Raw genomic sequence first — 72,089 nt, 5'->3', positions numbered from 1 at the left:
AGGTTTGTGAATGGATTTCAGAATGTGCAAGTGGCACCTCCCATCATTAGCTGTCTACATTTTTTTATAACCGCTTGCATACTTTTGGTCAACCACTGTAAAATAAACAGTCCTTCTCAAATGTTTTTGTTTTCTTTGACAGCACAGCAATAATTCACTTGGAATGCTGTAGAACAGAATAGCACTTTAATGCTTTTTGTAAGGCTGGCTTTTTATGATTTCTATTCATCAAGTTGTTTTTAAGTTAAAAGATGCCAGACTGAAAAGAACATAAAACAATCTGGAGATGTGCTATGCTTATCTCTTCTCCCCCATCCCTTCAAAATATACATGCGTACAATATGCGCAATAACCACACATGCACACGTGCATAAATTGATGTGTATATACACAGTCAAAATGTATATGAAAAACAATATTCATCGAAAGCGCTGGCTGTTTTTGTTTTTTTGCACTTGTACTTTGGTTTCATGCTTGAGAAGTGTAACATCCAAGTTAAGGTACGATTGTGTTCATGCAGATGAAGGTGGAAATTAACATTTATTCCTGCCTAGAAAAGTTTTAGAAAAAATGTCCTAACACACTCTTGGCTTATTTGGTTAAACACTCTTGATCCCTTTTCTCCAGTCAGGTACACACTAAAGAAGGAGTTTAGAAGAAATATATAGTTTGGTCAAAATAACTTTATTTTTTTGTGTGGGGGGCAGTGGCGCTGGGGGATAATCGTCTCAGATGTAATATATGACAGAACAAGGTATATATCTGTGTGTCAAAACGGAAGGATGGGAGTTAACTTGAGAATAGTGCACAGTTTCCGTGTACCACTACATGCGATAGCTTTACATAGGTAAGAAGTTGGAGGTAAGAAGCTAGAGTGTGGGCAGTGATCTATTTTCATCTTACCCATTCTCCTCTCTGAGAATCCCATCCCTAGTCTGCACGCCTCGCCTCTTCAACTGTGATCTATGACAAGCATGAATAAGTCTTGTGTTGAGTTTAATTTCAGAGGCTGCGAGTTTATCAGCTGAGCCATCTCACCTGCATTCCTTGAAAGTGATTGGAGCCCTAGAAGCCTGGCCTAGCTTTGGGCTTCTCCAGCAGGGAGCAGTGAAACACTGTCAATAAACTTAATTCTGGAAACCAGAGTAGCTTCCAAGCTAAAAGGAAGGCAAAGGCAGAACTGGCAAGCTCATCGGAGTTGTGAGGAACGGGGGGAACTGGGCTTGTAGATTTTCAGAGCTGGATGTGTGTAGAGGTTTGATGCCGATGGTGACAGCACTGCATATATTTACACACTTAAATGTTAGTCAAAATACTACTTTAGAGTGAAATAGATGAGCCACAAAAAAAGTGTATGCCTTCCAAAACTGGTCTCTTATTTTAATCGTGCAATCACTGTGTTATCATACATTTATTAGGTCACTTTCATTTGCTTTCGGTATTATCACAATGTCAACTCTTGAATCCCATTCTCCGGCCACCTACCTTGGCAGTTCTTCAAGCATTCCTTGTTTGCAGCACTGCTTGGTAAATCAAGTGCCGGAAGGAGTTTGTACACATGCATTCTACAGGAAACGTGGTCGTGAGAGCCGTTTTAAGAAGCTGTGGCTCCAGTTCAAAATGAGGTTCCTAGTGGGGATGTGTGAATGATGCTTCCAGGTGAAGTGATTTACAACAGGACATGTGAACTTGTTAACAGTATAACACAAAAATGTACAACTCCCTGGACACCCAGTCCTTGGCTGGGGTGCGAATGGGTTCTTCTCCTTCCAATCAGCAAAAGCTGATGACGGAGGATATTAGTGAATGGACTATGTCTGTGCTAAGCTGCTCTCAAAGAAAACATCTATTTTCACTTAGGAAGTATGAGCGTTAACGATCCCATGAGGTGGTCTATATGATCTGACTTGTTACTTTTCTTAGATGAAAAGAAGTTTAATCCATTATATATTTTTTTGAAGCAAAGCTATCACAGAGATTATTCGGCAAAGATCTTAAAAAAAAAACAGCAGGCAGATCACTCACTTGCTCTTTGGAAGCAGGAGGTAATACCCTGTGTATACATCAGTGGCTCCATGAGTTTCTATTCTGAAACGTTCTGCTGTCTTCAAGTGCTGGGGTCAGATGCCAGCCCGTGCGTGCAGGCTGCCAAAATACTAAGTGAGGCATGGGGCGCTACACATCAAAGGGGAGAGGTCGGCATGGCAGCTTGCCCGAAAAGCACGCTGTACAAAGGATGAACTTCGAAGAGACCGGCTCACATCAAAAGTCACCGTGTGTTTTACATTCCCCCAGTGCCCGGGGTCATTTTACCTTCCACTGGCAGCTCCTCTCAGCCAATCTATCTCCCATTTCTTGAAGGACAACTCCCTCCCCTTATTTACTCCTCCCAAAGCCCCTCTCCAATCCCATCCCAGCAAAAAGAAACTCTTCACAACCAGAAACCGACTTCCAGGGGGCAACTAGAGCTGCGCACCTAAGGGTGAGGCTTCCCTGGGACCAGAGAACGTGGCAATGCAAGGCTGCATTGCTTGGGAAAGCACAGTCCCCGTGCTCCACGTCAACATTCCACCCCCTCGGCCTTTCCCAAGGTCTCAGTGAGAAAACTTTTTTTTTTCCGTTTTCTTTTTTTTGGGTTCTTATCAGTTCAAATAAGAACAATGAATTCCTCAAGCCCACAAGAATGTGACAAGGTGTCAACAAAGCCGACCAGGAAGGTGATGTATGGCCCCTGGGCTGCAGCTCCCATAAATCACTTCACAAACCAGAGCTGCAAAGAATGAGCCTTGCAAGCAGAGTGCAGAGGGCCAGCTCCCTGCACCCTCAAACAGGCACACACCACACCCAGCCTCTCCCAGTGCCCTCACTGGAGTGCACCTGTCACCCCTGCACCAACAAACTGGCCTGCTCAAGGGTGAAGTTCTTTTCCTTCTGTGGCAAATACTGTTCGTACATGGGGAGCACTGTATAATTTAATGTGCTTTAGAGACATGCGTTGATGTGGCTTTGTTGAAGGCTGTCTGGAAAGTTTTACACGAAACCCCAATTTTAAAGGTTTATAAATGACAGAAGTATTTGTTCTTCGGTCAAAATTTGATTTAGAAAGTTTGGGCTTCAGTGGTGAAATGATTTTATGGTTTTCAAAAATCGGATGCCAGAAATTGTTTTGCCTGCTTTGTAAATGACACAAAGAGAAATTGAGAATTACCCATCCAGCATCCCTTTCTGGGATCCTAGGATGTGGCTTTCTTGAAAGAAAAACTGGACATATAGTTGTGTACAGACCAAAATTAGGAAGGGAATGGGACTATTTAACATTGCCTTATGCAAAGTAACATACTGGCCAATATAGAATAACCAAAGAAAATATTTTCCGTCACTGTTTCAACATACCTAACTGATTTATACTTGACACCATGATTTGGGAGTGAGTATACAGTGTAAACTCCCAGTGTAAAGACTCCTGAAAATATTTACATACAAGTGTTTGATGAATTTTGCAGAAATTAGAATTCATTCTATGAAAAACATAATATAGAACTTCTTTTTTTTGAAAAAAAGTGTCTTAAGTACATACTTAAGAGTTCAGATCAGCTAAGGTAAATCATTTACAAACGTATTAAAATGTAGACTGATTGGTAGCTGCTACATTCTTATATAACAAGTAGTTTAGGGGAAAAAGAAGGAATTTCTAAAGAAACAGTGTTATGAAAAAATGAGAAGCAATAACAAAAGAGAATAAACTTACCAATGCCCACACTAACAGAAGCCAGGGGCAGCCTAGTTGAATGCGGTTCTATTGCTTCCATCCAAACACTTTTTAAAAATTAAAGCGTTTCAAAATAGCTAGAGGGGCCAGGGTGAGCTCATTCTCTACTGACTAACCTTGCTCATTCTCTCAACAATAGTAAAAATAATTCAAAAGAAAAGCAAATTTAAAAAAGGAAAGTAACCTCTATCACGTTGGTAGTTCAAACTCATAAAGAGAGGACTTATGATTGATGTAAGCCTTGGTATTTAAAAAAAACAAAATATATGAAAATTTAAATAAAGAATTCTCTGCAATCCAGTATGATGGTTGAAATAACAAACTGAGGTTGTTATAAATGACGTGTTCTTCTAGAGCATGTAAATAGGTCAACTTGGAATAATATAAATTATTCATTCAAGAACGCAGCTACTCAATTAAATGAAGTCCATCTGGTATTATTGCCAGTAAGACAACCAAAGAAAGTATGGGCTGAGCCACTGTCAGTTGCCTTTTAAGAATGGAGAAAATCCAATTTGGGGTTACTTTGGAAGAATTACCTGTTGCATTAACTCTTTAAATATAGATGTTTCATTTTTACACATGTGTGGTTTTGAAAAATAAAACTCACCATGGCAATAGCATCAAACTCCATGGAACTTCTACATGACTATTACTGGGGAAAAAAACCTCTTTCTGGTTGAATAAAGGGAAAAGAGAAGATAGAATGAGTACATACAGATCTGTGAGATTCCAATTTTCTGGCACTGGAGAAACTTGTAGAAAGAGCTACACCTGCTTCAAAATGTGACTATTTTCCCAAAACAGAGCTCCAAACTGGAAAAGGCAAGGAAGAGGGCATCGGGGATGACCATTTGAAATGGTCTCTAATATTTTTAAGCATACTTGTGAAAATATTAACCTTCATATATAGATACAGAAGAACAGATGAATTAGAACATGATCATCCATCCTTTTGTAAAAAAAAGATATATTGCTAAGCCTCAAGGAGGTTCCATGGGTAAATCTGGGCAGCCTGGTACATCTCACAAATTGGCAAAGATCAAGCGTACATGGGTTACCTGTACTCCACTCCAGTGAAGCTGGCGAGGCACCTGGAATCACCCTACACCTCCTTCTGAAAAAGACTAAAACAACTACTAGAAAGAACCACATCTTCAGTTGGTTTCTCTCCTATTGGAAACCTATGGCTTTGTTGTTTGAAAGCAATTTGCTCCCATTGAAAAGACGACAGTTCAAATTTCCTGAATATTCGCCTCATGTCGTTAAAGACTTATCTACACTTTCACCCAACGTGTCTCAGCAAGACTGACAAAGCCTTCAAGGAAGTAGCAGACTTTACATAGTTTTAAATTATATACATTTTTATATCTTTATTACTGATATGTTTTACATACACGTATTATTCACATTATATATTTATTAATTTTGATTTTCAATTTGCAAAATAAAAGTAAGTTTTATCTGAGATCTATGAAGAGTATTAAGAATAAATTCATACTCTTATCCACATCCGCCTAGTGTCAATAAACACAGACCAAGACCCAACTCCAGTTAAATGCACACAGTGAAGAAAGAACAATTGAAAAATTATTACAAATTTGCCTCTGTCCCATTGTCACTTCATTCACTCAGCAAGTACTTATTAAACACCCACTGTGTGCAAAGAGCTATCGTAAGGTATAGAGAGATACAAAATGGAAGCTCACTTATTATTTGCCATTAATCGGCGTACCTCAAACTATCTTATGTTATTACTTATCTTTTTATGTATGTGATTTTTGAGTTCCATAAGGCAGGGACTACATGTTAAACCCCATGGGTTAACCCTATAAAGTCCTCTGTCTTTATTATTGGACTTACAATGATAATTTTCTGAGGATGAATATACTAAAATGTAACTCAGTAATGTTATAATGGTGATATTTAAATATATATGTACATATATATTTCATATTACACAAATATGTATTACACACTTTATATGACTAATAAGACCCTAACTTTCTACCAAGCTCTCTCTGTATTAGTATGGGAAGTTACACTTTATCCCTAATGTATATGACTCACTAATAATGACACTGGAAGTCTCTCCTATTCTCTTCCACCCTGTTCTGTTAAAATAAATACTAATCTTCCCACACTTGACTTCTAGAGTGACTATGTATAGCCACATACACTCAGCTTAAATTCAACACAAATAAAATACTGAGAGAAGCAAATAAACCTTTTTTGCCGATAACTGCCCTACTGGGTTTTCACAGCACCATTCATTTCTAACATGCCCGGTAAATGCATCCTGAGAGCTCGTGGTGTAGATACAGACATATAGCTTGGACACGTTCTTTCCTTGGATGCTTTTTATGAGATAGGCAGTGTGCTATGGACCGAAAATACAATGAGGAAGGAGATACAGTCCACTGTGTGAAAAATGTAAACAAACAATTACAGTACACTGTGAACTGTGCTCTCCTCAGGGTGTGTGCAAAATCCTATCATGGTAAAGAGGAGGGCGTACTGGGACTTCCCTTGTGGTCCAGTGGGTGAAACTCCATGCTACCAATGCGGGGGGCCTGGGTTTGATCCCTGGTCGGGGAACTAGATCCCACATGCATGCCGCAACTAAGAGTCCGCATGCTGCAACGAAGATCCCGGTGCCACAACTAAGACCCAGAACAGCCAAAATAAATATATAAATATTTTTTTTAAAAAAGAGGAGTGGGTGCTAATTTTGGGAGGGGGAGAACCAAATGTGAACTGGGGCTTGGGAGATGTGTTGAGATTTGTCCAGGTGGAGACAAAGGTAAAGAATACAACAATGAGAGCAGAGGAGTGAAATAACCAATAGAGGTTTCGGACAGACTAGCCTTTCTGTACTAATGGAGGGAAGATTACAACTGGAGGACGATAAGAGGCAGGATTAGAAACTAGACCTAATGTGAGAATCAAGCTAAGAAATGTAAACTTTCTCCCTTGGGCGAATGGAAGCCATGGAAGGCGTTTGGTCTTGGAGATAGCACTTGTGGGAGTATTGAGGGTGGGCTGGAGACAGAAGACTAGAGACAGCAAGGAAGCTAGCAGGAGACGAGTGCAAATAGTTCAAGGGAGGGATGATAAGGGCCTGTACAAAGGAAGCAGCAGTGGGAATGGCGGAAAAGCAAACTCAAACCATATGGCACAGTAAATAAATGACAGGGCTCTGTAAGTGTTGAAATGGAGGAAGAAGGGAGTTCAGGGTGACCGGATGAGTGACGGCACGCTCACGTAAGCTAGGAATACAGTCCTTGACGTGGAGGTAATAACCAAAACATAGATGTCATGAGTTTCCTCAGAATGGACACACGGAATGAAACATAGTGGGCTTTGCTTATCCCCCTGGAGACAAGCAAGCAACATGAGAAGGGCAGGTAGAAAGAGAAGCGCCTGCCTGCGCCGAGGAGCTTTCAGATAAGAGAAGAAACGTCAGGCCCAGGTTTTGTTCTGGGATCCAAGGAGGGAGAGTGTGATATAAGGAAGAGTGGTCAAAGTTCAGATCCTTCAGAAGAGACATCAGGATGAGGACTGAGATGCATCCCTGGGATTTGGCAGTCAAGAGGTTGTCGGTGACCTGACGTGGAGCGCTTTCTGTGGGATGAAGGGGGTGGAAGCCGGGTCACATTTGCCTCAGGAGTGAAGGATAGTCGTGAAGAAGTGAGAATATTTTTCACTTTGCATCCTGTTGTCTCCCTGATATTTCAGAATGGTTTCAGCCTAAGGGCCTGAAACCCCAGAAAGCTATGATGCTGAGAAGCACAAACAAAACTGCAGAGCACAGACGGCCATTGGTAGGTACTGTGACAGTAACACCCCAAAGAGGGAGGTTAAATATATTGTTCATAATCCAAGGTTACTCCGCTATTCCTGAGCCTTTCTGAGGAAAACTACCCCGGTAAGACACGGGCAGAAATCAAACCGGAAGAGATTTTTAAGAGATGCTAAGAAGTTCATTTGGCATTGTTCTGTGAAGCTGACAGCCTGAGTATGAACTACAAATGGGGTATGATTAGAAAAGGAATGTAGCGCTCTAACCTAAAGAGAAAACCATACTTTAAGGATCCCCATAGTAAAGGGATGTACTAATGGATAAAACATATTCTACCCCATTATTCTTTAGCTTTGAGAATCTAGATATATGGAGAACATTCAAGATTCTCAAGAGAAGGAGGAAAAAAAATATCTGAAGGCAAAGCTAAAGGTTCCTTGCTTCTACTAATGAACCTCAACTCATTTTCCATTTGTACCCGCAAGTAAGAAATCCATATTAATGGGTTAAGAGAGCCAGAAAGGGCTTCCCTGGTGGCGCAGTGGTTGGGAGTCCAGCTGCCGATGCAGGGGACACGGGTTCGTGCCCCGGTCCGGGAGGATCCCACGTGCCGTGGAGCGGCTGGGCCCATGAGCCATGGCCACTGAACCTGCGTGTCTGGAGCCTGTGCTCCGCAACGGGAGAGGCCACAACAGTGAGAGGCCCGCGTACCGCAAAAAAAAAAAAAAAAAAAGAGGGCCAGAAAGACACAATCCAGCTGGGGTCAGCAAACTTTTTCTGTGAAGGGTCAGGTAGTAAATATTTTAGGCTTTGGGGACCAGGTGGTCTCTGTGGCAACTACTCAGCTCTGCCACTGCAGTGGGAAAGCCGCCATATGCAGGACACAGGACGTGAATATATGAGTGGCTGTGTCCCAATAAAACTTGTTTTCTGGATACTGAAATTTCCATCTCACCTGATTTTCATACATCCCAACATACTACTATTCCTTTTCTCAACCATTTAAAAATATACAAACCATTCTTAGACTGCAGGTCATGCAAAAATAGGCGATGGGCTGGATTTGGACTGTAATTCACCGTATGTTGACTCCTGTGCTAGAAAACCCTCATCCAGGTCAACCACTTCCATCAGCCTAGACTTGGTGAATTAGAACTTCTGGGTGTGGAACCCACTGATCTGTAGAGACCATGGAATTGATCTATTTCACAATTTACAGAAATCTGGTTCTTCAGAAGTCCCAAAGTCTTTCTCACTGTGGCCCTGGGTTAATCACCCTGATGCTAAGAATGCAAATTACAGTTAACCTAGGCTATACATTCAATTTTTCATTCATCCAACAAGCATTCATTGAGTGATAATGGTTTCTCCAGTGCTGTGGGAGATATTACTGAAGGCAAAAACGGGGTCCAAGTCCTCCAAAGTCTACATCTATTAGAGACAATAGACTCATGTATTGAAATAATGATACAATAATTTCAATGCAAGTTCACAGAATTAAACGGAGAGGTCTGAGATCGCTAATACTTACACCAGGTGGCTAGAAGGAGGTAAATCCTTTCACTTTCAAGTTAATCAAAGCACCTGACTACCAGCTCCTGACATTAGAAAACTGTAAAAATCATCTCATAAAATGCTAATTACCTGTATTATAAATACCTCTTTTAAAAACTGATGGTTTAAAGAAAATGATTGTAGCAAATAATTCTAATGCATTGGTCATGAGATGATCTATGGCTATGATGTAGGCTTCTGAGTAAGCCTACTTTTTTTCTGAATCAATTCACATCTGATCATTCCCTTACACAGAAGTCTTTAACAGTTTCCCATTTCCTATGATGCCCAATCTCCTCAGGCACGTGGTACACGGCCTTCATGACCTATATTATCACTTATTGTTTAGGCTTATTGCCCACATCATCTCCTACCTGTGCTATGGCCCTAATTTACACTATCCAACCCAACCTATCTGCTCTCGCTTGAACACGCCCGACAGTTTCCTGCCTCCCTTGATTTGTTCCTACTTTTCACACAGCATGGAAGGCTCTCACCAGGAACGGAGCTTCATCTTCCAGCCATCCTATTAAAATCCCATTTATTCTTTAGGGTTCAGCTTGAAGTGCCTTTCATCTTCAAAAAACCTTCCTTATTTTACCTAGTTGGAATAAAGGCCTCATTGATCTTTGTTTATGATTTACATCTTGGCAAAACTATTTATAAAATATCTACTTCATAAGGCTCTTAGCAAGATATAATAATAAAGCAAGATAATGTTTATAATGCACCTAGCATCGCTCCTGGCCCGTAACTGGGGTTTCAAATAAACAGAAGTTCCAAGCGTATGCATATCTACCCTTAGGCTGTAAGTTCTAAAGGCTAAGAACCATATTTTATTTTCTTACTCACAAACCTATTAAGTGCTCAATAAATGTTTATTAAATATAATTGGAATATTGAGCACTACATTTTTGCAAAGCATAACCAATGCTTTTAATCCTAAAGCTAAATCTGAGAAGGACTGAAAATTGTAAGATGTCCACATTTTTCTAATTGTTTTGGCCACATGGTGTTGAAAAATCATGGGTTTGGGAGTATGATATATCTGGATTCTAGACTTGGTTTTGTTACTCCCTAACTGTGTATCCGTACAAATTACTTAAATTTTCTGAAACTCAGTTTCTTCATTTATAAAATACGTCAATCAGGTGTCCTGTGAAGGTTTATTTTGAGGTCTCTAGAATAATGCCTGGTATTTGGTAGGCATTTAAATAAGTATTGATTATGAATATTAAGTGGGACTGTTTAGATGCCCCATTTATGTTACCTCCATTGAGAAAAGATGTTCAAAATAGTATATACCAGAATGAAATGTGAACTGTATTTCTTGACCTTTCTTGCTTTCCTTTTTTTTTTTTTTTTTAATTGAAGTATAGTTGATTTACAATGTTGGTAGTTTCTGGTGTACAGCAAAATGATTTAGTGTGTGTGTATATATATATATGATATATATACTCTTTTTCATAGTCTTTTCCATTATGGTTTATTACGGGATACTGAATACAGTTCCCTGTGCTATACAGTAGGACCTTGCTGTTTATCTATTTTATATTTAGTAGTTTGTATCTGCTAATCCCAAACTCCTACTAATTTATCCCTCCCCAACCCCCTTTCCCCTTTGGTAACCATAAGTTTGTTTTCTGTGTCTGTGAGTGTGTTTCTGTTTTGTAAATAAGTTCCTTTGTATCATATTTTAGATTCCACATATAAGTGATATCATATGGTATTTGTCTTTCCTTACCTGACTTACTTCACTTAATATGATAATCTCTAGGTCCATCTACGCTGTTGCAAATGGCATTATTTCATTCTTTTTTATGGCTGAGTAACATTCCATATATATATGCCACATCTTCTTTATCCATTCATCTGTCAATGGACATTTAGGTTGCTTCCATGTCTTAGTCATTGAAAATAGTGCTGCTATGAACACTGGGGTGCATGTATCTTTTCGAAATAGAGTTTGACAATTCTTTCTTAAATACAGAAATACAGCAGCACTCTCTAGCCCATTTTGTGTTGGGGGAGGGGAGTGCTGCAATGGAGGGTAGTTTACTATGATCCATGAGGAGTCACCCTATTGACAGTACATTCTTTGACTTCTCCCTGATGACCTCAGCGGATAGCAAGAGCGGAGTGTGGACCATGATGTCAGATTAGACTTGAGGATCCATCAACCTATCAGATGGAAGTTTAAGAGCTATGATAACTACCACCTGCTTGGTAAGCTCCCTGAAATACAACTATTGTGTTTCATTTTCTAGTCACTGCTGTCATCTTTCTGAGTTGCTCTGTGATCTACCATGTTCCTCCTCCAGTCGATGTATATCAAAACTAAACTGGCCCAGGGAACCCTACGCAAAAATGAATCAAAGTCTACTTGGTATTGAGTTGAATTGAGTAGGACTGTTAGAAAACAAGTTAACAGTTTTCTAACAGTTTCCTAGACTTATTTTAGCGAACCATTTCATCAGCTGAATGTTTTGCAAAGGTTTCTGACTCTTTGATTAAGGAAGTTAATTGATTAAGGGGAAATCAATCAATGGTAATCTATTAGACTCACTTGTACACAATGTGTTGGTGGTTTGGGGCAGCATTAGCATTTTAAAAATGATAGTACTATAATCTGAGTTTTGGCACAAATTCTTGATTTACTTTTTACTTTCTATGCCACAATTCTATTATTCTACCAAGAATAAGCAATAAAACCCACTAATCACCTAGTTGATAACATTAAAATTGATGCTAGCATTCCCATAGATTCTAATGAGGATTCAGGTAAAAGAGTTAGGTGAGAACAAGAATGGTGCCACCTGGGTTTTTCTGCCATATCACCATTCCATAAACCATCATTTAAGATGCTGGTTGGATGCTGGATGACTGAATTAGACAAGAACCATGGAGAAAACAGCAAAGAAACTCTTGCTTCAATTTTTCTCCATACTCAAGGTGTTTGGGGCCCAAATGATGTGACATTGCCTCAGTTCTCCCTTTCCTGTTTCACGTTCAGACACAGCCAAGGCTGGAAATCGGACACCTCCCTGATCCTAGTGGACTGCTTCTTCCAGGATGATAATTTAGTTTTCTTTATGGGCTCTGTAAAACCACCTACCGCTAGAGAAGCTCTTTGACATGTTCTTAACTCTAAGAACAAATAAAAATGGCATTTTGAAGAAAAATGAAGCCAGCACAAAGAAGTCAGAAACATGATACTGTAAAATCAGGCACTTATCTGCACTGCAAGTGAAAAAAGCTTCAGACTCAAAGAACTTAGCAATTTAACCACTAGTTTTCTCCTGAGAGTTGACTGTCACAAGAGATCCTTACATTTCCAATGGCATTCAACAGAATTCTTCCCTTTCAGTAAGGCCAGCGGCAGGTTTACTGGATATTTGTTCCTTCTTGGACGCGGAGATTCTTTTGTGAGCAATGTTGGAGGGAGAAAGAGCTCAACAGGGAGTGGACATAGGGAGACAAAAGGGACAGGCCTACAGGTGCCTGTGACGTCTGTGTCTGTGACCAGTGGCAGAGGAGAAGGCCAATCCTTCATCAATTTAGCAACATGGCACTCCAGTCCCTCATTCAAGCTCTTGGTAAACACTGCTGAGGAGTAACAAGGGGCTTCAGGGAACATAGAAGAAAGACATACCACGTCCTCACCCTCCAGGTGGTTCCAGTCTTGTTCAGGTGACAAGCTTTATGTATGCTGACTCAAATCTTTTCCTCACTCCCTCCAAAACTCCACCCAAAATTCTTCTCCAGCAGGCAGCCTTACTGACTAATCACTAACGCCTCAACCCTGTGTTCCCCACAAGACTCATATCCTCCCCTTTTACACAATTGGAACTTGGCAGAAGTGTTCTTTAGTTGATTTCTGTGTGCTCAGTCCAACTGATTTGTCAGTATCATGAGGATAGGGTTTTGGTCTTCTCTTTCCTTTGTGTCCGTTCACAGTAATTAGCTCTGTAGCTTAAGCATAATAAACACTCACTCAGGGAGGACTGGCCAGCCAATTCCGACGCTTCCTGCTCAGATATCATTCCAAGTGCGCTGCGTCCTGGCTCCCCCCATAACAGACTGAGTTCCTAGAGGGTCCCCTTCCTGAGAAGGTCTCCGGGTTTTCATGTTACCTTTGTATCCAAAACCAAAGATGTTCTCAACAGAGGAAGAAGGTGGAAAAGAATCCAGTGCTTCAGGGACTAGACCTCTCCTCATCATCAAAACAGGACCAGTGGTTGCTTCTACACAGTTTGTGCCATTAACTACATAAGCAGCACCAGCTAAGAACAAGGGCAGGTCCTCAGCTCACAGTGTCCACACTTTTTGCTGTTATACAAGCTAGTAATTTAACCCACCAACTAAGGAGTCTCCTGTACCTCATTCTACCTCTTTCCTCACAAATTCCGTTTCGTCCTCTACTATGTTCTTAGTGTTTAGAAACCAGAAAACCGGAACAGATTTCTCCTCCGCCATCCCTACACACACACTTTCTCTCTCTCTCTCTTTCTGTCTCTCACTTCTACAGGGGGAACAGCAGCAGAAAGAACAATTTGACTCAGATGGGTTAAGGGAGCACCATGCTAAGCAGCGTGGATACACGTCGGCTGCATCTCAGCTAAGTGCCAGCGATTTTTTTTTTGAGTTAGCACTGCTAAAAAGAAGAACGACTATTTTAATTAATGACTGCTTTCTTAGATCTGTGCTGAAAAATGAAAGGTGGGCTAAGGTGGGAGAGGTAATATTTATTTCACTTTGAAGCTTACAAGTAGTCACATAGGTGGAATAGATATAATGAATCCTCTCACTGTTTTCCTGCCTCTTATGATACCTGCGACATATTCTTGGGTGTTCCGCCTGTGGCATTCTTCAGTACCCAGAGGAGAAGATAAACAAAGTTGAATGCTCAGGTAGCCCCGTCTAACTCCCCGCTCCCATCTGCCATTAACGCCGGCCAGGCCAGCAGATCTACCAGCTGCGAGGCTGGCTTCTTGTCATTTGGGATTCTAAGTTCACACAGCACCTCCTCCACAACGTCCACCCAGACTGCCCAATCTAAAGGAGCCTCCCTCACTCCAGTACCCTCCATTACGTGAACTTGGTTCACTTTTCCCCATAACTCTCATCAGTGTTGGAAATGATCACCTTTATTTTTGAGTAGCTAGACCACTATTCATAGCCCCTCTTTAGAAGGTAAGATCTATGAGAGCAGGGGCCTTGAAGTGCTCGCTAGTGTATCTCCAATATCTGGCACGTCGCCTGGGATTAGCACTGGTGTGGGAAAGGTCAGCTAAGTGAGCGAGCACATCTCCTTAGGGAGGATTCTCAGTTTCCAGTCTTTCTCCTATGTTTGTGAATGTTTTTTCTCTCCGACATAGAGGCCCACCCTCCTTAGACCCAAAGGAATTACATATTTTATGTGATTCCCTAGGGTTCGCACATTTGATCCATCACCATGTTAGCCAATAATGACAGTTTGAATATTAGTGAAAGATACATGTGGACACAGATGCTTACAACGAGTGTCTTCCCAACTTGATAATGAAGAAATGGAAACATGTCACTCCGGTGAATTCCATATTGTATTTCCATTCAAACTGGAAAACTTTAGAAAATCTGAGGACTAACTTAGATTTAAATTTAATATAACTATTTTCTATGTGTATGAAAAGCACATATGCATTTCATTAATAGAGAGTGCTTTCATTTCTATTTGCAAATGTTTAGTATAAAAAGTTCACCCTCATGAAATCAAACAAAAATACACTAATGTGCCAAAGACCTGAAATGAATAAAATACATCCCACTATTTCTAATCGCAGTTAAGTGAGATAAGAAATAAGGCCACCGAAAATTTTATGCTGTGCTCAAGTGGCCATTGCACATGCAAATGAAAGGAAAATCTACTATGTGTGTTAAATGTAAACAGCATAGAATCATTTGTAGGGTGTCTTAGGGAAGAAAGAGGATACAGTAAGTCCCCTACATACGAACCTTTGAGTTGCAGACTTTCAGAGATGCGAACATGCGTTTGCATGTCCCATCATGTAAGTTAGTTCATGTGTCTGGCGTACATTGTCACGTGCGTGCATCCTCTACAAGTGGTTGTGCTTTTGTGTACTTTACTGTACAGTATTGTATAGAGTACACTAGGACAGTATCTTTATTTCAAAGCCAGGATGTCCGGAAGCAAGTGTAAAATCAGCGGTATATAGCCGACTGCGTTAGTTGGGTACCTAGGCTAACTTTGTTGGACTTACGAACAAATTGGACTTATGAACGCGCTCTCAGAACAGAACTTGTTTGTATGTAGGGGACTTACTGTATATGAACATTACAATATTAACGTTAATGTCTTTAGTTTAAAGCATTTTTTTCTAGTATGTTAAATACTTCCCTGTATTTAAAAAAATGAACATTGCTATTAATATAGCAAATTTAGTGATTTCTGCCAAGTGCAAGGTGAACACAAGCTACCTACAAAATAGCCATCGATGGAGTCTGTAACATCACAGAAGATTTCAAAGAGTGCAAGAAAATGCTATTATCTTCCTAATAATCATACTTTTGTTGCTAGCTATGGAATTTTTGACTTTAGAGCACTATTCAATTAAGTTAACCCAGGAGTCAAAAATTATCATCTTGGCTGCTATGTGGCTGGTATTCTTCAAATGTCTTCAGATCCCTTGCTTAAGTTTGCTTTTCTGAAAAGCACTTACCCACCTCTCTGGGGTGTTATAGGAATTAGGAATCCTGGAGCCCATCGAGTCAAAGCATGGCCAGCAGGTTGGAAGCTAATAAGCACAATGGAAATGGGCTCTACTTAGTTACCATGGACACCTCAGATATAAAGGATTCCTATTCGAGGTACTCATCAGGAGCTACTAGCACAAAACGCTGCCGCATGTTGCCTGGACCTAAATGTGATCATAAATGTTTACTGCACATACATAAGACTCATGGAACTAAGACTGCAGAGCTGCGGTGCGGGAAGCAGTGTGTTTCTTTCCTTCAGTGTATTTGTGTATCTCGTTTTCCATCTGGAGAGGTTAATTTTGCAATTAGCTTTACAGAATACAGCATTTTCGTTGCATTACTGAAACTGCTCGGCCAATCTTGGATGAAAGTGAAAGTCCACTAGCAGGTCAGAGGGATTGCAGTGGGCACCGACCCTAGCATCCCTGACCCGTATGGTCCTATTCATGTGAAAACCTTTCAGACCTTTGCTTGTGAGTGAGTCCCAAATTACAACTCAGTTCCTCATCATCTGATTCATGCAAAGGGTATCATCTTGGTGGGTTTTTTTTTTTTTTTTTGTCTCTGAAATCTAATGATCCTTAAAGCCAAGGCTGTCAGTTTAATCAACACCCCAGGGACATTTCACTCTTCTTTACAGTTGTTCACATCATACCTCAGAAAGGACGGTGCAGTCAACTGCTGGGGCCAGGACTTGCACTTGTGCCCATTTTGCTAAACAGCTTCAGTAAACCAACAAAAATGCTCCATTCTGCAAAGCTAAGTGCATAAGAAAACTAACTTTTCCAGATGGAAAACGTGATGTCACAGACAGGAGTTAATGATCTGGCCCCCAAAAGGATTCTCCTTGGTCTCATCTCCCTGCTGTCCTTGAGTGCTGATTGCAACGTCAGGATGTAGGGCTCACTGCTGTCTGTGCTGTGCTTATTCTAGTGAGCTCATGGAGAAGTCGATTACCATGAACTGAGCGTGGGTGAGGAAGGGGCCAGGGAGCCATATAGAGGTCCTGTGTATGGTGGGACCACTGGTCCACCTACCATAGCTAGCAGCAGATAGCATATTTTATCTCCTTTGTGTGCAATGGTCCCATATTCCCTTTCTTCTCCACTTTCTGCATCACTTTTCTTTTCTTTCTTTTTTTTTTTTGGCACCACTTTTCTTTTTCCACATTTTCTAGAGATCTTTATCCACAGTCATGGCTTCAACTACTACCATGAGTGGCCCTCGTATCTTTAACTGCAGCTCAGCTTCCTCTCCCAAACATCATCCATACATAACTAAGGATATGATTATTTCATCTCTACTTGGAACTCTAAACCCATTCTTCTCCTTCCTGGGTTTTTTCTCTTAGCTGGGGGCATGGCCGCCCTCCAAATGACTCGTGCTTCTAGTCCTTGACAGTTACCACTTTTTAAATATTTGGAGCACAAGAGATTTCTAGCCACTGCCTTCCATTTTGTACACCCAGCAGATTAACTGTTCTAACATAGTATTTTTAAATGTACTTTCAGAAACAGTTTTTCCTCACCTCTCGTGTAATATAAAAATGTGAAAGTACTTAAAATATTTAAGCCTGTTGGTAGTACTGATTGTGGGAAGCAGGGAGAGAAGTGGGTAGAGAAAAAGCCATTTGCTGTTGTTTGAAGTTGTGTAGGGTGTGTGTGTGTGTGTGTGTGTGTTGGTAAGTTTGTTGTAAGAGCCTGAGAAAAAGTAAACATATCCAATGCTTATTCTTTTGTTGCCACCCTTTAAAATCTAAAGTCTCACTGTGGAGTTAGGAACACGCCCATGCATAAATCGATTTAAAAAAATATGTCAACGTATTAAATTTTAAAGAATTGTCTATTCAGAAAATAGTTGCAATATTTCTTTACTGAATTTACTCTTACGATTTTATCATTTTGTTTACCATGGACATATAAGGTGTTTAAATTAAATATACGGAATATCTAGAAGGAAGTCAAAAGGTACGAACTTCCAGTTATAAGATAAATAAGTCATGAGAAGGTACTGTACAGCACAGCGACTATAGTTAATGACACTGTATTGCATACTTGAAAGTCGCTAAGAAAGTAAGCCTTAAAAGTTCTCGTGACAAGGAAAAAAATCTGTAACTACGGGGGGTGATAGATATTAGCTAGATTTATTATGGTGATCATTTTGCAATACACATAAATGCTGAATCATTATGTTGTACACCTGAAACATAATATAAACCTAATATATTATATATATATATAATATAAACATAATATGTTTTATGTCAACTATACCTAAAAAAATTTAAAAAATAAATTTTTTTCTGAATTCAGTGTATCATATATAGAGAATGAGGATTAAAAATAATAAACATTCACATATAAGTTTTGCCACATGGAACTCTGTTTTGTCCATCCCAATCAACAAGTGTTATTTCTTTAAATATCCTTGTTAAAAAAATCAATCACAGACACTTTTCGTTTGTTTGTTTTTATTTGGAGGAAAACTCTCCCAAATAGACGCAACTCTTTCCAACAGTGCAGAAGAGCATGCCACCATGTTATCAATCCTGTCGGGCAGCTTCATCTTAGATTGAGGCCCCGAACTAAACTTAGCAAGACTGTCTGCATTTTGTTATCTTTGCAGGTATTTTTCCAATAGCTGCTTCTAAGTCCACTTTCTATTTTGTAATCTCACTGAACGCGGTAGTGGAGCCAATGTCACTTATATTTATGTCTCTTAGTATTGCATCCAAGAGATTAACAGCAGCAGTAATTCCTCAGGGTGCTGTAATTAATGACATAGTACTGTGGAAATACTTAAAAAAAAAAAAAGCTTCCAATTACACAGTTTTAAGAAATCATCTCGTGGGAATGACCTAAGTAGCCTAGCCATCTGCTTGTTAAATTTCATTCCACAAACGTGTATTAAGCAACTACTGTATACCACTGTCCTAGGTTTTGAAGAAAATGCGAAACATAGGGTACCTCTTCTCAAGGAGTTTACGAAACTGATAAACAAAGATGGGATTTGTTCAAAAAGTCTCAGTACAAGAGAAAATGGATCATGCTAAGCAAGGCACTAACAATGTATGTTCATATTCAGGGGTGAGACAGCCCTCTTCTGACCAGGTGAGTCAGGAGCTACTTCATAAAAGAGTGGTGTCTAGACCGGACGTGGAAGACTGGAGAAGATTTTCAGCAGTTGGGTGTGGGAGAAAGAGATTCCAGTCAAAGTGAAGGTGAGAAGGTGTCTGTCTTATTCGTGGAATAGGAAGCTTATTCACTTGGCTACATGTATGTGAGGAAAATGGTAAACAGAGAGCTCAACAGTTCTATTTATGAGACCTGAAAAATTTATAATTGATTCAGTCACTAATTAGGAGCTATTGGCAGTCTCCGAACAGAGGAATGACCTGATACAGAAATGACCTGAAAGAATAATCTGGAAGTAACCTAAGAACACAAATGCAACAAGATTAGGGCGGGTACAAGGGGTGTGTGTGTGCGTGTGCATGTGCGTGTGCGTGTGTGTGCATGTGTCTGTGTGTGGAAAATTTAGGCAGACTATAGGTAGGGGGATTATAGGATTTACCCTCCCAAGCTGGACACTCTGGGGACTGGCAGGGGTGCTCTTGGTAGTTACACTGGAACAACAGGCGTAAACTGCAACTGTACTGAAATAAACGTGATATATAATCATTTTACTTATGAGGCACTAATGTGGCATTTTAAGAGATAATAGTGTTTCCCTCTGTGCCCAGAATGGAGCCTGCGTTTCCGTAGAGCTGGAACTCCTGGCTCGGGGTCTCTTCCCTCAGCTGTCACTGCACTGCCCCGGAGCCCAAGGGGAGGGCGGCCTCACTGAGGTTGCCGGCTCTGGAGGGGCCCCAGCAGCCAAGGCCACGACAGTCCTTGGGACCGCGGGCTAGCTGTTTCAACAAGTAACTTAAAGACAAAATGGAAAAACAAGGAGGTTTGTGCCTGAGATCATGTTGATGTGAAACCAGGGATGGCCACCTTGTGCCAGATCACTCATCCTGGGGTAAGCCTGCTGCCGTGTCCTGAAGACACTCAAGCAGCCCTAAGGAGAGATCCATGTGGCAAGGAACTGAGGCCTCCGACTTACAGCCACGTACTTCTAAATATTTTCAAAACATTTGTATGGATTTTCATCCTCAACAGCAGTGAATGAGATTCAAGGATTATACACATTCTTGTCAAACTTGATAATACCTGTCATTTTCATTTGAACTTCCTGGTTGTTTTGGTGATAATGAGATGCCGTGAGAGGTATGACTTCATTAAACAGAATAGGTTAGGAGCCTTGGTCTCAATATCCCTGCTTAAAAAGTGTTCTCACGTGTCTGCCAGAAAGAATAGCTGATGACAGTGGAAAAAATTGAGAGTTATCCTTAACAATTAGGGGTTTTGCGACAACACGGATGGACCTGGAGATTGTCGTGCTAAGTGAGGTGGGTCAGACATAGGGGGACAGATATCGTGTGATGTTGCTTATATGCGGAGTCTTAAAAAAAAAAAAGAGCCAGAAGACCCACATTATGAACGAGAAATTGGTCCCTCACCAGACACTAAGTCAGCTGCAGTAAAGAGCTGGGCTGAGGAGAAGTATCTGTGAGCTTGAAGACATATCAGGAGAAACCTTCAAATCTCAAAAGAAAAGAGAAAATGGGCAGGAACAAAATCAACAGAACAGAGTAATCAGTAATTGTGGAACAATGAAAAATGCTATGACGTATACGTAATGGGTATAGCAAGAGGAGAATAAAGATAACAAAAAACAGAAAATATTTTAAAAAGATGACTGAGAATTTCCCCAAATGAACGTCCGACACCAAAACCACAACATCCAAACTCAGAGGAACATATGAATAGTAAAGAAAACTGACCAATATCTCTCAGGAACATCAATGCAAAAATCCTCAACAAAATATTAACAAATCGAATCCAACGATATTTTGAGAGAATTTTATATCATGAATGAGAGGGAATAATCCCAGGTATGCAAGGCTGGTTCGACATTCTAAAATCAAACATTATATCCATCATATCAACACCCTAAAGAAGACAATCATTAGCATATCAATAGATTCACAAGACCTTTGAAAAAAATCTAACAACCATTCTTCATAAAAACTCTCAGTTAAAGAAACAGACTGAGGCTTTCTCAAGTGGATAACAAAAATCTACAAGAAACTTTTATCTTACATCATGATTAATGGTAAAAAACATGAAGCTTTTCCACTAAGTTCAGGTAAAAGCAAGGATGTCCCCTTTCATGACTCCTTCTCCATATTTTACTCCAAGTCCTTGCTAATGCAGTAAGGCACAAAAATAAATAAAATAAATACAGATTGGGTAGAAAAAAATGAAAGCAGCCTAAATAAAATGTGGACCAATATACGTTATGGACACCTCACCAAAGAAAATAGACATTTTGCATATAAGTATACAGAAGAATAATCCAGATTACATGCTGCCATGAAAAAGCAAATTAAAAATACAATTACATACCGCTATGTAACACTTAGAATGGCCGAAATGTGAACAATGACAGGAACAAATTCTGTAGGGGATGTGGAACAATAGGAAATCCCATTTGTTATTGGTGGAAATGAAAAATAATTACAGCTACTTTGGCAGTCTGATTGACACTTGCTCTAATATTGAACACTCCCTTACCGTACAATCCAGCAAGTGTTCTCATGGATATATACTGAAAGTAGTTTAAAACATACGTTCAGACAAAAACCTGCATATGGATATTTATAGCACCTTATTCAATATTGCCAAAATGTGAATGAAACTAAGGTGTCCTCCAACAGGTGAATGAAACAATATAGTACTAATATATTCTGGGAATGGAATAATATTGAGCACTAAAAAAGTAAGCTACCAAGCTATAAAAATATATGGGATTCTTTTTTTCTTTTGAAATACAGGTGATTTTCTTTATTTTTTAATTTAAATTTTATTGGAGTATAGTTGATTTACAAGGTTGTGTTAGTTTCAGATGCACAGCAAGTGATTCAGTTACACATATGCATATATCCATTCTTTTTCAGATTCTTTTCTGATAAAGGTATTCCCAGAATACTGAGTAGAGTCCCCTGTGCTATACAGTAGGTCCTTGTTGCTTATCTATGTTATATATAGCACTATTCATATGTTTACCCCAAGTTCCTGATTTATCCCTACCCCCCACCTTTCCCCTTTGGTAACCGTAAGTTTGTTTTCCAAGTCTGTGAGTCTGTCTCTGTTTTGTAAGTTAGTTCATTTGCAACAATTTTTGGGTTCCACCTATAGGTGGTGTCATGCGGTGTTTGTCTTGCTATGTCTGACTTGCTTCACTTGGTATGATCATCTCTGGGTCCATCCATGTTACTGCAAATGGCATTATTTTCTTCCATTTTATGGCTGAGTCATGTTCCATTATATATATGTACCACATATCCTTTACCTATTCATATGTTGATGGACATTTTCATTGCTTCCATGTCTTCGCTATTGTAAATAGTGCTGCAGTGAACATTGGGGAAGATGTGTCTTTTCGATTTATGCTTTCCTCTAGATATGCGCACAGGAGTGAACTTGCTGGATCATCTGGTAGCTCTATTTTATTTCATTTCATTTCAATTTCAATTTTTTTGGAGTATGGTTGATTTACAATGTTGTGTTACTTTCTGCTGCACAGCAGAGTTAATCAGTTATACATGTATCCAATCCCTTTTGGATTCCTTTCCCATACAGGTCATTACAGAGTATTGAATAGAGTTCCCTGTGCTATACAGTAGGCCCTTATTTGTTATCTCTTTCATATATAGTAGTATGTATATGTCAATCATAATTTCCAATTTATCCCTTCCACCTCCCCTTACCCCTGGTAACCTCCATTCTGTGCTCCATAGTGGCTGTTACCAACTGGCATTCCCACCAATAGCGTGGTATTGGTGGCTCAATGGTTAAGAATCCGCCTGCCAATGCAGGGGACACAGGTTTGTGCCCTGGCCTGGGAAGATCCCACATGCCGCAGAGCAACTAAGCCCATGTGCCACAACTACTGAGTCTGTGCTCTAGAGCCCACGAGCCACAACTACTGAGCCCACATGCCACAACTACTGAAGCCCACGCACCTAGAGCCCATGTTCCACAATAAGAGAAGCCACTGCAATGAGAAGCCCACGCACTGCAGTGACGAGCAGCCCCCACTCGCCACAACTAGAGAAAGTCCGCGTGCAGCAACGAAGACCCAACGCAGCCAAAAATAAATAAATATAAATAAATAAATAAATAGAGATAATAGTGTTATACTTTACAAAGTACCTCATTTAAAAATGGTTTGAAAGTTAACCTTTTTAGAAATAAAATCACACTTTTTTGCAATACCTCCCAGCTCAAAGACATAAACTAAAGAAAATCCACAGATGGCTTACTCAGGGTTAATGCTAAATCATAAATTGTCTGTTCACTGTCACATGGAAAACCCTGGTTCTTTTTACCCTGTAAGCCCTTTGAGGAAATGGAACGGACTATGTTTTCTTGATCTCTCTACTTCTTCAGGTCCAAGCACAGTGGCTTGCATAGAATAGCTACTTGATTTTTTGTCATATCGAACTAGGCAAGAGGCCAAAGGCAGAATATGGCAAAATTTGAGTTGAAGGGAATTAAGGTCTCCTCCAGGGGAAACAGGCAGTTAGAATAGAATTGATACAAGGTACCATGAAGGTAAAAAGGACAGATATGGAGGCAAGGCAAAGACATAATGGACCCAAGGTGACTGTGCTGCCCAATACAGTAGCTACCAGCCATGTGTAGCTATTTAAACTTTAATTCGTTATAATGAAACAAAGCCAAATATTCAGTTCTTCAAACGCATGAGCCACACTGCAAGTGTCCAAGTAGCCACATGTGGCTACTGGCTACCGTATTGGATGGCACAAATACACTTCCATCACTACAGCGAGTTCTGTTGGGCAGCGCTACTCCAGAAGAACTGGGAGAATCCTAGCACCTTCAGCAAAAGTGAAAGAAAGCAGAGGGGTAGGTCTGAGAAGCAAAGTGGTATCTAAACTTTTCATGGATGTCAAAAGCCGAGGAGATGGAGAGAAGCAGAATGGGGACACTTGAAGACATTTGACAAAGAAGGTTCAAGAAAGTTTGATTGCAAATGAGTTCACCAACGTGAACAACTACTTGAAGGCTGTAAGCGAATTTGGTAAAGAAGAGAAGAAGTGGGACAGGAACTTAAGAGCCAAACAGGACAAGATTTCTCAGCTTGCTTCCTATTGCTTTTAGTGCAGATCTGTATGTTCTGCAACTTTTCAGATGCCCCACCGAGCCTGGCCTATATCTGAAGCTTGATAAACGTGGAGAGTCACTAACTGGTGAGACAGATAAAACTGGCGCACAGGCATCATGCCTGGGTGATGCTGTCCATACTTCTCCATCAGGGCAAGGACGACAATATTCCAGGATTGTCCAGGTTTTCCCGATTATGACTTTTCAGGATATTTCTAGGTTAGATTTGTTAATAATTGAGATAAAAATAACAATACCGGCCAGGTATTTTGCCGCCTTTTTAAAGAAATCAGAAAGGAGCACGGTGAGCAACATTTTGACACTTTGGCTTCATTTTTAAGAGTTTTTCATGTGTGTTTTGTGTTAAAGGTTTTCCCATGATTGCAGTATTTAATATACATTTAAAAAAAAAACCTGCAATCCTGAAAAACTAAGTTGTGCATTGCTCTCTCGTAGATTCACTATGTAAAAGTATAAATATAAGGCTGCCTCTTATACAAATGACAGAAAAAACTCAAAGAAGCACAGTAAATTACTACATGGTTTAAAAACTTTTCTTGCAGTTTTATTCTAAAAGAAGTATTATCACAAAAATGGAGAATAAACTTCTTTCCTTTCAGCCCATATGTGAAACCTGAATATTATTTGAAATTGATAACAGAAACTGGTGTTTCTAAATATGTCAGTGAATACAACACTTTTAAGCCTTGAACCAATGTAGAAATTACTGAATCAATTTTTTTTTTTTGAGTGGGAAAGGTAGGGAACTGTAAAGTCAGTTATAAAACATATGGAATACTGAGAGATGATTCAAACAATCTGACTTACTATTGTATGTATACACATTCATTTTCTCGAATTAGTACATACCATTGGAAACTGCATCAACCCATAAAAATAACTCATACGCCTATCATGTTTTTCCATTTTAAGCTTGTAATAGCAATAACGACCTCAGCAAAAGACATTTCCTTGGAATTAATGGCTGGCTGGGAGGCAGAGCCAAGGGCCACTGGTTCCTCCCAGCTGGTCATTAATCCTCAGGAAATGCCTGCACCTCCACCATTATTGCTAAAGCACCATTATAGAAAATTCTCACAGTTCTAATATATGGAAATTTGAGGCTATTTTGCAAGCCCACGGTATTCATGTTAGTTAATGGGTCACCACTGAGCACAGAAGACATAATTATCAAAACGACAGAAGGGAAAATGTTGTTCTCCTAGATCTGTAAGATTATAGGAAATGGGGACTAGCCTTATGGGAAGAAGTAGATTCGAAGCTAAAAGATATTAATTTAAAGGGAGATTTAGAATCACATATATAAAATTTAATAAAAGACACGGCATCCACTCCCATTACTTGATTTAAAAAAATATATTTTTAAAAAAGGTACAAGTTATGGTTATATGGACATTTCCTCCCAAATTGATCAAATAATGCTAAAGAGAATGAGGTCAGGAAGAATGTTTAGGAACACAAATGACTGTATTCAACTAGGAAAGTTTAGGGGAATGCATACAGTTGAGGGTGCTGACTGCATGTAGGATTTCTTTCTTTTTAATTTTTACTTAAAAATTGTACACACACCATGAAATATTATCCAGCAAACATTTTGTTCCAGACTTTGCTACCATGAAACAATTATTTTTAATTTTGATTTTTTTATCTTAGCTGGAGCCTTTAGCACATGCAAATAACCATCTAATAACTGAAGATAAGATCAAAATAATACACAAATATAGTGCTAATATTCTGCAACATAGTTTTCAGTCCTCTAAAAAAATTTTTACTGGCTTCCAGGCTAAAAGGCAAATGAAAATTAGGTGTTTTCAGGTCTATTCATTCCCTCTTTTAAATAAACAGGACCCAACAAATGGTTTCAAAGCAGGGAATCAATCCAAAAATCACACCCAAAACAGTCTATAAATTTTTTCAGTGTGTTACTGTAACAAACTACAAATGTTGGATATGATGCTTTACACTTAATGAAACTCACTGCAAGTTCTCATTGGGTGTTACAAATACCTGCCTGGTTCTAAATATGATCTGGAAGCTAACGAGACCTGTTATGAACTGTGTTCCCCCCCGAAGATGTTGGAGCCCTAACCCCTTGTGCACCTATGAATGTGACCTTATGTGGAAATAGGGTCCTTGCAGATGTGATCAGGTGAAGCTGAGGTCGTTAGGGTGGGTCTCAATCAAACATGACTGGTGTCCTTTTAAGAGGAGAAGAGACATGCGGACACACAGTAAGAATATCATCTTACAACAGAGCGAGAGATTGCAGCCATGCAGCTAAAAGCCAAGGAACATCAAGGGTTACCAGCCACACCAGAAGCCAAGGAAAAAGCATGGAACAGACTCACCCCTAGAGCCTTCAGAGACAGCATGGCTCTACTGACACCCTGATTTTAAACTTTTGGTTTCCAGAACCAGTACAGAATAAATTTGTGATGTGTTAAGGCACCCAAGTTCATGGTACTTTGTTACGACAGCCCTAGGAAACGAATACAGGACCTGAAGGAAGAGGTGCGTCAGAAGAACCGTCAACATTACAAATGGAAAACCAAGAAAAGACTGGTGGGGTGACAGGAAGCGCCCCCCTACAATGAAAAAGCAATGGACTAGGAGTCAGGAAACCTGATTCTTGTCCCAGCTAATGAGGTTGTCTGACCCCGAGCTGGACACTTAACTGTTCTTAGCTTTCATTTTGTCACCTGCAGAATATGAGAAAATTCAACTACTTAATCTCTAAACTAAGTCTAGGGTTACTGATGGGCAGATCAAGCACCAAACAGACAAACATTTTCATACTTACAGAAATCACTCTTCTGGCATTGCTTCGAAAAGGGCTCAGTGACAGACAACAGGACACAGGAATCAGAACCGCAGGCTCCCATTTGCCACTTCCACGGTCACACCAGCAATTTGACCACATTTATTTGGATCAAGTCAGGCCCAAAGTTTGCTATGGAAGTAACTGCAGCCTGACCTGATATTCTTTTATAATGCTTTCTTTTGATATATAGTTTTTTCTGCCCTTTCAAGATTTTCAAAATGATTCAAAAGTAAGCTTTTGTTTAGATAAGATCATTGTTACCACCAAAAACAAAGGATGTCACTTGCAAATCATGATTTTTTTAATTTTATTTTGCCAATAGGAAAAGTGTTCATCCAAAGAGGAAAAGAAGCACTTTATATGCCGTGACATAGCTGGGGTTTAGGATCCAATAGGACGGTGGCAACAAATATAGTAAATTTATCCTCCAAATGGTTGCCACAGTGATCAAATTTACAGCTTTTTGCTCATTGGTTATCATGCCCAAACATCATCGTCATCGCCACCATCATCATGATCATAAATTTTGGTCATCTGATCAAACACTCAGATTCCAGGAGTGACTAGCAGAGCACGACAGGCCTTTGTCATTCTCAGTTTTAATATTCACAGTTGGAGCTCTTTGCAAATCCAGTTTTTTCTCAGACTGGAGTACAGGATACTTAGCTGGTGAGGCAGCCTGGCCATCTGCCTAGTGTTTGCATCTCAGTATAGCTTTGTTCTGTGTGTGTGTGTGTGTGTGTGTGTGTGTGTGTGTGTGTGACAGATGGTTGCAATCTTTTTTAAAATTAGGGAATGTAATGCTATTGTGGCATTCTCAAACGTGGATATTCCTAAAGGTCTCAAGATAACAGGATTTTACTATAGTTCATTCTGGAGTCTGAGCCAGATAGCCAAAGTAAAATTAACAGGACAGTTCCCCCAATGAATATCTGTCCTCATGGACATTTAAAATCTGTGTGAAACAAATTTCTAGGCGGGGAGAAAAGCATTTATCCACAACCTCGGGTCTCTGGAGACACGTTTCAATATATCCCAAAGAGGGCAAACAGGTACTCAAATCAGCCTGTTGCATGTGGCCTCGGGAAAAGCAGGTGTGTTACACTCCTAGGCCAACTCTTTGCTTCCTGGCCTCTGAAACTGGCAGAATTCTTAACACAGTACAAAAGCATAAGCTCCTCCAGGCAAGTGGTTAGCTGTGTGCCTAGCCCACCTATGATGCTGCCTGGGCCAGCCAGCCCTTTCTAATGAAGGAACGTGAAAGAGTGACTGCACAGCCACAGACAGGAGCCACGGGCCAGATTTCCACTCTCCACCTCCCTACAGCCACACAAAGTCCCTGTGTATTTAGAAGAGAAGACACATCTTAATGTCTGTCATCACGGGATGTGCTGACAACTCTCAAGCAACCTACAGTCTTCAGAAAGAATACCTCTGGTGGTGGATACATGGATCTACACAGGTGGTAAAATTGTACAGAGCTTAAAATACACACATACACACACAAATGTGCACACATAGAAGTGGGGAAATTGAATGTGACGGGTGGACTGTACTCATACAATATCCTAGTCGAGATACTGTACTACAGTTTCACAAAATGCCACCACTTAGGAGAAACTGGGCAAAGTGCGAAAGGGATTTTCTGTAGAATTTCTTATAAGTGCGTGTGAATCTGAAAATAAAAATTAAATTAAAAAGGAAAAGAAGGATATATTTTCTGGAGTTTGAGGTAAAGGAGGAAAGAAGACGAAAAGGGGTCTAATTTTTCTCTCTACCAGAGAAGGCGCAAGAAAGAGATTTTTTATTTAAAAAAATATATAAATGTGTAAGGCTATCAAAAGCTCCCTTTCTAGTTCGAAGTTTTTCCTACTTAGAAATTTGGAAACAATGTGGAGGGCCTTCCTTCTGACCTTTTTTTGGGGGGCAGAGGGAGGTCAATAGAAATCCTGACAATGTTGGTAGAACACCAAGTATCTCAAAATCTGTACCCCCATCAGCTATTTTTCATACCAAATACTTTCAGATGGCACAATATTATGCATAGCTTATCAATTTTGCGTTAAGTCAACCTGGAAGAGGTCTTTTTATGATTCACGAACACGGGAAGCCTCGCTGTAAACCAGGGCAATCATCTTTCCTAGACTCACGAAAGGGTCTGGAACTACATTCCCACACATCTGCCTCAGCTTTCTCTTATGGATTTTAGATGGAGAGTCGAATGCTATGGTGGGTTCTCAAATTTGGATATTCCTATTTGAGATCCAGAGAGAGACAGGAAAAGTAACTAAATTTATTGAGCGCTCAAGATGCGCCAAGCACTGTGTATTGAGCTGCCGAGACCAGGAAGGGTGGAACCCATGTGTGGTGAGGGTACAGGCTCACACCCCAGACATGACATCACACCACCACTCTGCCTAGTCAGAAGCACTGACTTCGGAGGCCAAAAACGATTACATGATTCAATGGCTAAGGTCACAGACAGCCATGGAGGGAAGGGCTCCAGGAGGGCAGCATCCACAAATCCTAAGTGGACAGCTGGATCACTATGGCTAGTTTTATTAGAATATAGAAACATGTCAAGTAATCAACAGGATATTTAACCAAATTCCACTCTCTACTACCCAAACTTAAGTACTTTCAGCCCCATAATTAAACTTGAAACCAAACTAAATTGAGGCAACAAAACAAAAAGATGAATCCAAGTATGGAGGAAGGCTTCTTGTGTCTGCAACCCCTAACTGTAGATTCAAGAGATTTAAAAAACTAACAGAACATGTAAATCTTCATTTCAACATTGCTATGTCCTCTACTGTCTGGGATCGCTGTACTCTCCGAGGTCACTTCCACTCCAAGCAATCCCCAAAATCCCAGTCAAAGTTCTCTCCCTATTCAGATGTGCTTGACCATATGCCATTCTTTTGTTTGGAACTTGGCAGTGACTATCTTAGGTCTAACAGCCCTCTCCTTTAATGTCCATCACTGGAGAGATCTCTGCTGCTCATTTACCCCTCCTGGGTCACATCACCTCTTTATTCCCACTTAGACCACCTGGCCCTCTCTTTACTCACCTAACTCTGCTTACTGATTCAGCCTCTCTGCACACAAACTCAATCCCTGTAATGCTGGAACTGTTTTCATCTGTGTCTGTCATACATCTGAAAGTTGTCAGTTTTAGCCTTCCAACCATAAGAGCTGATGAAAGTGGAAATGAAAAAAGAGTAAATGCCCTGTAACTGCTGTGTAGGATAAGGGTGAGGCTGAGGAGAGTGACCTACCTTTTTCAAGTTACATAAATGACAAGACCAATTTCATTCACCCTATTGTAAAGTATTAAATTTTAATTGCTGATTACCCTTACTATTACCACTTTAAGATTGTGTGGTGCTTTGTGACTTATAAATTACTTCTTTATGTTATCCTCAGTCCAACTCAGAGAGGAAGGCACAGAAGATATGATAATTATGATCCCCATCTTACCTATGAGCAAACAGGCTCAAGGATGTAAGTGACTTGTCCAAGGTCATATAGCTAGAAATTCATTAAGTCAGAAAACAAGTCAGAGAGGCCTTTCATCGCAAACATAGTGTTCCATCTACCATACCATCAGAAGTCTCGTTTAGAACCATGATTAGTGGGTTGGAAAAAAAGAACCTAGTCAGAAAGATCTGGGAATGTTATTATGGAAAAATGAAAAGCTGACAATAAATTTTCACAGGTTTGAACAATAATGATACAAGATACCATACTTTGAGCCTTTACCGGGAACGGGACACGTTAGCTAAAACTGCAAGGGAAAGATTATCAGCCTCATTTTACAAAAGAAGAAATTTAAGCTCAGAGAGGTAACAATGGCCTAAGGTTAGTAAGTGATAAGGCCCAGAGTCAAACCCAGATCTGCTAGGACCCAACATGTGTATACTTTCTGCTACCCCAAGTAGGAAGGTTTATTTTGAAAAGGGACATACCAGATGTTCTCTATCACCATTAAGAACAAGACAAGAGGAAATGAACTGAAAACCGTATAAGGAGAAATTTAGGTTGAATGTCTTAAGACCCTCCTGTCACAGGCAGAGTGATTAAACTTGCACCATTACCAAGGGTACTCATGAAGCCTCCTTTCTAGATGGCTTTTTCACATATATAAAAATTTGCTCCCAAAGGGACTTTCAACACTGTAAGTAAATCAGTCTAAACGTTTTCTCGGACTCAAAAAATTCCTAAAAAGATAAAACCACAAAATAGAGACACCTAAATTTTCACACAGATTCAAAAAGCTGTGTTTGCCTTATGGATATAAAATGTCAGCTTCTCACATGGGGGTCTAAAATCTTATCATAACATATTACTTAAAACAACAGCAGGGACTTCCCTGGCCAGTCCAGTGGTTAAGACTTTGCCTTGCAATGCAGGGGGTATGGGTTCGATCCCTGGTCAGGGAGCTGAGATCCCACATGCCTCGGGGCCAAAAAACCAAACCATAAAACAGAAGCAATATTGTAACAAATTCAAGAAAGACTTTAAAAAATGGCCCAATAGATATTTCTCCAAAGAAGATATACAGACTGCAAACAAACACATAAAAGGATGCTCAACATCACTAATCATTAGAGAAATGCAAATCAAAACTACAATGAGGTATCACCTCACACCAGTCAGAATGGCCATCATCAAAAAATCTACAAACAATAAATGCTGGAGAGGGTGTGGAGAAAAGGGAACCCTCTTGCACTGTTGGTGGGAGTGTAAATTGATACAGTCACTAGAGAACAGTATGGAGGGGCCTTAAAAAACTAAACATAGAACTACCATATGACTGAGCAATCCCACTACTGGGCATATACCCTGAGAAAACCGTAATTCAAAAAGAGTCATGTTCCACAATGTTCACTGCAGCTCTATTTACAGTAGCCAGGGCATGGAAGCAACCTAAGTGTCCATTGACAGATGAATGGATAAAGAAGGTGTGGCACATATGCATACAATGGAATATTAGCCATAAAAAGAAACAAAATTGAGTTATTTGCAGTGAGGTGGATGGACCTAGAGTCTGTCATACAGAGTGAAGTAAGTCAGAAAGAGAAAAACAAATACCATATGCTAACACATATATATGGAATCTCAAAAAAAAAGGTTCTGAAGAACCTAGGGGCAGGACAGGAATAAAGACGCAGACACGTAGAGAATGGACCTGAGGACACGGGGAGGGGGAAGGGTAAGCTGGGACGAAGTGAGAGAGTGGCATGGATATATATACACTACCAAATGTAAAACTGATAGCTAGTGGGAAAGCAGCCGCATAGCACAGGGAGATCAGCTCGGTGCTTTGTGACCACCTAGAGGGGTGGGATAGGGAGGGTGGGAGGGAGACGCAAGAGGGAAGAGATATGGGAACATATGTATATGTATAACTGATTCACTTTGTTATAAAGCAGAAACTAACACACTATTGTGAAACAATTGTACTCCAATAAAGTAGTTAAAAAAATAAATAAATAAAAATAAAGCTAAAAAAAATCTATTTGATAGGAATTGACACATTAAGAATATTGAATCTTCCAATCATTAAATATGTATATCTGTATTTATTTAGGTCTTCTTTGATTTCTTTCATTGGTGTTTTGTAGTTTTCAACATATGTACAGACCTTGTATATATTTTGTTAAATTTATACACAAGTATTTCATTTTTGGTGATATTGGAAATGATATTTAAAAAAATTAAATTTCCAACTGCATTGCTAAAAAAAAGGTCCACATCAAAAAATCTTAAAAAAAAAAAAAAAAGAAAAACCCAACAGCAAATAGTAGTGCTGAATACATACCACATTTTAATAATCTCGGGCAGAAAACTTTTTTTAGCAAAAAAACAAATGTCAGTCACAAGGGAATTCTTCATACCGTGACCATGTACAGCCAAACCCTCTCACACTATACAATCTATGTATTAACAGGATGCATGTATCCTATTAATCCTATAATGTACGTAAGCCCACTCGCTTTACCACAGCAGGAAACCATATGGTGCCAATGAGTAAGACATGAATTAGTTCCCTGTGAATACTAAGGAAACCCTGAGAAGTTTTCTACAATGCAAGTAAGAAAATAGAGAAAATTTCTTCCTATAACTACTAAAAAGGGTCCCAATTGATCTCCACTGAGATTAGTGATTTAACAGCAAAGCAGATTATGTATTAGACAAAGTCACCATTTTATTGTTTATAAAATTACAGAGTTTAAACAATTTTGTGTAGCTCATCAGTTGTCTAAACAGCATGCAAAGCAATGCACAAAACCCTAAGCCTGGCTGATTCACTGATCGATTTTAATGTCCACAAAAGAAGTAGGTCACCACTGGAGGAGGAGCATGACGAAATAAAAACACAGGTTTAACAAGCCATTGTTTTGGTTTGATAGGCTGGAAATGAGCACTCTAAATGGCAAATCTAAACTGAACGTCAGTAAACTCTATACCATTGCTCTGAAAAGAATTATAAGGAAGAGAATAAGATTGGGAATGAGTTCATTTTCATCCAATACATGTGGGAAATATACATTCCAAAGTTAAGAAAGGAGAACCAAGGCTGTAAAAAAAATCAAACATTACTTATTCCCGGAAAAGAAATGTAAAATTGAGTAAGAGCACAGAAGAATGAAAATGTAATAGGATGGACAGTTAGTTCAGTGGCATGAACAGTACTACTCACCAAATGTCAGTCTCCCGAGAGGATCGGAGACCACCGAGATGGTCATGTTCATACTTTCCAGCTCCACCCCAGATCTACCAACTGAGAAGGGGGCCCAGGCCTGCAAATCCTTCATCAAAATCCATTAGGGAATTTAAAGAACTTTTGGGTTGTCTGAGAGAATAATGACAGGAAAGAAAATGCTGAAACTGAGATTCTGTAATTAGGAAATTAGACTCTGGGATCAGCTTCTGACACAAACTGGGTGATGGATGTCTTCTCTGATATTAGAATCATTTGGAACAGGGAATGAGAAAAGACTGCAAAACAAATGGTATTTTATAGAACATTATTAGCTATAATCTTATGATTCCCTGTTCCTCCACACCTCCCTGGGCTTTGGTGCTTCCTGTAATAGGGTGCTCCCTCAAGACTGAAAATATTTGAATTGTCTGGAAATTTGGCCGACCTGCACTTCCTTTATTGGTAATGTTAGTGCTTAAACTTCTCTGATGTGACATTGCTACCTATGTTATTCCGACTGTAAAGTCCTTATTCCTATAATGACGTAAACCTAGGGTATTAGATTTTCCCCCAATGAGTCCCTAGCTATAAACCCCATGGCTCTATGTGTCACTTTAAGTGCTTCAGAATATCCTTGAAAGAAGTCAAAGAAACAAATAGTTATTAAAGGATTTTCTTCTGTCTTTATTTGCATGTTAGTACTAAAAATTAGGACCAAAGGAAATGGGAGACAGGCAGTTAAAATGAGTTTTTATACAAAAAAATGAGAAACTACCTTTCAAAATTATCCTGTGACGTTTTGCCAACAAAGCTCTCTTCTGTGTTTCTGATGATCCAAAGCTGTGACAAAAATTCTTCTAAGGTACAGCACTAGAGTCTATTTTGGAAAGCAGAATTCTATTTCCAGGAGTGAGGGAATGGAAACATTAACATAGGGCAAGGCATTCAAAGTCTGCATTGGGCCTGGGTGATAGTGGCTCACAGCATACTTCTTAAGTGGAAAGGCATAGGCTGGAATTCAAAATTATTATAAACACTGCTTTGATGCCTACAGGTTGTACTTTTAACCCTTGTGTGGCCTCTTTGAAAATACAAATCATCCAATTAAAAAAAAAAAAAGCCAAAGAATGCAATTCAAATCCACATTTGCTAATGGAAACAAAAACTGAAAGGCCATGCTTTATACACACTAATAAAATACTGTCATTCTATTCACCAAACATTTATTAAGTCCAGCTACGGGTCTGAAACTATACTAACATCAATGACGATGATCTATTGAGTGCTTGCCTCTCGATGAATAAAAATTTTTGATGGCTTCTCACTTAATTCTTACAAAATAATCCTATGAGATGAGAACTATTATTACCCTTTGTTTTACACACAGGGAGACTGGGCTGGTAACAACGAGCAACTTGCCTTGATAAGCTGATAAGGGAACCCAGGCAGTCGGAACTTTTAATCACTTTGCTGAATTCCTTCCTATATCCTAGGTGCTGAGGGTAAAAAAGATAAATGCAATGTGCTCTCTAACCTCACAGAGCTAATTTTTAAATACAAATGGTAGCACGATTCAGAAACATTAAAGTATACAATCAAGTTGTTTTAACACCTAGTGATTTTTAAATTATTTGACACACATAGCATGAGCAAGGAGAAGAAACAAGATCAACACGTGCTGATACGGTGGCTCAAGAGAATTATCCTCGTCGTTCTGATTCCATTTCTCCTCCGCTTTTTGGAGCCTGTATCTAATAATTTAATACCTATCTTTTTAAGTCTACCTTAACTGGATAAAACTGAGCTATGCTGATAAATCAAACATGTATATATCTGATATTAGCCTGGATATTTGCTATGGTGATAATGAGAGGCTATAACTCTAGGCCCACTAGTACAACTAATTTAGAAATTATACATACAGCTAAATTCAAATAATAATATAGAGAGTTACTAGGATTGGGAAAGCAACATAATCACTTCTATAGAAGGACTCAAATTCTAAAGAGCTCAGAATACTTGAAACGGAATTTAATTTACCCTCACCGACATCTGAAACACAGAGCAGTTAATCTAACAGGCTGGCATCACGTTTCCTGTTTGGTTGTGAGCACCTCAAAGGCAGCCTCCACCTATTTTGTTGGCCTCTACATTCCCAGGACCTAGCACAGGGCTTGATCCATAATATTGCCAGAAGACTTTAGCAAAATGTTTAGACAAATGGAAAATCACAAAATCAAAGGTCTCGGAATTGGAGCCCTAGGGTTTAAATGGTCCAGCCAAGCAAGAGACAAGCAAACAAACAAGTGAACCAAAGTGCTTAAGTTTCTTCTGTATCCACAGTGTCCATCGTACACGCTGAGCCTTCTGCACAATATTATGTTCAAAGAGACACTCGAAGTGCCTTTTCTGGGTTACTGCACTGAAACCACAGCACAAAGTGATGACACGGCTTCCCTTGGTCGTACAACTAGGGTGAGCTTTATGATCTTTTAACACCCCAACAGGGCACTTTCCGCTTCATAAGGCAATCTCCATTTGCCAGAATTTAAAGAACTGTCATTCCCCAACCTGAGTCTAATGGAAGAGCAGACAGTGCAATTCTTCTGGCTTTGAACAAGGTCAAAGCCTTGCTAAATCAAGCCTGATCTGCAGCCACTCATTAATACTAAGGAAATATAAAAAAGAGACTTTGCTTCCTATAGCATCCTGAAAAAGATGTCTTACTTCTAAAATCACATTGATTATAAGAATGAATAAATAATGAATTAAAAAACAAATTTCAGTGTCATGGCTGCACTGAATTTACCCCTAAGGACAGGGTTTGGGGGTGGCTTGGATGTATCAAGTCGACAGATAATCTGAAAACCTTATGTATGCCATTACTCTCAGCCTCCTTCCCACCAAGCCTTTTACCAGAGTTGACCCCTGTTCCTGGGCCTGCCCCCCCATCTGGCAGAGGCGCTAATGAGCAGTGAATTGGCCAAAGGGCAGGCAGCAGGGGGGAGCAGGGAAAACAACACAAAAAAGGAGACAGGAGGCTGGATCCTTTACAAACTCAACAATCAGTCCCTGGACAATAGAGCTGGTGGTAGCAATAAAGGTTTTTGTATTTTACAACTCGAAATGCTTGACAGCCATTAGTTATAGATAGAATGTTCCTATCAGGAGAAAAAGTGTGGGCACACTGAGCGACCTGCCCAAAGGTACACAGCTCATCAAAACAGTCTTTATCTCGGCCCAGAGAAGAAACGGTAGGCTTGATTAAATCCCGCTGGATTGAAATTTTGCCAAAAAATAGTGAAATATCTGTGTCAAATATGGAAGAGTTTAGAATCAAGAATTCCTTGGTTAAAAAAAACAATCTTAAAATAAAAACAGATTCCACTCTTAAAAACAGAACAAAAATGTTCTCTTGAAATATGGAGTAATAGTTTTACCTATCTTACCTAGTTAAAAACATATATATATATATATGGCATATTAGTTTTATTTATATATGATATGAAGGTTTCCAGTGTTTTAGAAATATTTACTGCCATCCATAAATACTCAGATTTGGGGGAACATAGGTAAATATGTGTATGGTAGTATGGATAAAGTCTTAAATACATTTACTGTCATATAAAATGGTCACTGAATTTCACAGTACTTGTCATTTAATTAAAGTGAAACTGAGATAACTGTCTTGGCCAGGATTTTACTGATTTGATTATTTGGGTCGAGAAACAGGACAGTTATTTGATCTGCCTCCTGTCTATAATCTGCCACTCATCCACAAGTGGGAGAAAAACATATTCTTCCTTGATTATAGTTTAATAAGAGCACCTGGCTATTGTGGTATTGTGGTAGCATCACTTGAGCAGTGGACCCCAAGGTCGATGTCTGAATAATCCTGAATGGTCAGGATCTGGTAGAAGCTGGTAATACCAAACTGAACTGGATGACCAAGTAGAGCTGGTTATCAGTCTCTTTGTTAAAGACATCATTAACCGAATAATTAAGAACAGGACTTCAATACTGACACAAGCAAAAAAAAGAGACTAAATCAAAATGCTAATGATCAAATCCAATTCTTGCCTTCTGAGTATGATATATTTATTAGTGTTTTCATATTTAATTTTGCAATTTTATATAAGCATTTTAGGGAATTTTGCAGTGAGCTATTAAAAAAAGAAAATCAACTTAAGTCACTTTTCCTCACAGAGTTCTATTAGGGTTTGCAAAAAACTCCATTTTTATCACAAAATGTTGCAAAGGAGATAGTTTCAGAAAATATAGCTTACCGATATTGAACACATTATAAGCATCAGAAGATTTATATCTTAATTATTAAGCATATGTCAAAAGCTCATGTGCTTTAGAGGAAGCATCTCCCGATTTTTAAAGCATGTTGTTTTTCCAAGTTTCTAAGTGAAAATGGTTTTGTCTTCACACACTCCATTAGTAGACAGTTTTTGATATTCTATCAAAGTCATTTCTTTCCCTCTGACTCCAGTAAAAAGTTACAATTATCTGCAATATGCATTATTGGATATTCCTCTCTAAACATCAAAGAAATATTTTCAGTTTAAACAAAGCAAGTGTTAAATTACAAATGGCTAAAAGTTAAAAAAAAAAAGTAACAAACATCTGGAGGGGAAAAGTAATGGAAATGAAAACCTAATGTTTTAACTTAACATTAGATTTCCAGGTTCCTCAATACGTTAATGCTTGAGATCTTTAGAAGAAATCCAAAGAGTTTCAACCAGTCTAGTTGTAACAGGTTTTATTCCGATTTAGTTCCTCCTACTTGATTTTAAAATCATCATGTAAGTTTCTAGATTTCTACAAACTTAGAAAAACAAAAAGCTCTTGTTGCCTATCTAGAATGTTTGACTAACAAATGAAATTACATCACTTTCCTGTGTATCACAAGTTCTTTAATCAAGGAACTGTCCCCCAAAAGATATGGAATAGAAATGCATATTTTTAAATCAACAGACCGCACACACCCCATTACCAAATGAAGATAATCAGCAACCGGAGAAAACAGCTGGGGTTTGTTAGTAACTTTCTAGTGACCCATTGAAGTTAAGCTTCAGCATCTAGTCCTTGGATCAATTTCTAGGTCAATTTCAGTATCTCCAGAATTCTTTCTTTTTTTTTTTCTTTACAAACCATTAATTCACATTGGGGAGTATTTCCCTTCTGTTGTTAATTTCCTTTCTCATAAAGATATTCTGAAAACAAAACACCTAAAAACATCTCTGGTTCCCACTGATTTATTCTTTATTATTTTGTCCTTCCTTCTTTTCCTCCAGAAGCACTGGCTGCTTCACTAAGCAACATCTGGATGGAGCATTTCATACACAAGGTTAACATTGTTATTACTGCACTGTATTTTCTTGAGCCTTAGCTCTACTCTCTAAAACTTTTTCCAAATATTTTCCATCGCTAAATCAGTTACGTGATGGGCTCCATTCTAAAGCCAAAATCGAGAAATGCAAATAAATATGAAATGCCTAGTTTCAACTGGCAGAAGGACTGACTAACTGAAATCTATATAGGTTCTAAGAGGCCAGAACATCTCTGCATGTGCCTACTGAGGCACACAGCAGAAATACTACTTTCCAAATTGATGAACAACACATGGCATGAACCTCTACAGTTAGAAAGCTTATAAGCTGCAATTTAAATTATCTTCCTTGGGGACTTCCCTGAAGCCCCAGTGGTTAAGACTCCACGCTTCCACTGTAGGGGGCACAGGTTTGATCCGCGCAGTGCAGCCATAAATAAATAAATAATTTTCCTTAACTACAAATAGATTTAAAATGTACCTTAGTATTATTTATAAGCAAGTCTTAAACTTGATGATATTCAGCATAGGTATAGTGAAGACACAATGATACTGCCAAGGGTACTCGGTGAGTTTGATGCACAACTGTCACCTCACTCCATGTGTAGCTACAGGTAGCTATAAGCTATTAGGGTTTAGGCTGTCAGTGATATCTACATGAAAGTGTACAGTGGAATTAATAATAATGTTAAACATTTATTGAGCACTTACTATGTGCCAGGCCTTCTATTAAGCCCTTTGCATCACTGCCTTATTTAATCCTCACACGATGCTATTAGAAATGTACCACTCTTACCACCTTCTTAAAGAGGAGGAAATTGGACCTTTAAAACTGAAAACATTACTACCGTATGACCCAGCAATTCCACTCCTGGGTATTTATCCACAAAAAAATGAAAACACTAATTCAGAAAGATACATGCACCCCGATGTTCAGAGCAGCATTATTTATTATAGCCAAGATATAGAAGCAACCTAGGTGCCCATCAACAGATGAATGGATTAAGAAGATGTGCTGTATACACACACACACGCACACACACACACACACACACACACACACAGCCCTATATATACACAATGGAACATCACTCAGCCATAAAAATGAATGAAGTTTTAGAGAGTATTGTGCTAAGTGAAATAAAGAAAGACAAATACTGTATGATATCACTTATATGTGGAATCTAAAAAATAAAACTAGTGAATATAACAAAAAAGAAATAGACTCACAGATATAGAGAACAAAATAGTGGTTACCAGTGGGAAGAGGGAAGGGGGGAGGGGCAAGATAGGGGTAGGGGATTAAGAGGTACAAACTACTATGAATAAAATAAATAAGCTACAAGGATAGATAGTACAACATAGGGAATATAGCCAATATCTTATAATAACTATAAATGGAGTATAACCTTTAAAAATTGTGAATCATTATGTTATACACCTAAAACTTAAATAATATTGTACATCAACTATACCTCAGTTAAAATAATTTTTTAAAGTGCTTTTAAAAAGGTCATGTAATTTGCTGAAGATTCTAGTTAGTCAAGTGATGGGCCAGAATTTGAACCCAAGCCACCTGAATCCAGATCCTGAGCTCCCGACTCTAAGACCAGTAGAAAAGTTACGTCCCACTTCTCTCTCCTTCCTTTACCTCTCACCTCGTCCAGACCAAAAAAATGTGAAAGTCCAAAGCAGCTCATCAAAATAATAGATCTGAAATCTGACACAAACTCAGAAAAAAAAAACAAAAAAACAAAGGGGAATAAAGTAAATAAGAGAAGTGCTCTTAACCAAAATCTAGTTAACGTCCTCACTGGATTAGTCAACACTCCATCCCCTGCAGAAGCAAGACTGGCACAAACTTCTTTCCTATGTCCACATACTTTTGGTTAATCAACTTTGGAGTAACCTACCAAGTACTGATCCCAGTCACATCAGATGAGAGGGTTACAAGGTAGATATCTTCTTCCAGCCCTGTTACATGACACCATAAAATGTACAAGACTTCTTTTTAAAAGCAAAAGAACTTTATAAAACAAAACAACCCAGAAGAATAAAAGGGGACCAGTTTGGCTTTTAGGCCCTGTACCTAGTAAATCCTGTCAGTTCAAAAATATATCTCTAATATAAGGAAATCAGTGAATGACACTGTTGGAAAGAATTGAACTTACTGTAAAGTACAAGGCTCATTTCCTATGGAAAATGCAATAATTTATTTCTTTAGTACAAGCTTTCCAGTAAAGAATGCCCTTGAACTGAATGCCTTGCTGTGACTGGCCGCACACTCTACCCAACAGAATATATATAAGCAAAAAGGAAACACGCTGTCTAGAAAAAAAATACACAATTTCCTTCTATTTCCTTTTCTAAGTAGAACAACTCTTCTTTGGGGAACAAATCGGGGTCTTATAACAATTAGCTACACAATATTTTCCATTCTCACAGCCAGTAAAAACTAGAAATCATGAGGGTCAATGAAGATGGCCCAATTATTCCCAGAAAGGCAAGGGATTTTGTGATGGGTGCTTCATGTGGGCTTCTCATTCAGCATGAAGATCAGGTGCCTGGAATCCAGATATCCCCCAAATGAGCAAGAATCCATTGAGAAAATAAAAACATATAGATCCTTTAACTACTACATATTTTATTCCAGCTTGGCTGAAACATCGGGTGTGTGAGGATGAGTGGTGGAAAATAAAGGCATAAAGGGAGGTGGGTATAAACTGTGGGGACTTCGAAGAGCTAGGGAAGGTTGTAATCAATTCAGTGGCCAGCTGTGGATCCGTAGAAAGTTTCTAGGAAGAGCAGTGATGTGACTATACCCTATGCAGGTTAACTGGCAAACATAGGAGAGCCAAAGGTAGAAAAGGTGAAAGGTAGGAAGACCAGTTAAGAGGCAAGATATGGAACTTAAGAGTCCATCTACGGATAAGCGCCTGAAGGGAATGTGGTGGACATATACAATGGAATATTACTCAGCCAGAGAAAAAAGGAAGTCCTGCCATTTGCATGATGAAATTTGAGGACATTATGCTAAGTGAAATAAGTCAGACAAAGACAAATACTGTCTATCACTTAATATGTGGAATCTATAAATACTAAATTTATAGAAACAGACAGTAGAATGGTGGTTGCCAGGGGCTTGGGGGGAGTTGGGGTGGGCGGAGGGAATGAGGAAATATTGGCCAAAGGGTGCAAACTCCCAGTAATAAGGTAAGTTCTGGGGATCTAGCATGGTGATTATAGTTTACAATGCAGTATTATTTACCTGAAAGTTGCTAAGAGAATAGATCTTAGATGTTTTCACCACAAAAAAAGAAATGGTAATTATGTGAGATGATGGAGGTATTAACTAATGCCACTGTGGTAATCATTTTGCAATACATAAGTCAAATCAACACGCTGTATTCCTTAAACTTACACAAGGTTATATGTGAATTACATCTCAATAAAGCTGGGTTGGAGGACAATTGACGGAAGCTGAGTGCTGGTTAAATCTCACTGTATTTGCTTACAATGCGTTTCATTTCATTTTAGCAACATTAATCTCATGACTTCAAAGAACTTACCTATTTCCTATTCTGTTGCCTATAAGAAAGTTTATATAGGTTTTTCTCATTGATGAGTTCAATGGGATACGATGTCCTTTTAGTTCTGATGCTTAGAAAATGGCAGACCTATATTTGATATGTATGCCAATACCAATTTAGTCAACACTGTGCTCACTAGAGTATAATGGAATAGGACTTTTTGACTTCTGACACTAGGTCAAAAAAGGCCTTGCTTGCAGTTTTCTCCTCATTTGGGAAAACACCCTCTCTGGGAGCCCTGAGTGTATGTCAGAAGGCTGACTTCCCACCCTGAGACCACCACGTTAGAAAGGCCATGTGTGTGGGTGCTCCAGAGGACACCCCCAGATGCACCCAGACTTCAAGCCAATTCTGCAAAAGCACCTGTGAGTAAAGACGCCTCCAAATTCTACCCCAAGCATGAGCGGTAACGCCCAGCTGCTTGAGTCCTCCCAGCTGAGGCTCTAGACATCCTGAAGCAGAAACAAGCCTTTCTGTTGTGCCCTGTCCATATTCCTGACCCAAAGGATCCATGAGCTTTTTTGTTGTTTTGTTTTTTTACATTATTAAGTTTTGGGGTGGTTGATGAAACAGTAATAGGTAACTGGAACCATATGTCTAACAAGAGAGGTAATAAACCCATTGGTTATGGAGCCCACACCTGGAATATGATACTTAGTTCTGGGTGACATATTACAAAAGATAAAAAAAAAACAAGCATACTCAGAGGAGAAGAAGAAGAATGTTCCTTCATGGGAAAAAGCTGAAAGGCTTAGAGATATTCAAATCAGAAAAGAGAACAAACGGTATATGTTAATTGCCTTCAAATATCTGATGAGCTATCACAAGTAAAAGTAATAACAATTACTCTGTATATTCCCAGGAGGGAGGCCTAGGAACAGTGAACAGAAGTTACAGGGAGTCAGATGGAAGTGTTTTCTAATGTTCAGAGCTTTCCAGGAAAGAAGAGGCAGCTTTAAGAGGACGTGAGTTTCCTAACATTAAAGGTAATCAAGCAGTCGAGATGATCACCACCTGGTGGGTAAGTTTGGAGGGAATTCATTTATTGACCAGAAGGTTGAATAAAATGCTCTTACTTTAAGGTTACACTGTAACACTGAGATGTTTTTAATCTAAAGATCATCCCCATTTCCTTGTGCTAAGAAATCTAATCCCAACACATGTTGAGCAGAGGGAAAAAAATACAAGATGAATAAATTGAATGAAAGGCAATACCAAAGTATAAATAGAAAGGGATGCAGAACTCTGGAGGACAGAAGAATGGAAACTAACAGGAAAATACAATCCAGCAGAGCAGCAAAGGAACTTCAGAAAAAGATGAAGCATGAAGATGGAACCATGGAAGAGAGAAAAGCAAGGCCAAAGATGCCATCATAGGTGACCTAGGGTAGAGAGGATGCCCTCATCTTTCTTGAGAAATGGTTTTATTCGTTTTTAAGACTTTTTTCATCGGTCAGTGGGAAAGACGGACCAGAAGAACATGGTAATGTAGCAGCATAAAGAACCAGGTTCAAGTGGTAAAATTAACAAAGCTCTTCAGTGGTCAGTGAATTTCTGGCCTCAGAAAGATACAGGATCTGTGTGCCTATGGGGTCAGGTACACCTGCATGGAAGCCACCATCAGTATGTAAGAATCACTACTAAGGGAAGCAAGAAAAACCGGTGCGTAAAACCTGGTTTCCTAACAAAGGCAACGGGAAAAGGAAAACACAAACCACCTAGAAAATGAGATATTTCCAAGGCCAAACCATCCCGGCAACAACAACAAAAAGAAATGAAAAGAAAGAGTTAAAAAGTTATCTCATACACATTTCATCTGAATTTTATCACCATTTGTAATCAACTTCCAATGTTTCATAATACCCTTTAACCTTAGTTACTCAACCCAGGGAACAAGTCCTCTCATTGTTACCCCATTTGAAGGAAGAGTGGAGACTCTTTTCATGTTGATAAGAGATAGAAAAAGGAGACACTCCCAGGAAAGAAAAGTGTTTTGAGGAAACTCCTGGAGCCTGAGGGTAAGAGGTGGTGATAATATGCTTCTTGCCTTAACCCTTTCAAAGATGCATCAAATCAGAAGTTAGAAATTCATGTAATCGATAAAATAAAAGTCATTTATTAAAAAAAAGCAACAGAAATTTTTCAGTACTAAAAAAGAACAGAAATTTTATCTTACTACTCACCCATTTCCTAGGTCTGCCTCTTGGCCGTTTTTCTCCAGTGGCTTCTGCTTTCTGCAAAATGAAAAAGGAAGTTATATCGTTTCCTACCTGACGTTTCTTATAAGTGCTGCACCAAGGGACACATTTCAAGTAAGAATGTCCTGGTTTGCAGATAAGGTATTAAGATTGCTTTAAGAATCTCTTTCTCCTTGAAGGTTCATCTTCTCCATTTTTCATTGCATGATGCAAAGAGAGATCTATGCAGCCCTCACCCTAATAGATTCCCCTGGAGTAATCTCTGAAATGCATGAAAATGCTTTTTAAAAGCCATTTTGCCCTTATTTCTACCTGTAATTAAAAAAAATTATTCCCACATATCCATAATTATGTAAAGTAGACTTTTAGAAAATTAATGTTTCTTAAATGATGATTTTTCTTTCCATATCGCAACTAAAATTACCAAAATTAACATTGATATATTACTGTACAATTTACAAACCACTTCTACCCACATTGTTAGGCAAAAGCAAATCTAAATGTGAGTGAAAATATATAGGCTTCTAACTCAAAAAAACAAATATTAGCACACTTCTACATAGTTAATTTCCTATCCTTGCCCCAAACAAACACCTGTCAATCAGTTCACCCAAAGCAGAGAGAGAAAAAAAAAAGCTAGCAGAAATCATCAATGTTTTTCTCTGAGATGGAAACAAGGGGTGCTAAAAATAATAATTAATAAACAATGTATATTATTAACAATTAACAATTCCACACTCAACACAAACCTGACATGAATATATTTCTAACTATCTTAACAGTTTGTTCATTGCTTTACTTCACAGAAGATTTTTCTGGTATCGCAGTTGTTTTTTTCCCTTTTGAGTAAAATTTTAATATTATAATTTCCCTGTGTTTATCACGCCTACTCCAATCCCCAAATACACCAACACACACATATCACATGCACTTTCTATAAAAATACACGTTTATAGGGACTTCCCTGGTGGCGCAGTGGTTGAGAATCCACCTGCCAATGCAGGGGACACAGGTTTGATCCCTGGTCTGGGAAGATCCCACATGCCGCGGAGCAACTAAGCCCGTGTGCCACAACTACTGAGCCCGTGTGCCACAGCTACTGAAGCCCACGCACCTAGAGCCTGTGCTCTGCAACAAGAGAAGCCACTGCGATGAGAAGCCCACACACCGCAACGAAGAGTAGCCCCTTCTCACTGCAACTAGAGAAAGCCTGCGCACAGCAACAAAGACCCAACACAGCCAAAAAATAAATAAATAAATGCATGTTTATAATCTCCATTTTCAGAGTAAAGAAAACTTAGTACATCGTCTTCTGTGTATGAGAATCACCTTAAGGCTATATAAACACAAAAATACAGGTAACCTGAGCCAGGCTAACTCATTTTGCATTTTACTTTTGTTACCTGGGTTAGCAGCAAGTACTTGGTACAACGATACTAAAATTACCTATTATAACTGTCTACACTGCCAAATGACTCTCCTTTCTCCCTTCAATCTGGTAAAAATAGATGGAGATAGGCGATAGATTGATAGATACACAGAGAGGTACAAAGATACACAGGTACATAGACAAAATAAGATTTTTATGTCACAAGATTTCTCACTAAATATCTTCCTGACCTATCTAACAGGTTCCATGAATTAACCCAAACTTTGTGTGATTATAATGTTAGTTCACATTTATTGAGCACTTAAAATACCCTAGGCACCGGGCTAAGTCATTCGCATGTGTTATTTTAATCTTTACAACAGCCCTCCATGTAAGGTAGCTGTTATTATTTCTCTTAGTTTGCAAACGGACAATTAAGTCTTAGAAAGGCTAGCTGAATAACTCAGGTCACACACAAAGCTGGTAAATGGCAAGCCTGGGATTGGAACCCAGTTCTGTTGGACTCTAAAGCCAGGGCTCTCACTGTCCTGACAACGCTACCTCCCTTTAGGTTACATGCATTTGCTGCTATGAGGAGATATTTTAGTTAACGAAAATTGTCACTGACTCAGCTCCACCTGAGAGTCAGATTTGGGCACTCTGAATCATAGTAGTAGGGATTACTACTTTGAATGGCTCCACAAAGGAATCATTCCTTGTCAAGGGTTAGTGGTCCTGTCTTACCTTCGGTCATAAGGGCATGAGTTAATTTAAGTGAAAGCCAGGAGGGCCCAGTGAATCACACCCTCTTTCTGAGTGTTGTCTCAGGGAGAGAGGGAGATCTCAAAAGGAACACAGATCCCACTTTGGAAAGCTTAGATTCAAATCCCTGCTCTGCCATGTTAGCTTTATGACTTTGGGCAGGTCCCTGAAAACCTTAATTTGGTTTCAGGTGTGAAATGGAGATAACACCTCCGGTGAGGAGTGAGGAGTGAAGTGGCTCCCATAAATGAGGTGCTCAATAAATGTTCTTTCACTCCTAACCAGATGGAACTCTTAAAGGGAAAGTTTTCCTTTAAGTTAGTCCAATCTCATAGAAGGTTCAATCAATGCAAATATTCCATTACACCCATAGATCACCTAAAGAATGAAGCTTTTAAGAGACCCTCTGGCTAGTACATCACGAGTTATATGAGTACAAAATTCCCTAATACAGAAGTAGTGCCTGATTTACCCTTTAGGAGCAACTGTAAGGTTGCACAGTTTACTCAGTAGTAAATAATACAAACATGGAAGATAGAAATCCTTTCTAATGGGCATGAGGATGGTAGGTGGGGTTGAGTAGGAGACTGCTGATCTTAAAAGCTAACAGTGCTACACCAGGCTTTTCTGTATGGTGGTTATGTTCCGGGGCCATGATGTGATCCGGGTGTATCTAAAGTCTGTTAAAAAGAGGGTTGTTTTCTAAGAGGGTTTCACTGCATTTTAAAGTTAGAGAAAGCAAATCTCTCATAAGAGAGAGAAAGCCCTGCAAACAAGAGGACTTAAAAACGAGCATCCCATTTACAAAAAGTCTATTCAAAAATAAAATTCGCACCATTAACTAAGGGGCAAAATATCACGATTATCACTTGGACTTGTTAAAAGCAAACTTGCTCCTTGGTCTTGGGGCCAGTATTACATGTAAACTGAAACCCTCTTCTGAGACGACATCTAGAAGAAACACATTAGCTGTGCTGTGTGTCGTCGATCTGGGAGGTTTTCATTGTTCCTTAAAACCCACATTATTTAATCATTCTGATCAAACTTCACAAAAGCTGCAAAACCAGTTAGGATTTTCCTTTGTAAACCAGCATAGATCCAGGAATTTTACATATTGGAAAACACTGGCTTTAACTTTTTTCCCTGTGTTTAATGCTCTTCGGAATATTATTTTTCAATAGAAAACAAACAAAACATTTTGGGGGCTTGTTTTGTTTTTAATATGTTAACATATGCAATACTGTGTAAGTGTATATTTGGTTTTCCTTCGCCAGAGTGGAATTTGGTTCCACACTACAAACCCATGTATAATTCAGACAATAACTTATTCTGAGTACTTACTGCTTATCTCAGGGCGGGGGAGTAGGGAGAGAGGGTGGGAACTCTGCATTTGTAAGAACTGAATTTCAGACTATTATCAGCCCTGTTATACTAACGTCTGCAACGATCATATGTTAAAAGTATTATTCCCTCCTGGCTTGTCTTCATTCTCATTTTTGCCTTTTAAAAAAAGTGTAAGTTCAGAACTGTGTATTTAATTTTATAAGATGCTTTAGAAGCAAGTTCATGAGGATTGGGGAGACTATTAAATGGGAAATGTAATTATATCTTTCTCTAAGAAGTTTTGGTACTCCAGGCTCTTAAATGTATGAGCACTAAAAAATTAATTAAAAAAGGAAATTCATCTAGCAAATAGAACTCTTGATCTTGGAAACAGTGCTTAGCATTAGTGTCTGGTGCATAAGATGTGCTCACTGCATATTTATTGCATGAAGGAAGGAAGGAAAGAAAGAAACACTGGTGTTTATATCACCTGTGTGTTTCCCTGTTGTTTCCCTCTCACCTTTAGAAATCTACAGCTTGGTAGGGCTTCAGAAGACATTTCATCCAGCCCCTTCATTTAACAAATAAAACAACTTCTGGGTGTGCCATGATCTCCAATGTCATAGCCTTCTGGTTTATTTGGGGGCCAGGAATGGGTTGCAGTAAGCACATATTGCCAATCCCTTTATAAGCTTGTAGAGAACTCCCCTCCGAAGATTTCTCAAAATCTAACTTACAACCTACATTTCTGGTTACTGGAGAAAACATAATCTACCTTGTAGCAAATACTTTATGAGATATTTGACACCGCATAATAGTGGAAAGATCATAAGCTTTAGAATTAGATTTGAACTCAAGCCCAGGTACTCCCATTTACTGGAGCTGAACATTAGACATGTCACAGTTTACATCTCTGAATCACAGTTTTCTCATTTGTGAAATGAAGACCATAATGCCTACATCAAAGGATTAAAGGAGCTAATGTATATGGAAGGTAAGCCTGACAAAAGCTACAGCATTTAGTAGGTAGTCAAATGTAATTTCTTAACTCCCTCCATATTTTAAAATGTTACCCTTAAAAGGAGTACCTCCCAATTTTGTAAGTTTCCAGTCAAAGTACTGAGTGATTTTCTGAGCATTATCTTATTTAAGTAGGGCAGCTATTACTACCCCTGTTTATATGGGCGATTAAGCAATCTGCCCATGTTCTTAAGTGGTGGAACTGAGGCCCCATCTGATTTCAAGGCAATAAAGGGTCTGTTCTTCTGGGAGATAGTCCCATACAAAATGAAGTAGCCATGGGGAAATTTTTTTAAAAACTTCTAGGGTGGAAATCAAATGAGTAGTTAAAAGTAAAATATTTCCAAGTTTCCTATAAAGACATAGACAAGAGCTAAGATTGGGAACCAAGCGCATTAGCCAGTTCTGACTTCTGGGTCAAATTTAGATAGCTATTAATTTTTTGCTATTCTAAATGCTTACATCATACTGTGATAATGCATAAAAACCAGAATGCCCCACTCCAAATCAATCAGTGCATCTGTATACACACACACACAAAAGAGCTAGAAAAATATTTGGGCTTAGTAGTACCTTGCTTTGTTTTCATGTATCTTTACATATATATGTATATATGACTAAGACCTGCTGACTTTAGAGCATATGGAGCCATCTAAAAACAGCGTAGAGTCACATTTTATTTCTTTTAGTAGCCCCTTTCAAAAATATAAAGAGTGTAAATCAATGTGCACTGGCATCAAAATTAACTGGATTAATCAATCACATTAAATGTTAAGTAATTGTCACTTCACCTTTTTGCTAATCTAGTTCTATGGGTTTCCAAACTGTACATGCAACTATTTTTAGTCTTTAAAAGACATTACAAGTTTGCCATTGCTACATATTTTCCAAAAAAGAAATAAAAGTGAATTCTATCATCCATTGTAGTTCATGCTCATTTTCCCCAAGGAAGTCCTTGTTGTCAACTCCCATGTCATTATTTACACATGCCTGTCTTCACCTATACAAACATGAAATTAAAGCCAAGGCCAAAATAACAGGAAAAGTTATTTTCAGAGTTTAGGATTCTCCTCTTTAACTGTTCCTCTCCCTCCTTTGTAATCAGAAAAATCAATAGCAATGATATGAGAGTTCATAAGGGTGACCTTCCGAGCAAACTACTCCCTACATTATCCTGGAGAAAAAAATGGCTGTGACTACTCCTTGCTAAATCATTTAGAAGATGCCATTCAGCGTTGTTCAGTGGATTAAAGCAATATAGAATAATAAAGCAGCAGCCTAAAATGGAATCAGTTCTGCATTCACCTTTTTCTCCTGGTTCGCACTATAAAAATTCAGAGCTAAAAATCTCAGCATCTAGGATATAAAATTCATTGTTCCACCCTTGTGCCAAGCTATATGGTTCCAGAGCAAGCTCTGGAAACTGCAGAAAGTCAGCTAACAAGATAAGATGGGTCTGAATGATTTAACTGACATAAAATGCTCTTCAGCATCCATCTAGTCTCAAAAAAGAACTGAAATGCAACAGAATACCAATCTGTTATGTTCTCTTGAGCAAAATGATCTGTTGAGACCTTGAGATAAAAATGAACCAGAGCTGGAAGTCAGTCAAAGTAATGAGGGGCTTTCGATGAAAAAGTTCAGAAGAATAACTGGCAAAGAATGAGATCTCTGGGTTCCTTGAAGTAAAGTGATTTCAGAAAATAACTCAAATGTATTTGAATCTTCCATATTTGGATCATAATCTACGATGACTCAAAGGCATTGTGCGAGAGAATTTACTGATACATTAAGGCTCGGTCCTCTCTGGCAAAGTTAAGTGAAAAAAAAAAAATGAGTCAACTGTTTAGGTAAGACAGCCTAAAATACCAAGATAATGGAGACAACAATTGGGCTTTACGTAATTCCACCTGACTGGATTTATCTGTATCCTTAGATAGAGCCCTGAGTCCCAGTGGAAGTTACTTGCCCATAAAAACACAGAGGAACTCAAAATAACTCGTATTAGTAACATAGACGCCATAGGCTGGAATTGTATGACAACTGCCAATACCATCTTTCCCTGACTTACCTATAATGATGCCTTTGGTTCCCCTCCTCAGCTCGACCTACTATATCCCGTAAAAAATCATGTCCTTGCTCAGCATCTATGCACTAATATTTAACTGAAATGATGAGGAAAACCCATTCTCTCATCCTAAAATATCTGTGCTTGGTGTTAGTAATCATTTGTGAAAAATCAACCAACCTCCTAGGAACATGATTAGAAAAGGAGCACAAATCTTCCTCTATAGTATCCAATTCGTATCAAGTCTTCTTTGTTTAGGCAAGTGGAAAATATAAATTAGGTGTCTGCCTGAACACATTATTTGAAGTATACTTTACCTAGATGGTATTTTCATTTTGTACTTTGCTCTTTATTTCTCTTCACTACAACCTAAAGTCAAAAGGAAGTTCAAGCAAATCTGTGATATTACGACGTAGGGCTATCTCACACCTGAGATCTTTTTTATACGCAATTCTTCCTATTAAAATTTAATTCAATCTCAGAATTTTTTTTTTCCTTAAAAGTACCTGAATGACAATTGGCCTGACTTACAGATGAATTTGACTTGTGACCTTAAAAACTGGAGAATTAGTGAAAGAAACCCCTCCAGTGTTCTCTCATTAAACAGGCACAACAAAAACCCTAAACTAAACATAAAGGAGATTATATCTTTCTTCTCTCCAAACATGAGAAATGTGAAAATACAAAGTATTTCCACCCAGCACAAACAGGAGAGGAAAACAAAATAAAACAAAAAGGAAATTAAGAGCCAACTGGTCACAGGTATACCTCAAACTAAGACATAAATAAAAGGGTCAAGACACACACACAGACACACACATACTCACACGAATCAATTATTTATTCAGGAAAACATTAACTTCTGATTTCTTTTATTAAGATAACAATATGAAACTGGTTCAGGGATGAATTTTGAGCACTCAGATTGGTGTTCTTAGGAATAACTAGAATTTCTACATAATGGTTATCCATGGGAATTTGTCATAACGGAATAGAAGCAAAGTGAAGAATAATTATCTTCTCTTCCAAAAGTTCCAGGCATAACAAATTATGTTTTTATAAATGTTTGTTTTATATATTACACAAATCAAGTTTATATTGAATATGACCTGAAATTAAAGTGATTGCTAATTTAGTAGTCCTCCACTTGGTCTTGCAACTTTCCTCATGCATTGTCAAGTGTCACACTGCTAATTTTCCAACAAGCAGTTTTGTTTTCAAATGCCCCAAGGCCAGTTACTGGGTCCAAGCACAAACTTTGTAAGTAAAGAAACTCCAAGCAGCAAGAAATTTTAAACATACAACATCATCAGTATCCCAGTGTACACTGAATCTCCTCTAATTTTAGAGTTCTGTTCTCTTATATACTTACCAGGTTTTGTTATATATTTTCCATTTTGGTGAGTCTCAGTTTGCAGGAGAATTCCCAATTTATTAATCATAGAAGGCTTCTCATCTCTACTCTGGTCAGTCTAGCATGTTATGAACAATGTAACTTTTTCTAAAAAAGATTACTTTTCAAAGTCCTAACAAAAATATGTTTTGTTAGAATACAACATATGTTTAATAAACAAATGTATGTTTGATAATCATGTTTACATAGGGTAGTAGCAAACTCAATAAATACCGATTCGAAAGTGAAAATACCTTAAGTTTACACATGTCATGAACAATTCATCAGTGTCATTCATTATTTTGCAAAGTGTTATCTTCTCCAGATGAAGCGTAATTTATAAAACTGAACAAATGTAACAGTCAGGTTCTGAGCAAAAATACGTATCCATTTTTATTAGAAAGGGGACTTTTAAAACAGAATTGTGTGAAATAATTTTGTCTGGAAGAATGAAAGATTTCAGAGAAAAATTTCTTTCGGAAAAAGAAAGCCTACTTCTGTTTTGGAAGTTGTAATACTATGTGCATACACATGAAGAATTATCAGAAAGGTGAATAGCCTAAGGGTCATTTATAAATGCCTATCACCAAAGTAACTAAAAATAAGTCAAACCTTACTTGGGAAGAAACCAACCTTTTGTTATTTTGCTTTAGGTGGTAAATTAGGCACAAGTCTCAGCTTTCCTTTTGTCAATAAAGATTTTGCTAGTCAGTGGCAAACTTTTCAAACTGAAGAGAAGGCGATGGAAGCACCTTTTTACTCGTTCCAAAAAAAGAGTAATACAGTAAAATATGAGAGATAATTCATTTTCCCTTTTTTTGTATTGAATTTTAAATAATTTATTTATGATGAGATTTACAGATTTCTTCCTGGGAGATGTTATGATGCATTTTTTAGAGCAATTACATCATAGTTTAAATGTTTGTCAGCTAGCTACCAAGATATTTCTTTGCCATTCCATTAGAGTAAAATTAAGATAAAATTAACTTAATGCAACAACAAAAAAAACCTATGTTAAATTGGCCCTTTTTTAAAATTGAGTAAAGCAGGTAAAAAAACAAATAGTAAGTATTCATATTAGTAATATCAGGTTACACAGGCACTTTTAAATGACAAGATCATTTAGAGCTACTTCAATGTTTAGTGATTAAATATGAGTACAATTAAATCTTCACTCTGAGAAGCAATTCTATTTAAATATATCAGAAATCTGCTCTTTCAACTCTGTTCAAGACTGTTAAAACAAAACAGAGAAGAACTCATAGTTGCTCCCTAAATAACTTTATATGTATCACTGGTTGCTATGGAAGTCTACAACACTGAAAACTATCAAATATAATATGGTAGGTGCTCACACAGAGAAAACCACACAAAACACTAATCCTCAAGAGATGAGCATACAGTCATTTTCAACAAATACTGTACATGGTGTACTCAAATCGACTGTAAAGATATATCAAAATTTACTTCTGAATTTTGAACCTTTGTTTTTAACGAGCATACAAACCCACAAATAAAATACAGAAACTTTTTTTCTGATTTATTTGTAAAGCTTAAAAAATGTGAATTTTATCTTCACCTTCCCTTCTCTGTCTACGCATTGATCCTGAGATATTTCTTCTTTGTTAGCTCAAATACCACCAAACATGAAGTTTTTAAACTGCAATTTAAAATTTATAAAGAAAAACACTGGAAGTTACACTTGGTTGGGTTCTATCCTGCCCAAAAATATACAATAAATGAGTCAAATATTTGTTTAAAAAATTTCTCATTGCCCTATTCAGAACATTTCTCTATCACCTGAGGTGGAAAGGCTTTTGAGAGATTATATTATATTGTAGGTTTATTGTAAACAAACAAGGTACTTTATCAGCACATTTAAAGCAGTAAAATTAGTGAATTTTTTTTTCCAGAATCCCATAATTGGATTTACTTCTAATTATCATCTATTTGGCAAAGTACTTAACTTTAATAGTGGGATTTGGTTTTCCAATAATCATGTAAATAAGCACAAAGTAAATTAATCTCTATTATTTTTTAAGGAAATTGCAAAAACTTCACCACCAGACAAAATCTATAGCTTTGATTTGTTTTTAACTATTTCACAACTGGTGCAAATCTTAATTGTTCATTCTCCACTCCCCCACCTCCCCCTCCCATCTCCGTTTTAAGTTTCTTACTATTTGGTGATTGTTTAAAAACAGCACCGTAAGGCATCTTCATGAACTTTTTATGCTAAGTATCTGCTTGAAAATCTCACCAATATTAAAGGTAGGAAATGAGTCTTGGGTTACCCACTTGGGAGAAATCCTTAGGTGCGGATCTAGAATGAGAAAATTACAGGGAGGTTCCTCTGGGCGTTGAGAAAGTTGGGAGGACGTAAGAAATCTCACCTTTTGAGCTGCTTTGGAGGGGCTCTTGTTTTTGCTGCCTTTGGGTCTTCCCCTTGGTCTCTTAGGAGAGGGCTCACCGGTTGGCTCCTAGTTTCGGGGGGAAAAAAAATGCTGCTGTGGCAAGAATGGCTGAAAGAAATTGACCCTGACTCTATAGTTGTATTTTCTGCCTGTGCTGCTCAACAGAACTGCTGGAACACATTCAGTTCAAGCATAAATGGATGATGATGGTACAGAGCTTACAGAAAGGGGAAATAACTATACTTGTAATCCAAGAATTCATAGAGGAAATTCTATTTCGCATATGAAAGCTAGATTCTATTTCAACCCGAAAAAGGTAACAAAGGCTGACTGTTCAAAGGTTGCTTGTTCTAGAAAGAAAGTTATACATTTTAAGGTGTAAAATATGCAAGGCTGTGTATTTGGCAACGCATAGAAATAATAAGCATTTTACACAAATACTACTCTCCACTATACCAGCATTTTAAACAACAGAAATATGAAGCTAACATCAGAAATATTTCAACAATCTCCCATATTGAAAAAGGTGGCTTTTGATCATTCTGTATATCTATATTGTAGGTCAGTTATAACTCAATCAACACACTGAGTGAAATACTGGAGCAATTATCCAAGTTCTTCAACTTAAAATAACTCCATTCCTGCTAAAATTTCCAAATAATTATGGTAAATCTGTCGTGGGAGGCTTTGCTTGAATTATCTAGGTAATTGCTTCAATTCTTCACTGCCAGTTGGAGATGTAGGAATGGTCTCCAGTCTAGATTTAAATGTCTTTTGATAAAAATAAATGTTTTCTCCAAAACTTTCTTTTGAGAAAACCCTTATGGGGGTGTACCGAAGAAAACTAAAAGGGATGGGGGGTGGGTAGTAAGGAGGAATGGGAGTGTCTGGGAAGGAGAAATTGAAACTATCAATAGGTTTAGCAAAACTTTAAACGGCTTCTATGCCAAGTAGTAAATACTCAAGTGGTTAAGAGAATGCGATGATTAATATTCCAGATCCTAAATATTTATCCAGTGAATCATCAATTTACATCTCATTCAGATTCGGTTATTAAATGAGAATTAGCTTAAAATGCATAAAAGTCTTCAATGAAAATTCGCATCCTATTTAGAGATTCTGAGGAAGGTTTCCTGCAAGCTTCTGTGGGACCACTAGCTCCAGTGGGCACATCCGGAGCAAACACATAGGAGACACATTTTTCTTTCTTTGTGAACTCTGCCTTAACTCAAAGGTAAAACCTCCAATCACCTCCAGACCCCACTGCAATTTCTTTTGGATTATTTTTTGGAGGTGGGGGGCAATTACTAGAGTTAGAGTGAGCCGGGTGGCGTGTGGGAAACAAGAGCGGGGGGAAGGGCAGTGACTTCCTGGGAGGTGTAAAACAGGATCCTAACGCGATGTAAAGTGTCGCCCGGGCAGAGCGGGAAAACTCAGGGGCCTCTAGATTGGCTTGTTTCCTTTGATGATTTCAAAAAGGTACAGCAGTTTTTCTAAAACGCACTGGCAAGCAAACATTGTTCGCCTTCCCCACCTTGCTCTCGGGCAGCTTTGGGACTCTAGGATTATTTTCTAATAGGCCTATTTGCCATGAAGGAAGCGCTTTAAGGCTAAAGAACGAAGAAGTAGCTTTAAACCCCACGGAAGCGGAGTTTAAATGTTCTCAATAGACAAGTCCCGCTCCATCCTTGCCCGCGGAGGCTTGGAAATTGCTGCGAACAAAACCCCTCCACCCCGGGCGCTGCGCGCAGCTCCGCAAGCGCAGGCTACACGCTTAATTGGTTGCATCCGCAGACAAAACCCTCCACTCCGCGGGGTCCCGGGCGCCCCTCGATCGTCCCCTCCCAACCCCCAGTCACTCGCTCTGGAGAAGGACGTTTCAGGTCTGCAGCTCTGAGGCGCGGCACCCAAGGCAAAAGGGGGACTGGGCGCCTGGCGAGGAAGTGACCCTAGCTACCGTGCACCCTCTCGGACACTGCTTGCCACCGCGCCCTTGGCTGAACTACTTAATCCTATCCCGTGGGGACCCAGGGTCTCCTGTAGCCAGCCCCTTTCCTGGGTCACCTCAGCAGCGGCCGCCGCGCCGCATTTAAAGAGCCCTAAGAGAACCGGGCGGGCCCACGAGTTCTTTGTCGGGAGGGCGCGAGTCTCAGGCCACCGAGAACTTGGGGAGGGCGCCAAGGGGGCGGCTGCGGCGCGCCAGTCCCCGGCCAGCGAGCAGCCCCGGTTGGCGGGAGAAAGAGCCTCTGGCCCCCGAGGCTTCAGCCCCTCCAACCCTGACCCGCCAGAGTACCCCTAACCCCCGGGCCACTGCAAAGCGGCTCGGAAAGTGCCTGGCGAGCCCCGGCTTGTCGTACCCGGCCGCTTCCCGTCACCAGGAGACACCGCGCCACTCGGGCCGGGCACAATAGCGAAAGTCCGAAGACGCGCTTCGCCCGACCCCGCCTCCAGCCCGCACCCGGCCGCCCGCCCGCCGTGGCTCCCACCTCCCGGCCCAGAGGGGCGCGGGCGCCCGGGGCTCTGCCGCGCACTCGCGCCGGGACTCCGTAGCTCGCCCCCGCGGCGGCGTGAGGCGGCCGCGGCGGCTGGACTCCCGCGCTCGGGTGGCCGCGGGTCGCGGGGCCCTCGCGGAGGGAGCGGAGGTGGGCTGCTGCCCGCACCCCGCCTGCGTACTGACTTGCTGCTGCTTCCTGGGTCGGCCGCGTCCTCTCTTCTGAGGCGCCGGGGCGGCAGGTTGTCCCTGGGCTGAAGTGGACGGCTGCCCGGCGCCTTCACCGCGTGCGCTCATCCTGCCTCCCGCCGCCGCTACCGCTGCCGCCGCCGCTCCTACCGCCGCTGCAGCCGCTTCGCCTCTGCCGCCCCGAATCTACCCAGCACCTTTCGGGAGACTGCGAGGTAGGGCTGGAGAACGAGGCGGGGTGGGCGAGAGCTGGCGTGCGGCGAGGGCTGCTGCTGCTTAGGCTGCCGCCGCTGCCACCATCAACACCGGACGTCCAGCGGCTGCCAACAAGAGAGAAGAGGGGAGGAGGAGGAGAGAAGGAGGCGCTGCTGGTGGCGGCGGCAGGGTGGGTGGGTGCCGGAGGTGGAGGTGACGGTGGAGGTAGCGAGAGGAGGCGGAGAGCGAAGGAGAAGGAAAAGAGGGTTTCAAGTTGGGAGGCTACCCTCTCAGTTTGGGATCAGAAGTTGCGGTCACCGGGAGCACTTCGGAAGCGGCTTGGAAAGGGAAGAGACTTGGAGTGAATTGTGTCCCTTGAAACGTTAGGCGGGGAAAGAATTCCTCCTCCTCTTCCCCCTCGCTCCGCGCTCGCAGAGCAAGAAAGAGAAAGAGAGAGAAAACAGCGCCTTGGGCAGTCGGAAAGCAGAGGGAGGATGGGGAGATTCTGCCGGGATCGGGTCGGGCACTGAGCGCGGGCAGGGGACGGAGCGGTGGGTGGCACCGCGCCTCCTCGGGTGGCGGGAGCGGGCGGCAGCGGCACCGGGGAGTCGGAGGGGGACGGGCTGATTGCTCTTGCGTCCTGCACCAAGCGCGCGCTGCCCGGGCTGGAAGTTTTCTGAGTTCCTGCCCCAGGATTCAAGCGGGATGAGAGTGTGTATGTATGTGTGTGTGTGTGTGTGTGTGTGTGTGCGTGTGTGTGCGCGCGTGTATGTGTGTGTGTGTGTGCGCGCGCGCTTGGGGAGGGGGCGGCGGGATGGGGGGGAGTGCCCACCTCTAATCGTGGGCGGATAAAGGGGAGGGGGCTGCGCCCTAGAAAAAGTATGAGGAGGAGGGAGGCCAGGCGGACCGCCGAGCCAAGGCGCCTGGCCGTGGGCCAGAGGCAGCGTTCGAAATACATCTGCCTCCGCGGCGGCGGCGCCCGGGTGCCACCCGGAGCCCCGCTCACGTGCTCTCGCCCGGCGGCGGGGTTAAAGGGACAGGCCGGGGATGCCGGGCCGGCTCGCCGCCGGCCTCGCCCCACCCGCCGCCCGAGGTCGCCCCTGGCCGGCTGTCCTAGGAAGGCGCGGAAATGTGGCTGCCCCCGGAGCCGCGTTTACGGGCTTGGCCTTTACCTGCACCTCCACGATGCGGAGCCAACACTCTGCAGGAAGCGTCTGGCTGCACGCGCGGCAGAGCTCTCGTTTCCTAGGAGTGGGGATCGACTGAAGAGGAGTAGAAGCAGGCCCCCGCCGCCCTGTTCTGCGTCGGAATGCCTTCCTCGCAGATCGCACGACCCGTCGCGCGCGCGCGCGCGCACACACACACGCGCACACATACACACACACACTCATACACAGACATGCTCGCAGATCCACACACACGTGCACTTAGACACACGTGCACACTCCCACAGCACATGCAGGCATAAACACACATGTAAACAAACACGCGCGCACTTACATGCACATGCACGCAGAAACACATGCACTTTCACAGACACAGGCACACGTGCAAACAATGTGCACACAGGCACACGGAGCGCGCCAAGCCTCTTTCCTGAGCTTTTTTTCTCCGGGAAAAACTGGAGGCGACGCGAAGTCTCCCTTTGGCTGGCGCTATGCACCCGGGTTCCAACGCTCGCAGGGTAGAGGGGTTGCCCAACGCGGGGACCCCATAGCTTCCTAACTCCACAGTTGAGCCAACTGTCCAACTCTCCCTTCAATTTACCTCGATTTCACCTTCTCCCTAGGAACTCCCTTTCTGCCAAGTCCTAATTTTATAGCCTGGACTGTTTCTGAGTTATGTGAACACCATAATGACCACAGTCCGTTTTAAAAAGGTGGAGTACATTTTAAAATGTACCTCTTTTCATCCTTGAATAACAAAAAGCTCTGAAAAAATTAGGTTGAGATTTTCACACATCACACCCAAAATTATTTTGGACCAATTCCAAAATAAAAACTTTCACCCGAGGAAGAATTTTTTTCCTTCCCCCAAATACAGACCACCGTGGAATAAAAACCGCCTACTTTACAGTCCTAAGTAAGGCGTTCGGCACCGCCAGGTTCCTCTGTGCCTGTGGAGGGAGGAGGCGCGTGTAAACGTCCGCCTCAGGCGCGGCAGCGCTGATTGGTCCGCGTTGCCATTTTAAATCCATTTCCAGTTGCCCTTTGCAGAGCTGGGACGCTTAGCTGCGCGTTGAGTGCCCTGCAGAAACCCAGGGTTTCTCCTGGGTCTGGGAAAGCCTAACAGTGATGGAGAAGGAAAGCCCCCATCCCTCCGGATGGAGCCCTGCGCTGACTGGGGAGGGAGGGGTCTCACAGGAACCAAAGGTTTTCTGCCAGGACTTGGCTGAAAGATGGTATCTTCATCAAAGAGATTGAAATTTCACGTACTAACGATTGCAGGGATGTTTCCTAACTGCCAAGTTTGCACATGCTTTAATGTGATCACATTCGCACAGTGGTGTGCACATTTTACATACACATACAAAACGGGCTTCTCGTTTGTTTTTGTTTGCTTGTTTTTGCAAGGACTAGAGATAAAATTCTGAGGGTGAATGTAGGAGAAATCACCGAAGATTTCAGCCAGCCAATTAGAAATTGAGGTACCTTATATCCTCGGATTTTTCCAAAATATGCAGAGGCCGGCAAGGAAGGGATTTCAGAATTTTATTTTTGCATTAATCCTTGACTGGAAGAACAGCACAGAAAAAAATGGGGGTGAGAGCCACTTGTTTTCAGACTACTGTCACTTTGCTATCAGACTCTTCGACCCTTTTTGAATTTATAACCAGAAGGATAGGAAACAAACATTGCAGCAGGTTTTGTCTATATCAGTTTTATATATTTTCATTCCTGGAAGCTATATTTATTTGTTTTCTAGTTACTGTATGTTTTCGTTCCTCATTTCTCAACTGAAAGATCACTATCATCTCTGAGTTCTTCCAGTTCTAATAGACTTTAAAAAATGTATAATATCTTGCTCTCTAACTGTGTCCTGTTTGTATGTAAACTGCATGTAAATTCCATGGAAGCAAGTAGTATTTCTAACACCTCTTTTCTGCACCAGTTGTGTGTAGGTAGTGTTCAGTTCATAATAGATTTTCGGTACTTACTAATTTACTGCTGTGACGGTTACTCTTTTTTTTTTGTTTGTTTTGTTTTGCGTACACGGGCCTCTCACTGTTGTGGCCTCTCCCGTTGCGGAGCACAGGCTCCGGACGCGCAGGCTCAGCGGCCATGGCTCACGGGGGCCCAGCCGCTCCGCGGCATGTGGGATCTTCCCAGACCGGGGTACGAACCCGTGTCACTTGCACCGGCAGGCAGACTCTCAACCACTGCTCCACCAGGGAAGTCCAACTGTTACTCTTAATAAGTTACTATTTTACAAATGTACCACAGGATGAGAAAAGCATTACATATATTAAAATAACTTCAAAATTATTTTGATTAAAAGAAAATGCATCTGTGATGAAAATATTGGGGTTCTCACATTGTACTTTATCATATTTAACCTTTAATATATTCATGAGTTAAAGAATGATTAAAGGAATTTCTCAATTATAACTGATTGAATTAATCATGGATAATTAAACAGATTTATTAAAACCAGATACTTTGGAAGTGAATCTATATAGGGTCACAGAAAAAATATAACTAATGTTTATTGAACAGAAATAGCATACACACACACATATATATATGTTCAGCATATAGAAGCTCAGTATAGCACAAGGCAAACACATATTTCTGAAAAATATTTCCAGTATTTTAACATGAACTCATTTGTACTGCTCAAACTCACAGTTTTAGTGATTTTGTTTTTTAAAAGATGCTTAGTATTTAACGAAATGCAGGAATGATAATCTCTAGGAGTTTCCCTACGGAATCACCAAGAAAGAATATACAGTGCCAAGTTAACATTTTGGTGGGGGAGGGCGGGATGGTGGTTTTGGACTGGCCTTCTAGTCCCATAGACAAAGGGTCACCAAACAAAATAAATTTGTCCCCTCATTCACTCTACAAACATATGTTGAATTGGTTTTGCAGTAATCTCACCTATTATTCTCTCAGGACTCAGGATTGTAATTCATTCAGAACTGGAGAGAATCTCTTTGGAAACAGCTAGGTGCTCATTTAAAATCTATTTACCTGTTACATTAAGCCTTTCATTTACCCTTACAAACATTGATCCTCTTCCGTCTAATACATAGTGTCTTCAACAAACATTTATTGAATACCTAAAAGCGCTAGGATTCACAGAACATTCTTTTTGACAAAAGTCATGGAAGTGGAACAGAAGTGGCATAGTTTCATTTCCACGTCTCATCTGTTGACATTGTACTGTCAGCCCCAAACAGTCTTGGTCTAGGTATACAACCCAGCAGCTTTAAAGTCAGATATAGGAATGGTTGCCCTCCTGGTGTACGTGCTGTGCATAATCCCTGGGAATATAATTTGATGGATTTTACTCCCAAGATTAGATTCTGTTAGATGGTACAGTTGACCTTAAGATAAGGAAATTATCCTGATGAGCATGACTCATCATATGTGTGCTTTTAAAGCAGAGCATGTTCTCTAGTTGATTTTAGGGGAGGAAGTGAGAGATTTGGAGCTCAAGAATGATTTGACTGTCCATTGTCTGTTCAAAGATGGAGAGGACATATGGCAAGGGATGTGGGGAGCCTCTAAGAGCTGAAGGCAGCCTCAGGCTAACAGCCAGCCAGGAAACAGAGCCCTCCTTTGTAAAACCACCAGGAGCTGAATTCTGCCAACAAGAATGAGCTTGGAAGTGAACCTTCCCCAGAGCCTCCACTGAGAACTCAGCCAGGCCAACACCTTGATTCCATCCTTGTGATGCCCCCAAGCAGATAACCCAGCTATACCTGACTTCTGACCTACAAAACTGTGAGCTAGTATGTGGGTATTTTAATGGTCTGTTAAGTCATTAAGTTTGTGGTAATCTGTTGTGCAGCAATAGAAAACTGATACAAGAGGGATCAGGTCAGGTATACTTCCCTTCCTCCATTCCATGGATTGCTTCAAAAACACAATTACGCATACAGTTTCTCTGTATGTCCTAAGTGTTTGCACTACACCTACCAAGCCACCCACCTGCTGTATCTTTTTGGGCTGACAGTGAAGTAATGTCCAGCATGGAAACACATCATCTGTGTTGCTTTCCATCCTTTCCTCTTTCCCTCTCTCCACCCCCACTCCATGTCTGTCTCTACCTCTATCTCTGTCTCTTCTCAGTACCTTGGAATTCCTGAAGCCACCATACTGGAGAGACATGGGGAGAGGTCACACATTCAGATAATTCTAGGCACCCCCCCAACCCCTGCCTCTAAGCCACCCCAAACTAATGTGAAGCTGTTCAGAGAGGAGAGACCCCTGCTGAGCACTGCCCCAATTGCATTTTATTAGTATCAAATAAATGTTTTTATTCTTAAACCACTAAATTTTGAGGTGGTTTGTTATATAACCATAGAAACTGGCCCATGATTTTTCCCCTAAAGCTAATTTCTTTTTTATTTACCAATTAATAACTTTAAATGAGTGATTTTCTTAGCTAGAAATCACTGTTAGCTGGGACTCACTTTAAACCCTCCTCTTTGCACATTAAACGATCACCAAGTCCCTCCAGTTCTGCCTTCTAAACGTTCCTTCAATCTGTCTACTCTCTACTTCCACTGTCGCTACCCTAGCTAGAACTTTCTCCATTTCTCATTTGGACAACTCCAATGTCTTTTTTTCTGGTCTCCTGACGGTCAGTCTTACATTTAAAAAATCCATTTTCTACAGTGCTTCTAAAAGGATCTATTTCTTTTTTGGATCAGTTATATTTATTATATTAGAAAATGGAGGTGACAGAAAAGCAAAGAAAAAAATTGCCAGTTATCCCACAACTCATAGATAACCCTGTAACATTTGAATCCTTCTAGACTTTAAATGAACTACTATAGGTTCATGTTGCACATTCTGTTTCATAACCTATTTTTTATGTAAATAATATATCAAGAATTTTTTTTCATGTCAATGAATGTTCTACAAGACCACTTCTAATGGCTTCACTGTATTCTACTGTATATATATATTAAAATAGAATACCTGGAATTAAGTAAGAACTTGATAAAAATCTTTATGACATCCTTGTGAAAAGATGAAGAAATATGGCTTGGATGTTGTGTATTCCTTTGTGCTGACATCAACTTCCAAGGTAGTCTTTTCTATCAGCATCCTGGCATAATTTACAGATTTTCAGATATCCTAAAGGTAGAAGGGATAGCTAACTCTGTTGATGCCCAAATTTAAGATTGAAAAAGGTCTCAACAACCCATACTATAATTTGAGATGATGAATATGAAGTATTTATGAGGGGAATTCGTTTCAAAAGGAGGAAAAATCAGCCATACCAGTATAGGGTGGAAAAAGTGATTTAAAAACAATTCCTTGGATTACATATCAGACTAAGAAACAGATATTGCTAGTTTCCCACCTAATGTTCATTCTGCCCTTCTAATTTGTAAAAGAACACCTACAGTGTTGAGTATGGCAACATGCCCAACCATGAAACTACATTTCCCAGCCTCCCTTCTAGATTGTGGTGCTCAATGAAATATAAGCAGAAGTCTTCAGAAGTACTTTTGGGAAAGCTCTTTGAAGGGCACTGACTCAACTGAGAGGTTTCTCCATTTGGATGTTCAGTTGTTCCAACACCATTTATTGGAAAGAACTGTCTTTGCTCCGTTGTACTTCTTTTTTTTAATTGAAATATAGTTGACGTACAATATTATATCAGTTTCAGGCATACTGCACAGTCATTTGACACTTGCATACATTATGAAATGATCACCACGATAACTCTAGTAAACATCTGTCCCCATACAAAGTTATTATAATGTTACTGACCATATTCCACATGCTGTATATTACATCCCGATGGCTTATTTATTTTATAAGTGAAGGTTTGTACTTCTTAATCCCCTTCAGCTATTTTGCATCCCCCACCTCCTCTCTTCTGGCAACCACCCATCTGTTCTCTGTATCTGTAAGTCTGTTTTTGTTTGTTTTGTTTTGTTTTTTAGATCCATTTTATTTTCTTTGCTCCTTTGTCAAAGATCAGTTGACTGTATTTGTGTGGATCTATTTCTGTGCTCTCTATTCTGTTCCATTGATCTACTTGTCTTTTCTTTTGTGAATACCATACTGTCTTGATAACTGTAACTTCACAGTAATCTTGAAGTAGAATAGTGTCAGTCCTCTGACTTTGAGTCCTCCTTCAATACTGAGTTGGCTACTCTACATCTTTTGACTCTCCACATAAACTTCAGGATCAGCTTGTTGAAGTCCACAAAATAACTTGCTGAGATTTTGATAGGGATTGTGCTGAATCTATAGATCAAGTTACAAAGAACTAACATCTTGACTATATTGAGTCTTCCTAGTCATGAACATGGAATATCTCTCCATTTATTTAGTTCTTTCATAAGAGTTTTGTAGCTTTCCTTATGTAGATTTTGTACATATTTCATTAGATCTATACCAAAGTATTTCATTTTGGGGGGTGCTAATATGAACGGTAAAATGGCTTTAACTTCAAATTCCACTTGTTCACTGCTGGTATATAACAAAGAGATGACTTTTATATATTAACCTTGTTTTTACAACCTTGCCTAGTCACTTATTAGTTCCTGGAGTTTTTTTGTCAGTTGTTTTGGATTTTCTGCATAATCACATCATCTATGAACAAAAACAGTTTTATTTTTTTCCTTCCCAATCTGTATACTTTAATTTCCTTTTCTTGTCTTATTGCTTTAGCACTTCATCAACTACATTTCAGATTTTCTTACCCCAGTACTGGTTCTGCAGAGGTTTCTGCTCTGGGAAGTTGTCATTCTCTATATTCACCTGTCTCCAGTTTTTGAGGTAGTGATTGCCATGTGATCTTACTGCTCTTATGCATCTAAGAATAATTTTTTCTTAGTTTGTTCAGCCTTTTTACTTGTTAGGACAGAATAGCAACTTATAAGCTCCTTACATTCCAGTTCAGAAACCGAGAGTTCCTAAAACTGGCTTTTAAATACTCAGAATAGAGAAGATAATAATATCACTATGTTTTGCCCTTGTCAATGTACATCAGGAAAATTATATTTAGTTCTAGGCATTGTGTTTTAAGAACGATTTTGACTAATAACATGTGACCCAGGTAGGTATTCCAAATAAGTCATACAAAGACCATTTGAAGGAAATGGGTTTTTTAGCCTAAAGAAAGACTTGTGGTAAGATGATCACCCTTGTAAAGTACTGCCATTTTGAGGAAGTAACTTTAGATATATTCTTTATTGCTTCAAGCAGAAGAAGGATGGGTCATCAGATTTCAGCCAAATATAAGCTAGAACTTTCCAAATTTAGGGTTGTTTGAATCCACACTGTATTTATCTTAATGCATAGTCAGTGAACTCCGAGTTATGGAGATGTTTATACGCAGAGACTTAGCGACTAAACAAAGTACATTGTGGGAATATTTGGAGTAGGAGGTGAGATTAGAGAAATTGTTTTCACTCCTTTTGAAGACCAGAATCCTTCTTCAAGTGAAAGCCTACTGAAGCCTTCTCAGTATAACCCCACTCCTGGAAAGACTCTCTAGCACTTCCCAGGACACAGCTTTAAAAGACTGGATTAGAAGATAACTCTGTAACTCCAATTCCAACTCATAATGTTAAAAAACCTCAATTACCAATGAATATTTGCCCATACATGATTTTTGTCTTTGATACCCAAGAAAAGTATTGGGAGAAAACCAGATTTATCATCAGAAAACTTTTAAATAAAAATAAAATTCCCTGTCATATATGTATCATAGGTGAATGATTATTGTGCATTTTAAATGTAACAACTACATTACCACCTAAGGGAAATGATAGTCTGTGCCATCATCTCCATAATTTTTTGTAAAGTGTACATTGTAATAAATTAGTAACTAGTATCTATTATAATAGTAATAAATAGTAATAAAAGTGAATGATAGAACACCCATTTTGTACCAAGCTTTGTTTCAGGTGCTTTGGGGGGAGGGAGGCAGAGTTCAAGGAGGAACGTTAAGGAGAGAGAGAAAAACAAAAACAATCAGACCTAGGTGTAGGTTCAGACTTCAAAGAATTTACAAACTGGCCAGAGTTACATGTACAAAAATCACTATAATTTAAAGCAGAAAAAAAGATAATCACTTTCAAGTATGTGCTAAGTGAGTTCAAGGAAAGAAGAGATTTCCATGGTATGGGAATTAAGGGAGGCTACATGGGAGCAGTGGTGTTTGAGAGGGCCTGGAAGGACAGCTAGACAGAGATGGGAGGAAAGGGATTTCAAGCAAAGGGAAGATTATGGAAAATATTGCTGAAATGCAAACTGAAGCACTTATACCAAGAGAGGTTTTACTGCATTAGTCAGAGGCCAGCTGGAAGCAATTCACTGCTGATGGTTCTTGGGAAGGCACTGGACTGGAAGGACCACATATAGAGATTGGGCAGAGTTATAGGAACGAACAAGGAATGTTGAGGCCCCCAGACACTAGCAATATTGGGGAGCCATTACCACCCTAGGACTGAAGGGTTAAGCAAAGGAAGCAAAGGAAAAAACATTAAGACCCTACTGAGCATTGGAGCCCTGGGGGAAGGGCTATCTGGTGGGAGGTGAGGTCGCAGAGGCCCGTGACCCCTGCCAGAGAAGAGGCGAATAGACGGGAAGAAATACCCTGACCTCTTTCTCCTTCTGCTCTGCTTTCTTATGTCAGTGCTTCCCGTGGCCAAACTCAACAAGAAGCCAACAAGCAAGGGAACTTGGATGACTTAAGCCACCAGCATGGGCCTCCAGGTAGGTGGGGCACAAGCAAGCCTGAGAAGGACAAAAAATGGAAACTGGGTGGGTGGTTGGTCGAAAGAACAAGGAATAATCATGACATGAAAGATTAGAAGTTTAGAGAGAATTTTGGAAATCTTACTTACCACTTTAAAATTTTCTAAATTATTTGGTAGTCCATGTAGAGACACTGATGCTTGATCAACAAGAGAATGACATAACAAACATTCCAGAAGTGGGCAGGCCAGGCTAGGCAGAACTCCGTGATGGTTATCAGTGTTCCATGTTCCTTCTTCCATTCTGCACCCCGATTCTTAGCATGTGGCTTTCATCTATGGTCACCCTCATGGCTAAAATTTTGCCACTCTGCCTCTAGTCTCACATCCATGTCCTAGACAACAGCAATAAGGGGAAAATGACAACGAAACCAAAGGTTTCCAGAAATCCACAGCAGATTTTCGTCCCAGGATCAACCTCAGCTACAAAATGAGGGAGGCTGGGAAAAAGGCACATTGCTACTCTGAACAAAACCAGGTTTTTTTTTTAAGAAAGAAGAGAAAATGAAATATTGGGTAGAAGCTAGCAGCATTTCATATGAAAGAGAAGAAAGCCTGATGAGACGAGGGCACTCTAATTCTTAATTATTTGAGCTTCCAGTAATTCCAAATTTGGGTGTTATTGCCTAGATGGAGAGGTTGGGAGGAGGAGTTCTTTGGGGGAATGAAAAGGGTTTCTGAGATTTGAGACATACTAAATTTTGAGTGACAGCAACATATAACACATAATGGCTAAGCCATGTTAGAAAACAAGAAAGGGGAGAGAACTGGAGATAGAGAGTTGAGTGGTAAGGTAGATTGGATTATTGTTCCCAACGTTTTTACCTCTATACTTAATAAAATTATACATTCATACCCTTTGCCACTGGAAGCCAAGTTTACTTATCAGCTCCACTGAAGCTGGGTTTGGTGACATGAATTTTTTCAACAGTGGTTTGAGAGCAGAAGTGACATGTGCCTGTTTTAGGCCATGAGGTATTTCTGTTTGCTGTTTGAGATTCTCAGCTCCCTTATGAGAAGAGCACTCCCTGGTCCTACGATAAGGACTCATGAAATGGATCAGAACCAATGCCCAGCCAAGCCCAATAGAGCCACAGGCAACGTGTGAACTCATGAGGGAGAAATAGATGCCTGTGGTTAAAACCACTGAAATTTGAGGTTGTTTTTATTATGAAATGCTATTGTAGCAGAAACCTAATTAATGCATGTGGTCATTCTCAAATACACAAGAACATATGGGAACTACTTCTCCCTTACTAGGAAGACCCTGATCAAAAAGACAGGTAAAACGAGTTTGGGCAAGGATATGGACCCTCATTACATTGCTAGTGGGAACGTAAATAGGTACACCCTCTTTGGAAAAGTCTGGCTGTTCCTCAAAATGTTAAAAGTAGAGTTATCATATGACACAGCAATTCCACTCCTAGATGTCTTACCAAGGGAAATGAAAGCATAGGTCCATACAAAAACTTATGCATGAAGGTGGAGAGCAGCATTATTCACAATAACCAAAAAGTGGGAACGACACAAATGTTCATCATTGGTGAATGAATAAACAAAATGTGGTATATTCACATAAGGGAATATTACTCAGCAATAAAAAGGAATGACATACTGACACATGCTACAGCATGGATGACCCTTGACAACATTATGTTAACTGAAAGAAGCCAGATTCTAAAGGTCACATGTTTTATGATTTCATTTATATGAAACTTCCAGAATAGGTAATCTATAGAGACAGAAAGTAGACCTGTGGTTTACAGAGGATGGGGAGGGGGGTAAGGAATGATTGCTAATGGGTAAGGGGTGTCTTTTGGGGGTTATAAAGACATTCTAAAATCGATTGTGGTGATGGTATCACAACTCTGTACGTATACTAGAGTTGTGTACTGTAAATGGATAAATGGTATGGTATGGTTTAAAACAAAGAACACAGGACAAAGCCACAAACCTGTCAGTAAGATACATGCTGTAAGCTGAGGGCAATAAACCAGTCACACTCTCTCACCTGACCTGACTGTGACAATGGCATATGTAGTTGTGAAGGCTGGTCTGGGGTTAGTAGGTGCAATCTTTGCCAAATGGAGATATTCTGTATGTGGCGCTAACTTGCCTAGGTAGGAAAAAGGCAGATATTCATGGTTTCATTAGCATCATGATGATCTCACCCAGTTGGTTTCAAGCTCTGTAAAACATATTTCCTTTAATAATGTTCACAAGCTATACTGGAATAAAATCTAAGTGTAGAACATTCAAACAATTCAGAAAAATTTGGAGGAAAATATGAACGTGTGACAATCTTTCTTTACCAGCCTACCAACGCTACATATTCTCCTCCCAGAGATAATCACTGGAAAAAATTGACATACTATAACCTTCTAGTCCTTTGTTCGAAGCATTTGCTTAAATATATAGGCAAGTATACAGCCTTATTTTTACATAAATTGGACCATACTAAGCACATTGTACTGAAACTTGCTTTTAAAAAACTTAACATGTCTTGAAGATCTTTCCATTCATTTTGATCAGCTGTACAGTGTTTTTCTATAGTATGGTTATATCATAGCTTGATTATCTATTCCCCTATTGAAAAATGTTAGATTGTTCCCAATGTACGGCTATTACAAAGCAATGGTAACAGAGTTCTTGATATATACATCTTTGAGCATGTGTGCGATTTTTTCTGCAGGGTAGTTTTTAAAAGTTACATTTCTGAGTGGAAGAGAATGCACATCTTAAATTTAAAGTCGCTTAAAAAAAATTAGTAGAAACCTTTTTTCCAAATAAACCTTTACATGGAAGCCGAATATGTAGAAAATTAAGAGAGAAAATGCATTGGTCTTGGGCAGGGAAGCAGAGCTCTGAAGCTCTAACCCCTCGGCCTCACTCTCAACCTCTGGCTTTCATTGCCCCAAGGCACCTTCATGGAACCCTAGGGTTCCACAGAGTACAGATTGGAAACCATTGCTTTAGTCAACTGAATTGACATGTGATATTTCAGACTGTAAGGATGGATTTCAAATGTGGTTTTTATAACAAATTAATTCCGAATCATACAGTTTTAGCAACCTATAAGAGTACTGTATTATTTTATGTCAACCAACTGGACCACTGTCAACCAGGATGACTTTTGAAAGCAATGGAGTTTCAGAGTTTCTAGAGAGGAGAGACTTAGGGGAGGTAAGCTGATTACAGGAAGGGGCTGGGTACTGCTGCTGCATTCACATGGCAAGCTGCCTGCCTAAGCTGGCTTTGGGGAGCTGAGACTGAGTGGTAGAATAAAGCACCTCCCTTCAAGCTACCACCTGGCTTGACCATATCACAAACGTTTCATAAATCAAAACGAGATGTCAGGAAGACAGAATAATTCAGATGATAGATTTTATACATCTTTATTACCTATGGTTCTGTGTTAAATCCCAGGCTTAGAAATAGGAGCTTTGAGAATGCTTATATTACCATCAGCTAAAGGAATACATCTGGATAGCAATAAGTCTTTTGCAATCCAACACAAAATGTAAGGTGATGTTACCTAATTCTTATGAAATCTTTAAAAAATGAAGTTCGAGAGTGTAAATACTTCCATAGCAACTCCTTTCAAATATACCAACAGCATTTAGATTGGAAATCATCATGAAGACATACAACTTACAGTCCCCAATTCCATTTTATAGGGAAAAAAATAAGTAAAGCTAGCTAAAGACCCCCCTGGTGGCTCCGTGGTTAAGAATCCACTTGCCAATGCAGGGAACGTGGGTTTGAGCCCTGGTCCGGGAAGATGCCACATGCCGCAGAGCAACTGAGCCCACGCGCCACAACTACTGAAGCCTGCGTGCCTAGAGCCCGCGAACCGCAACTTGTGAGCCCACGTGCCGCAACTACTGAAGCCCATGCGCCTAGAGCCCGTGCTCTGCAACAAGAGAAGCCACTGCAATGAGAAGCCCGTGCACCGCAAGGAAGAGTAGCCCCTGCTCACCACAACTAGAGAAAGCCCGTGTGCAACAACAAAGACCCAACGCAGCCAAAAATAAATTTTAAAAATTAAAAAAAAA

General features: G+C 39.9%; 1 protein-coding gene across 1 annotated transcript; it reads right to left on the bottom strand.

Annotated features, from left to right (window-relative positions):
- Positions 1–42,627: 42,627 nt before the first annotated feature.
- Positions 42,628–58,706, bottom strand: HMGA2 (high mobility group AT-hook 2). The gene is given in 4 exon segments (XM_089920972.1): positions 42,628–44,294; positions 44,841–44,891; positions 55,184–55,270; positions 57,882–58,706. Coding segments are annotated over 4 exon segments (363 nt in total). The 5' UTR covers positions 57,993–58,706; the 3' UTR covers positions 42,628–44,180.
- Positions 58,707–72,089: the final 13,383 nt, after the last annotated feature.

This window comes from Delphinapterus leucas, chromosome 11, assembly GCF_059928025.1.
Source record: "Delphinapterus leucas isolate spDelLeu-1000000601 "Yukka" chromosome 11, BTC_Dleu_Yukka2, whole genome shotgun sequence".
NCBI classification, from domain to species: Eukaryota; Metazoa; Chordata; class Mammalia; order Artiodactyla; family Monodontidae; genus Delphinapterus; species Delphinapterus leucas.
This window is presented reverse-complemented; position numbering and strand designations above follow the sequence as displayed.